General features: G+C 47.8%; 1 protein-coding gene and 1 long non-coding RNA gene across 2 annotated transcripts; both read right to left on the bottom strand.

The window, feature by feature from the left end:
* Window positions 1–38,238: 38,238 nt before the first annotated feature.
* Window positions 38,239–40,091, bottom strand: LOC142915359 (uncharacterized). The gene is made up of 3 exons (XR_012935906.1): window positions 40,039–40,091; window positions 39,682–39,743; window positions 38,239–38,536 (listed from the first exon to the last, which is right to left on the bottom strand). It is a non-coding gene; the product is annotated as an uncharacterized LOC142915359 (long non-coding RNA).
* A 12,354-nt stretch (window positions 40,092–52,445) lies between these two features.
* On the bottom strand, window positions 52,446–63,456 carry LOC142915390 (protein Wnt-5b-like). Its single transcript, XM_076061220.1, has 7 exons — window positions 63,275–63,456; window positions 62,194–62,302; window positions 60,501–60,739; window positions 59,405–59,736; window positions 58,313–58,429; window positions 56,739–57,048; window positions 52,446–53,078 (listed from the first exon to the last, which is right to left on the bottom strand). Exons 2-7 carry the CDS (start codon window positions 62,277–62,279, stop codon window positions 52,984–52,986), a joined length of 1,179 nt encoding a protein of 392 aa, XP_075917335.1. The 5' UTR covers window positions 62,280–62,302; window positions 63,275–63,456; the 3' UTR covers window positions 52,446–52,983.
* Window positions 63,457–72,089: the final 8,633 nt, after the last annotated feature.

The raw sequence follows: 72,089 nt of genomic DNA, 5'->3' as shown, positions 1-72,089 counted from the left end.
AAATGTATGCTCGTTTAGTTAACATTCTATGATAGTATCGTTATATTTTTTATCCTATAACAGCAGTGCATACTGGCTGTGGTGGTACCTGCTATGATTACAGCAGTACATACTGACTAGTGTTACCTGCTATGATTACAGCAGGTATACTGACTAGTGGTACCTGCTATAATTACATCAGTGCATACTGTGGTGGTACCTGCTTTCACTACAGCAGTGCATACTGACCGTGGTGGTACCTGCTAAGGTTACAGCAGTGCATACTGCTTATATGCTTTATCACGTGTCGTGAATGTGATAGTTTCATCCCAGAAATGGTGTCCTTGACCGGCCCAGAGCAGACATTTCACTTTGCCTTAGAACCAGAGGTGGCACAGCATTAGCAATTCCAAGTTCTTTATGTGACCAATAGCAACGAATTACGTGGCAAGCATTTGAAATGAGTGGGTTATGACGTACTGTACTTCACTCTTATCGACCATTTACATAAGTCTGTTACTGGCGTTGTGCTGCCTTGGCTGGTACCAACTTCTTCTTTGACCACATGGACCACACGGATGAACGGTCTACGCGAGTCGAGCGACCGATGGAGAAGACCTATGGGGGCACGCGGCGGGAGACTCTCAGGCGAAATTGTGGAAGTCGCGTGACAGAGGCCACGCGTGGAGGATAGACGCATGCTGGCGAGACGTCGTCTTCAGTTTAAGTTTCACGTTTTAGGTGTAGAGCCCTGTGAGCCGTGCGGCCCTTGACTCGGGTGCAACCGCAACAAACAAAAAACGTGAACATATTCATGTTGTGGGTCACTGTTGACGATATGGGTCCCTACTGACGAGGTGAGTGTCCATATTCATGTTGTGGGTCACTGTTGACGATGTGGGTCCCGATTGACGATATGGGTCCGGATTAAAGAGGTGAGCGTCTCTTTTGATGTGGGTCTCTATTGACGAGGCGAGCATCCCTGTTGACGATGTTGGTCCCTGATGACGATGTGGGTCCGTGTTAACGATGTTAGTATTGAATTGGTCCTCGTCTAATAGCATATATGTTCTACCATATGTAAACCCATACGACAATAAATGTTACAATACATAGCATGTATAAGAATTCAAATTCATGTCAACCACCACTCACCCTCCCCTCGACTCACTCCCACGATCAGCCCTCCACTAGGGTACCCCCCCCCCGTGCACACCGGTGGCAGAGGGCCTTGTTGGACCCAAAACACCTCTCCTTCTTTCCACAGAGCTACAAGACAATCAGAGTCTAGTCGTCCTACACATCGTCAGCAAGACGGATGAGGTGAGCTACGTCTGGCTGTGTGTGGCGCCGAGCGTGAAGATTTTCTTCTCTTCTGCAGCGTGCGTCCACGTCAAGTTTCACCATCAAGCGCGCCCAGACTCCTCCACGGCTCCGCTGCCTCTCCTGCCCTCGTCCTCCTGCTTCCGCTCCGTCCGATCGCCCCCCTCTCCTCCCGCCCCTTGCTGTCTCTCTTCACACGCGCACTCCGACCTCCCTCGCCTTCCACGTCAGGAGGTACGCCCGAGATCATTCGTCCTGCCCGCACCAGCGGCTCACGCATCGTCTGACCGCGTCTCCGTTCATGCAGGTAAGGGCACCATCACGGCATAGCGGTTAGCGGCGCTGCGCTATTCTCGCTCACGGCAAATACCAGCGACAATTAGGGGCCGTCCGTGAATGACGTCACGCACCTAGAGGGGGGGGGGGTGGGCGGGGTCAGACGTTTGTGACGATGTGTGACGAGGGGGGGGGTTTGAGAAATGTGACGTCACACCAAATTGCGCAACTTTAAATAAATATAGACACGTTCTACTTAATTAGACTTTGTAATAAATGTTTTCTACCTACATCAGAGTGCAGCGCCACATTAACAACGCACTCCAATGACAACAATAGTTTAAAGCGATTTGAAGCATGTTTTATCTTTTTTTTGGGTGGAGGGGGCGGAGGGGGGCAGAGCTTTGTGACGTCATATTTGAGGGGGAGGGGTCTGACTTTGTGACGTCGTGTGACGATGGGGGCGGGGGGGGTCAAAAATCCTCTAAAATCACGTGACGTCATTTAAGGTCGGCCCCTGACCTGAAGCAGTCCTGAGCGTCACTTAGGTGGACTCAGCCATAATTAAGGAGGTGGTGAGGTGGGTGGGGGTGCTAACATCAGAATTGGAGAGACGAGCGGCCAGCCGTGGTTCTGTCCACACCAGCCCCTGGTGATGTTCCATCGCGACCCTCACCGTTGCTCGCTAACAGCGCACGCCCAGTGGGAGTCGATGAGTCCGTGGGTTTCTGTGCGAGTCCGTGGGTTCACGTGTGGGTCTGTGGATGCGTCAGTCTACATTGGGGAGCCTTTGTCTTTGCATTTTGGGGACTAGTGCAGCACTAGTGTGTAGTAGTGTATAGTGTAGTGTATAGTAGTGTATAGTGTAGTGTATAGTAGTGTATGGTGTAGTGTATAGTGTAGTGTATAGTGTAGTGTATAGTAGTGTATAGTGTAGTGGATAGTGTAGTGTATAGTAGTGTAGTGTATAGTAGTGTAGTGTATAGTAGTGTATAGTGTAGTGTATAGTAGTGTATGGTGTAGTGTATAGTAGTGTAGTGTATAGTGTAGTGTATAGTGTAGTGTATAGTAGTGTGTAGTGTATAGTAGTGCATATTGTAGTGTATATTGTAGTGTATAAGTGTATAGTGTAGTGTATAATAGTGTATTGTATAGTAGTGTAGTGTATAATAGTGTATAGAGTAGTGTATAAGTGTATAGTGTAGTGTATAATAGTGTGTATTGTAGTGTATAGTGTAGTGTATATTGTAGTGTATAAGTGTAGTGTATAATAGTGTATTGTATAGTAGTGTAGTGTATAGTAGTGTATAGTGTAGTGTATAAGTGTATAGTGTAGTGTATAATAGTGTATTGTATAGTAGTATATAGTGTAGTGTATAATGTAGTGTATAATAGTGTTTAGTATAGTGTAGTGTATAGTAGTGTAGTGTATAGTGTAGTGTATAGTTTAGTATACTAGTTATCACGTGACTAGTGTAGCTAGCCAGGTGGTGACCACACTCGTGCGTGCATATCCACTCGTCCGTGTATGCAAGTAAGCGCTCGTGTGTGTATGTGCACCCGCGTATTTGTTCGTGTCTGTATGTACGCACACTGTTGCACATGGTTCGCTCGTGTGGGTGTGTAGTGGAACGCACTGCTCGTGAAAACGTTGCCTCGTTACGCGGTAAATGATGCGGCACGACAGGAGGGCACTGCAGGGATGAGGCTCTCCGCTCTTGGTGCTGTGAATTAAAACAGCGCCAGGGTGGAGAGTCCCGTCCCTACAGCTCGTAGCTGTGACGGAGCGAGAGTGATCAGCGGACAGCCACCATGGTTGCCAGGTAAGGGGAGACTTTACCTGGAACTCGACCTCCACACGTGTTCCCCGTGAACATTGTCGCAATAAACGTACGATCAGTAATCTTTAAAATATCAGACCTTTGTTGTTCCGCAAGAATATTAACGCTCAAACTCGTATCGAACTCTTCATGAATTCACTTGGTCAAACAGTTCAGGTACTCGGCAAAGCATTTCACCAACCGGTATGCAACAGTTAAACAATCTACTCCAAATCAACACTGAAATGTCAAATCATCATCCACCATTGACTTCCACATTGATGGAAGCCATTTGCCATGACGTCCAAGCCATTAAACACCGGAACAACGAACGTGCCATTCAAGTACATCTTGAAACCCATTATCTGAAGTAGTTTGTATTAAACAATAACTAAATAATAGAAACACGTTTACAATATTGAGCGAAGTTATAGTCACGGACTTTTTCCAACTTTAGCTCAACAGGACCACAAAAGCTCAGATATGTGGTGCATAATCAATGAATCAATCTGATTAAAATCATGAACTGGCTAAACACTTTTAGATTTCAACATCACCTTAAAAAATAACATTTTAAATATAAGCGCACAACTTTATCTATCTGTGATGAGCGCTGCACTTTCCATTGTTTTCATGCAAGGGGCGCTGTAAACCTACGCACCCCTGCATGGACGACGGAGGCGCAGGGAAAGACGTTCGATTACGTTGGAATCGATCTGTAGACGGCAGTCTTCTCGCACGGCCAGCTCCGTGTCGCCTTATCTCGATCCCGCAATCCCAAACAGGTGAAAGTCCGCATCGAACCGAACCCCCGGCAAGGCCATCTACTTAACGTTGAGAGAAAATTCACTCGAAATGTCCTTTTTAATGTAGCCTTCCAGATGTAAATTGATACAAGCTTTTAATGAAGAAGTAAAATAATCTAATTCAAAACACAACACAATTCAAAGATGCTTCATTTTAAAACTTCAAAACGGAGCATGAGGTACTTGCGTGAATGCGTCCTTCGTGTGCAAATGTTGTGACTTTCCTGGCCTGAAGGCCGTCAATGTGTTGGACCATTAAATGGTGCACAGCGTCTCAACAACAGCAGTGGGGTTTGCTTCAACCGATAGGTACGAACATCCAGACGTGAATCAGCAAGGAGCATTTCTAGTCCCAGTTAGACAAAATCTACGTCAACACGTAAGACAAAACTACAATTCGTGTTGTAGAGAATGTACCTCCTCCTATACGTGTAACTTTTAAATGGTATGGCTTGTAACTGATGAATGATCCGAGCGTGCTCCCTATTTCAAAGACAATGAGTTGCTCCAGAGGCAGACGCTTCGTGAAACACAAAAATACCCTTTGACCTGTATCACAAGAACAACGTGTCTCACCCGAGTGATCTGTACAGGTTACTTCCAAACACACACACACACTTTGTCCTAACATCACTTATTCAATGTTTGACCCTCAGACAAAATGTTACATGCACGCGCACAATCAGACACGGTATTCATTCTAAATAATTGACGGGCATATAAACAAAATTGAATTACTGCAGCGAAATTGACTGCATCACGTTACATCGTATTAACAAGAAGCTATTTTACAAATACGCACCGTCTGCTTAACAGTGTATGTACAACGTACTATTGTTGCGTCATTCAAAACGAGTAGGCCGTTGCATGCTGGCGTCTGGGTCAAAATGTAGCAAATTCTAAACATTACGCTACAAATAATAGATCACGGCGTTTCGATGGCAACACAAGCAATCGTCATCAGGTAGGACAAGCACAGCAGCAATAAGAGGAAACTGCTGGAGTAGGCGCCTACTACTTCAGCAGTTTCTCTTGCTGTGGTTGTCCCACCTGATGACGATTGCTTGTGCTGTGATCTAAACGCCGTGATCTGTTATGTTTCTACCCACGTGGTGACTTTACCGAAATAACTCAAGAGTGTGGATTCCTGCAGTCACGAAAGCTTCGAATCAAGATTGCCTACAAACTACACAACTGAGATGACGCATCAATCATCGCCCCCTACTGACAGGCTCTTGTCCACATGCAGGCTGGTGCAGGGCCACCACCTTGTGCCACACAGGGGCAGCTGCTACTTGGGGATGCTCTTCGAGTGTTTCAGACGAGGTACGACACGAAACTTCGAGTTGCTGAGGCGGTTAAGCAAGCACCGTGTAAAAGCAATTATTATAACATAGTGAATGCTTGGGAGCTTATTGTCTCTCGCTCCTGGTTAGAGATCTACCCAACCCACAGGTCCACAAAGACTGGCCGCCCTTACTCTGCAGGTTGAACCTAGGAGCTGAGTGTTCAACTTCACGTTCTTGTCATTAAAGGCCGGTGACAAAGGTGCATCTAGTGTAGCGACATCGTCTCAAGCTTACACATCTAACGGGTCTCCACTTGACTTTGTATTGTCAAGGAGGAAGTCCACCCACACCTCTACTTCCACAAACTGCTGGGAGTTGCCTCGCTCTGCCTCACAGTAAGAATTCTCCTCCTGCTTCATGTTGCCTCCATCGATGTGAAGGTCGGATTTTGAAGTTGAATCTTCATCTTCACATTTTACCTTCACTTCTTCGCTCATCACTTCTTCCCTCTTCACCATCACCTCTTCACGTTTCACCTCGATACCTTTAAGTGTCAAAGCTGGGATTTTCCTCCGGTTCTTGTTTCATGAGGGATAGGCTGATTGCGGCACTTTGACTTTCACAAGCTGATTTCAGACGCCACTCCTTGTGAATCTTCTGATGCTTTTGTGTTCTCTGGTGCACTTGAAGATTTGATGAATGTGTAAACGCCTTCCTGCAGAGTGCACCTGAAGAGTTTCTCTCTCGTGTGTGTTCTCTGGTGTACTTTAAGATGTGGTGACTGTGAAAATGCCTTCCCGCACAGAGTGCACTTGAAGGGTTTCTCTCCTGTGTGTGTTCTCTGGTGTTTTTGAAGAACAGATGACTGTGAAAATGCCTTTCCACACACACTGCACTTAAAGGGTTTCTCTCCCGTGTGTGCTCTCTGGTGTCTTTGACGATTTGATGAATCTGCAAACGCCATCCCGCACAGAGTGCACCTGAAGGGTTTCTCTCCTGTGTGTGTTCTCTGGTGTAATTTAAGATGTGATGACTGTGCAAACGCCATCCCGCACAGAGTGCACCTGAAGGGTTTCTCTCCTGTGTGTGTTCTATGGTGTTTTTTAAAAACAGATGACAGTGAAAATGCCTTCCCACACACACTGCACTTGAAGGGTTTCTCTCCTGTGTGTGTTTTCTGGTGGGTCTGAACAACTGATGAATGTGCAAACGCCTTCCCGCACAAGGTGCACCTGAAGGGTTTCACTCCCGTGTGTGTTCTCTGGTGGGTCTGAAGAACTGATGAATGTGCAAACGCCTTCCCACACACAGTGCACTTGAAGGGTTTCTCTCCAGTGTGTGTTCTCTGGTGTACTTGAAGATGTGGGGACTGTGCAAACGCCATCCCGCACAGATTGCACTTGAAGGGTTTCTCTCCCGTGTGTGTTCTCTGGTGTCTTTTAAGAGCAGATGACCGTGAAAATGCCTTCCCACACACACTACACTTGAAGGGTTTCTCTCCCGTGTGTGTTCTCTGGTGTCTTTGAAGATTAGATAAATCTGGAAATGCCTTCCCACACACACTGCACTTGAAGGGTTTCTCTCCCGTGTGTGTTCTCTGGTGTTTTTTAAGAGCAGATGACTGTGAAAATGCCTTCCCACACACACTGCACTTGAAGGGTTTCTCTCCTGTGTGTGTTCTCTGGTGGGTCTCAAGAACTGATGGCCATGCAAATGCCTTGTCACACACAGTGCACTTGAAGGGTTTCTCTCCTGTGCGAGTTCTCTGGTGCTGTGTCAAATTTCCAGTCCGATCCGTGCTGTATGCACGCTGGTCGCAATGTTGACTTGTCGTACCGAGCTGCGCTGACTGCCTTTGCTCCATCAGACCAGCGTCAGCTGCAGACAGAAAATAAGAATATCCACACCATCTTCACGTCAATATCGAGGCACAGAGGAATGCATATATAGTCACATGTGACTTCGACGTCTATACTTATTCATGTATTCATGATGCAGTGAAAAAGTTTCCCAAATTCCTCACACGGGCTGTTATGGCACACAATGAGAGGGCAAATATCATTAATATGCCTGGAAGTCCTCGTCTCTTCAAAATGAATGTTAACTCAAAACTCCGAGTACACAATTTCGGCAAAGGGTGTTGAAAACAATACTATTTGTGTTTTGCAGAAATGCATGAATTAATGTTCAATCGCAACTTAGAGGTGTGAATCCAGGCTCAGATGTCCTTAAATGCTGGGATGAACAGATCCGACTTCAGCTGAATGTGTGTGCTGTGTTCACCTCCTGTTTCGATTCTTACAAAGAGTTCCAGAGGAAAACAAAAATAAACTATTGTTTTGATATAACTTCCGTGTTCAACAGAGTTAATAGATCTTCTTTGGTTCTTTCGGTAAAGTCACGTAGAATGAGAATAAAATAATAAAATAAAACAAAATTCTCACGACGTTTCGGCCACAACACAAGTGGCCTTCTTCAGGTGAAAGGAACAAACCTGTCAGGACGACAGAGCTACAATGAACGCTGCTAAGATTCGCAGCGTCTTTTAAGCTGGTTGAGAGAAGTGAGGCACCTTGACAAAGGGGTTTACATAACAGGATAATTTAGCATAGACTTTACTGCAAACACAAACTTGACACTGTCACACACTGGCATGGGTCAAGAGGCGGTGGCATGTCCAGAACCATGCCTGGCCACCTTCATCTGCTTGGCATGAATGCTTCCTCACTCCAAGTAATTGAGGATCAACGAACATAGCCGAGGCTAACTGGAGTTTGCGTATCTCTCTCCGTGGTGAGATGTTAACTACCTCACCTGGTACACAGGAAGTCGTGGGTTCGATCCCGACCCTGACGCCTGCTGTATATTTGGAGTTTGCGCGTCTCTCCGCTGAGTGTCTTTGACCGATAGACATTGACACACGTATTCTTGTTTCTTTCGGTAAAGTTACGTAGATAAAAAATAACAATAACTGATACTACAATTACATTAAATAAAGACCACTTGTGTTGCAATCAAAACGTGTTTTTTTTGCTTTATTTACTATTTTTTATTTTTATTATGTTATTTAAATTTCTATCTACGTGACTTTACCGAAAGAACCAAGAATATTAATTCCTGCAGTCACCAAAGTTTTAAGTCAAAACATTCACACACGTTGACAAAGCCTCACCTTGTGTTGTTGTGGGCAGGTCGCTTCTGATAACAAGAGCGGTATAGCAGCTCAAGCGGGATTGGCCTGCTGAAAAAAATAAAAACTGCGTGAATATTTACAATAAAACAAAGTTACAAAGTGGCGAGCCGGGTGAAGACAAATTAAACTTAAGCGAGATAATTAAAGTAAACGCAATCAGGCGAGGGCAGGAGGCAAGGCCCCGCGTGGCAAGGCCCCGCGTTGTAAAGTTCCAACCTGGACATCGATTCCCATGCTCGCTGCTACTCAACTGACATCCCTACGAGAGAGAGCGAGGCTCTACCTTGGTAAACAACAACAACCACCACAACCACCACCACAACAACCACAATCGCAATGAGAATTTCTCACCTCGGATTTCAGTGCAGGAAGCGATAGCTTCCTGTTACCCCGTGACGTCACGCAGCAGCAGGTGACATGACGTCACTTTCCGGGAAACGAGACACGCTCCTCCCACAATGAGCTGCTCCGTAGATAAATAAATTAGAGAATTATTATATTATGTTAATGTCACATAGCCCATAGCTCTATTAATTTGGTATAGCCCTGTGAGCCATTCGGCTCTTGAATCGGGTGCAACCGCAACAAACAAAAAACATGAACAAGAAAACATCTTAAAGTGATCATGTGACTGTCCAAACAGAAAATCCAGGAGAAAAAAACATCAAAATATTCCTGAGATAGCACCGTACACCAACGCTGTGTGCAAAAATCCCAGTGGGATGCAAGTCAAACAACAACAACCACAAGAAAACTAAGATTAAGGCCATCAGTCTAACTCCGTACTACAATAAACAAAAACATGGCCATCTTCATTAGCAGCGGCATTGACATTGCCACCATCAGTTGTTGCGGTGTCATCAGCGGCATTGACATCATCCGATATATCGTAGGTGCTGAACTCGTCGCAATAAACTCGCGACGGCTTTAACGGATACATAATGTTAATGAGCCGCCAGTCACTGGGCGTAGCTTTGCCCAAATAAGGATTGGCACTGGAACGATATCGGCAGTGACCCCAGCGGAGGTGACGTCACGCTCAAGAACGCGGTGGAATACCGTGGTGACATGACGTCACTAGCGAGGTACACCTCCCCCTGGCGTTTCACGCCGATGAAGTAAGGCTGAGTGGTGACGTCACAGAGCGGGATTGGAGTTTAAGTTGATTTAGATTCATTTTACATTGCTCCCTCCCTTGGGTGCGTGGGCTCAGCTACAACAACAACGTGGACATTATTGTGTATACACTGTGTGTGTACACTGTGTGTGTGTACACTGTGTGTGTACACTGTGTGTGTGTACACTGTGTATGTGTTTGTATACACTGTGTGTGTGTACACTGTGTGTGTGTACACTGTGTGTGTGTACACACTGTGTCTGTGTACACTGTGTGTGTGTACACTGTGTGTGCACTCTGTGTGTGTGTACTGTGTTTGTACACTGTGTCTGTGTGTACACTGTGTGTGTACTCTGTGTGTATACACTGTGTGTGTGTACACTGTGTGTGTGTACTCTGTGTGTGTACACTGTGTGTATACACTGTGTGTGTGTACAATGTGTGTGTGTACACTGTGTGTGTGTACACCGTGTGTGTGTACACTGTGTGTGTGTGTACACTGTGTGTGTGTACACTGTGTGTGTGTACTCTGTGTGTGTACACTGTGTGTGTGTACACCGTGTGTGTGTACACTGTGTGTGTGTACTCTGTGTGTGTGTACACTGTGTGTGTGTGTACACTGTGTGTACTCTGTGTGTGTACACTGTGTGTGTGTGTACACCGTGTGTGTGTACACTGTGTGTGTGTACTCTGTGTGTGTACACCGTGTGTGTGTACACCGTGTGTGTGTACACTGTGTGTATACACTGTGTGTGTACACTCTGTGTGTGTGTACACTGTGTGTACACAATGTGTGTACACTGTGTCTGTGTACACTGTGTGTGTACACTGTGTGTACTGTGTGTGTAAGGTGTTTGTACACTGTGTATACAGTGTGTGTGTACAGTGTGTACACTGTGTGTGTACAGTGTGTGTGTACACTGTGTGTACGTATATACACTATGTATGTACATACACACTGTGTGTACACTGTGTGTGTACAATGTGTGTGTGTACACTGTGTGTGTGTACACTGTGTGTGTACACTGTGTGTGTGTAGTGGGGGGCACAGGTGGTGCATTGGCCAGTCTTCTCAGTCAGTCGACCCATGGCATCTTTTCATCAATTTATTTTCAATTTATTATTTTTATTTATTATTAAAATGTTAATTTATTATTTTTATAATTTATTTTTCTATCTACGTGACTTTACCAAAAGAACCAGGAATATGGTAGCGCTTTCTCTATTTATTGCCGAGGTTCAAGATTCAAATCCGATAGGCATATCTGGCTACCCCAGTAACATTCACAACAACATGCGCAGTCTGCTTAACAGCGGATGTCAAACAAACCACTGTGTCACTCACAACGCACATTGCATGTTGGTATCACGGTCAAAATTGTGGCAATTCCAGACTCTATCCAGAAACTCCACAGGGAGATGACGCGTCAATGATCGCCCCCTACCGACAGACTCATGTCCACGTGCAGGCCGGTGCAGGGCCACCTTGTGCCACACAGGGGCAGCTGCCACGAGGGGGCGCCCTTCGATTGTTTGAGATAAGGTTCGATACGAAACACCGAGTTGCTGAGGCAATTAGGCAAGCGACTTATGAGTGCAAATATGTTGTTTATAACGTAGTGAATGCTTGGGAGCTTAATTGTCTCTCGCTCCTGCTCACAGATTTACCCAGCCCACAGCTCCACAGATACCAGACGCTCCTCCTGGGCAGGTTCGGTTATGTACTGTGCGAAATAAGTTCCAGATACACACACAGAGACTCACACAGATACACACACAGATACACACACAGAGACTCACACAGAGACCCATCGATTATCACGGTTGGCAACATACGGTGCGAAATAAATTACAGATAAACACTCCTTTGAGCAAGTTTAAGTCACGGGGCGTGCAAGTTGACCGGGCGCGTGTTGCTACTGACAGTCGTTGAATACGGTTGGATAGACGCTGATAGACACACACACAGACAAGACAGGCGGACAGACACAGACAAGAGGAACACAGAGACGACAGAGAGACACAGGCAAAGAGAAACACAGAGGCAAACATATGACACAGACGGACAGAGACAGAGAGATGTTGAATCGAACACACTGAACTCGCTCCATTGAAAGAGATTCCTCGATCTTCGCAATGCCCGGAAGTCGTTCTTATTTTTATTGATTTAATTGCGTGTGGTGTGTACGTGCAAGCAATGTGGGATATCGATGTACACAGATATGAACAAGATTAGCAGACAAGACGTATTTAATTTAATCGGTCTCTCCACGAAACAAAGGAATGTTGAACACGAAATATAAATCCCACGGCCTTCGTGCAAGTCCATAATTACTGCAGCATTGCTTCAGTGCAAGCCAACTGTGGACCGGTTTTGGTGGACACTGTGTGTGTACAGTGTGTGTGTACACTGTGTGTGTGTACACTGTGTGTGCAAGCCAACTGTGGACCGGTTTAGGTGGACAATGTCTCAACAGCAGTGGGGCTTGCTTCAAGCCATGGTTGTGAACATCCAGACGTTAATCAGCAAGGAGCACTTCTAGTCCGAGCTCGACAAAATCTACGTCAACACGTAAGACAAAATTATAATTCGTGTTGTAGAGAATGTATCTCCTCTACGTGTAACTTTAAGGTGGTATGCCTTGTAACTGATGAATTATCCGAGTGTGCTTCCTATGTCAAAGACAATGAGTTGCTCCAGATGCTTCCTGAAACACAAAAATAGCCTTTGACCTGTATCACAAGAACAACGGGTCTCACCTGAGTTATCTATACAGGTTACTTCCAAACACACACACACTTTGTCCTAACATCACTTATTCAATGCTTGACCCTTATAAAAAATAAAGTGATGCATGTACACACAAAATCAGACAAGTGTTCATTCTAAATTATTGACAGGAATTTTAACAAAATTTAATTACTGCAGTGAAATATACTGCATCAGATAACATCTGATTAAGAAACTATTTTTAAAAAAATATGCAGCGTCTGCTTAACAGTGGATGTAAAACATACTATTGTAGTGTCATTCAAAATGAGCAGGCCATTGCATGCTGACGAATTCTAAACATTAGCAACAAATTACAAAACTGAGATGAAACATCAATCATCGCCCCCTACTGACAGCCTCTTGTTCACATACTCTTTGGTTCTTTCAGTAAAGTCACGTAGGTAGAAAAAATAATAATAGATCACGACGTTTCGATCGTAACACAAGCGGTCATCCTCAGGCGGAAAAAAATAATAAATGCAGGCCGGTGCAGGGCCACTACCCTGTGCCACACAGTATCAGCTGCTACTTGGGGATGCTCTTCGAGTGTTTCAGACGAGATCCGAAACTCCGAGTTGCCGAGGCGATTAAGCAAGCACCGAATGAATGCAATTATTATAACATAGTGAATGCTTTGGGGGCTTCTTGGCTCTCGCTCCTGGTCAGAGATCTCCCCAACCCACGGGCCCACAAAGACTAGCCGCTCGCTCTTACTCTGTAGGTTGAACCTAGGAATTGAGTGTTCAACTTCACATTCTTTTCATTAAAGGCCTGTGACAAAGGTGCATCTATTGTAGCGACCGTCTCAAGCTTACACATCTACCGGGTCTCCATTTGACTTTGTATTGTCTAGGAGCAAGTCCACCCACACCTCCACTTCCATGAATTGCTGGGAGTTGCCTCGCTCTGCCTCAGTCAGAATTCACCTCTGGCTTCACGTTGCCTCCATCAATGTGAAGGTCCGATTTTGGAGTTGAATCATCTTCACATTTCACCATCACCTCTTCCCTCTTCACCATCACCTCTTCATATTTCACCTTGAGACCTTTAAAAGTGTCCAAGCTGGGATTTTCTTCCGGTTCGTGTTTCATGAGGGATGGGCTTATTGTGGCACTTTGACTTTCACAAGCTGATTTCAGACTCCACTCCTTGCAGATCTTCTGATGCTTCTGTGTTCTCTGGTGTACTTGAAGATTTTATGAATGTGCAAACACCTTCTTGCAGAGTGCACCTGAAGGGTTTCTCTCCTGTGTGTGTCCGATCCCGGGATCCCCTACCAGGTGAAAGTCCGCATCGAACCGAACCCCCGGCAAGGCCATCGTCTACTTAACGATGACAGAAAATTCACACGAAATGTCCTTTTCAACGAAGTCTTCCAGATGTAAAATTAACTTTTAATGAAGAAATAAAATAATCTAAATCAAAACACAACACAATTAAAAGATGTTTCATTTTAAAACTTCAGAACTTGCGTGAATGCGTCCTTCGTGTGCAAATGTTGTGACTTTCCTGGCCTGAAGGCCGTCAATGTGTTGGACCATTAAATGGTGCACAGCGTCCCAACAACAGCAGTGGGGTTTGCTTCAACCGATAGGTATGAACATCCAGACGTGAATCAGCAAAGGGCATTTCTAGTCCCAGTTAGACAAAATTTACATCAACACATAAGACAAAACTACAATTCTTGTTGTAGAGAATGCATCTCCGCTACGTGTAAATTGTAAGTGGTATGCCTTGTAACTGATGAATGATCCGAGCGTGCTCCCTATTTCAAAGACGATGAGTTGCTCCAGAGGCCGACGCTTCGTGAAACACAAAACACCCTTTGACCTGTATCACAAGAACAACGGGTCTCACCCGAGTGATCTGTACAGGTTACTTCCAAACACACACACACACACTTTGTCCTAACATCACTTAATCTATATTTGAACACTTAATCAATGTTTGACACTCATAGAAAAAAATGTTACATGTACACGCACAATCAGACAAGTATTCATTCTTAATTATTGACAGGCATATTAACAAAATTGAATTACTGCAGTGAAATATCCTGCATCAGGTTCCATCGTATTCACAAGAAGCTATTTTTAAAAATACGCACCGTCTGCTTAACAGTGTATGTACATATTCGTGGTTCTTTCGGTAAAGTCACGTAGAAGGGAAACAATAAAATAATAAAAAATATAAAACAATAAAATTCTCACTGCAGTCGAAACGTCGTAAGAATTCTATTGTTTTATATTTTTATTATTTTATTGTTTCCCTTCTACGTGACTTTGCCAAAACAACCAAGAATATGAATCCCTGCAGTCACGAAAGCTTTAAATCAAAAGTGTATGTACACCGTACTATTGTTGCGTCATTCAAAACGAGTAGGCCGTTGCATGCTGGCGTCTGGGTCAAAATGTATCAAATTCTAAACATTACGCTACAAATAATAGATGAGGGCACTTCGATGGCAACACAAGCAATCGTCATCAGGTGGGACAAGCACAGCAGCAATAAGAACAAACTGCTGGAGTAGGCGCCTACTACTTCAGCAGTTTCTCTTGCTGTGGTTGTCCCACCTGATCACGATTGCTTGTGTTGTGATCTAAACGCCATGATCTGTTATGTTTCTACCCACGTGGTGACTTTACAGAAAGAACTCAAGAGTGTGGATTCCTGCAGTCACGAAAGCTTCGAATCAAGATTGCCTACAAACTACACAACTGAGATTACGCATCAATCATCGCCCCCTACTGACAGGCTCTTGTCCACATGCAGGCTGGTGCAGGGCCACCACCTTGTGCCACACAAGGGCAGCTGCTACTTGGGGATGCTCTTCGAGTGTTTCAGACGAGGTACGACACAAAACTCCGAGTTGCTGAGGCGGTGAAGCAAGCACCGTGTAAATGCAAATATTATAACATAGTGAATGCTTGGGAGCTTATTGTCTCTCGCTCCTGGTTAAAGATCTACCCAACCCACGGGCCCACAAAGACTGGCCGCCCTTACTCTGCAGGTTGAACTAGGAACTGAGTGTTCAACTTCACGTTCTTGTCATTAAAGGCCTGTGACAAAGGTGCATCTATTGGAGCGACATCATCTCAAGCTTACACATCTACCGGGTCTCCACTTGACTTTGTATTGTCTAGGAGGAAGTCCACCCACACCTCCACTTCCACAAACTGCTGGGAGTTTCCTCGCTCTGCCTCACAGTCAGAATTCTCCTGCTTCACGATGTGAAGGTCCCATTTTGGAGTTGAATCTTCATCTTCATATTTTACCTTCACTTCTTCGCTCTTCACCATCACTTCACCACATTTCACCTTTACTTCTTCGCTCTTCACCATCATTTCTTCCCTCTTCACCTTCACTTCTTCATATTTCACCTCGATACCTTTAAAAGTGTCCAAGCTGGGATTTTCTTCCGGTTCGTGTTTCATGAGGGATGGGCTCATTGCGGCACTTTGACTTTCACAAGCTGATTTCAGACTCCACTCCTTGTGGATCTTCTGATGCTTCTGTGTTCTCTGGTGTACTTGAAGATTTGATGAATGTGCAAATGCCTTCCCGCACACACTGCACTTGAAGGGTTTCTCTCCCGTGTGTACTCTGGTGTGTTTTAAGAGCAGATGACTGTGAAAATGCCTTCCCACACACACTGCACTTGAAGGGTTTCTCTCCCGTGTGTGTTTTCTGGTGTGTTTTAAGAGCAGATGACTGTGAAAATGCCTTCACACACACACTGCACTTGAAGGGTTTCTCTCCCGTGTGTGTTCTCTGGTGTGTTTTAAGAGCAAATGAATCTGAAAATGCCTTCCCACATACACTGCACCTGAAGGGTTTCTCTCCCGTGTGTGTTCTCTGGTGTTTGTTAAGAGCAGATGAATCAGAAAATGTCTTCCCACACACACTGCACAAGAAGGATTTCTCTCCCGTGTGTGTTCTCTGGTGTGTTTTAAGAGCAGATGACCGTGAAAATGCCTTCCCACACACACTGCACTTGAAGGGTTTCTCTCCCGTGTGTGTTCTCTGGTGTGTTTTAAGAGTAGATAAATCTGAAAATTTCTTCCCACACACAGTGCACTTGAAGGGTTTCTCTCCTGTGTGTGTTCTCTGGTGTGCTTTAAGAGCAGATGACCATGAAAATGCCGTCCCACACACACTGCACTTGAAGGGTTTCTCTCCCGTGTGTGTTCTCTGGTGTTTTTTAATATTAGATGAATCTGGAAATGCCTTCCCACACACACTGCACATGAAGGGTTTCTCTCCCGTGTGTGTTCTCTGGTGTGTGTTAAGAGCAAATGAATCTGAAAATGTCTTCACACACATACTGCACTTGAAGGGTTTCTCTCCCGTGTGTGTTCTCTGGTGTTTTTTAAGAGTCGATGAATCTGAAAATGCCTTGTCACACACAGTGCACTTGAAGGGTTTCTCTCCTGTGTGAGTTCTCTGGTGCCGTGTCAAATTTCCAGTCTGATCCGTGCTGTATGCACGCTGGTCGCATTGTTGACTTGTCATACCGAGCTGCGCTGAGTGCATTTGCTCCATCAGACCAATTCTGCGGAGGAAGCGTCAGAGGAAGCGTCAGCTGCAGACAGAAAAAAAATATCCACACCATCTACACGTCAGTATCGAGGCACAGAGGAATGCATATATAGTCACATGTGACTTACACGTCTATACTTATTCATATATTCAGGATGTAAAAACGTTTCCCAAATTCATCACAGGGCTGTTATGGCACACAATGCGAGGGCAAATGGTTATAAACATGCCTGGAAGTCCTCGTATCTTCAAAATGAATGTTAACCCAAAACTCCGAGCACACAATTTCAGCTGTCTGGCTACAAAAGGAATATTTATGAGAGCTAAATTCAGCTGACATAGCAGACGGTGTTGAAAACAATACTATTTTTGTAATGCAGAAATTCATAAATTAACGTTCAATCGCAACTTAGAGGTGTGAATCCAGGCTCAGATGTCCTTAAATGCTGGGATGAACTATTCCGACTGCAGCTGCATGTGTGTGCTGTGTTAACTTCCTGTTTCCATTCTTACAAAGAGTTCCAGAGGAAAACAAAAGTAAACTATTGTTATGATATAACCTCCGTGTTCAACAGAGTTAATAGACGTTACTGCAAACACAAACTGTACACTGTCACTGGGTAAACAGGCGGTGGCGTGTCTAGAATCACGCCTGGCCACCTTTATCTGCTTGGCATGAATGCTTCCTCACTCCAAGTAATTAATTGAGGATCAACGAACATATCCGAGGCTAACTGGAGTTTGCGTGTCTCTCTCCGTGGTGAGATGTTAACTACCTCACCTGGTATACAGGAAGTCGTGGGTTCGATCCCGACCCTGACGCCTGCTGTATATTTGGAGTTTGCGCGTCAATCCGTTTAGCGTCTTTGACCGATAGACATTGACACACGTATTCTTGTTTCTTTCGGTAAAGTTACGTAGACAGAAAATAACAATAACAGATAATACAATTACATTAAATAAAGACTACTTCTTCTTTGGTTCTTTCGGTAAAGTCACGTAGAATGAGAATAAAATAATAAATTGATAAAATAAAATAACACAATAATATTCTCACGACGTTTCGGCCACAACACAAGCGGCCTTCATTGTTGTGGCCGAAACGTCGTGAGAATATTATTGTGTTATTTTATTTCATCAATTTATTATTTTATTCTCATTCTACGTGACTTTACCGAAAGAACCAAAGAAGATGAATCCTTGCAGTCACGAAAGCTTTAAATCGAAAATTAAAGACTACTTGTGTTGCGATCAAAACGACGTGAGTTGTTTTGCTTTTTTCATTGAGACCTCCTTTGCCAGAAACAAGATATAGGAATAGGTTTTACCCTTTTAACTGGCACAAAAACTGACACCTTTATTCATGGCATCATGTTTGCAATAACCACAACACAAGCAGTCAAAATGCAAACAAAAAAGACAACTCTGATAATAATATGCACTGTCCTTGAATTTGATTGGTCCACACCCGAAACAGCTTTTCTTAGAGCCTAGTCTCCATTGGTGTTGGACCAGAAGACGCCAAAAGGCGTACAACTCAAAAACAGCGCACTATCAGAGTATTGAGGGCTCGGGGTGAGCATTAACATTATGAGACCTCCTTTGCCAGAAACAAGATATAGGAATAGGTTTTACCCTTTTAACTGGCACAAAAACTGACACCTTTATTCAAGGCATCATGTTTGCAATAACCACAACACAAGCAGTCAAAATGCAAACAAAAAAGACAACTCTGATAATAATATGCACTGTCCTTGAATTTGATTGTCCTGAATCTTTGTGCCAGTTAAAAGGGTAAAACCAATTCCTATATCTTGTTTCTGGCAAAGGAGGTCTCATAATGTTAATGCTCACCCCGAGCCCTCAATACTCTGATTGTGCGCTGTTTTTGAGTTGTACGCCTTTTGGCGTCTTCTGGTCCAACATCAATGGAGACTAGGCTCTAAGAAAAGCTGTCTCGGGTGTGGACCAATCAAATTCAAGGACAGTGCATATTATTATCAGAGTTGTCTTTTTTGTTTGCATTTTGACTGCTTGTGTTGTGGTTATTGCAAACATGCCTTGAATAAAGGTGTCAGTTTTTGTGCCAGTTAAAAGGGTAAAACCTATTCCTATTGTTTTATTTACAATTATTTGTTAATTTTCATTGTTATTTTCATTTAACTTTCTATCTGCGTGACTTTACCGAAAGAACCAAGAATATTAATTCCTGCAGTCACCAAAGTTTTAAGTCAAAACATTCACACACGTTGACAAAGCCTCACCTTGTGTTGTTGTGGGCAGGTCGCTTCTGATAACAAGAGCGGTATAGCAGCTCAAGCGGGCTTGGCCTGGTAACAAAAAAATAAAAACTGCGTGAATATTTACAATAAAACAAAGTTACAAAGTGGCGAGCCGGGTGAAGACAAATTAAACTTAAGCGAGATAATTAAAGTGAACGCAATCAGGCGAGGGCAGGAGGCAAGGCCCCGCGTGGCTAGGCCCCGCGTTGTAAAGTTCCAACCTGGACATCGATTCCCATGCTCGCTGCTACTCAACTGACATCCCCACGAGAGAGAGAGGCTCTACCTTGGTAAACAACAACAGCAACCACCACAACCACCACCACGACCACCACCACAACGATGAGAATTTCTCACCTCGGATTTCAGTGCAAGCGCACACACGGCAGCTTCCTGTTGCCTCGCGACAGCAGGAAGTAGTATGACGTCACTTCCCTCCCACGAACGGCTCTCTAACTGAATAAATTATGTTAATGAGACCGGGCCAAACTGCGAGGGATGGGAGCGTGAGCGCCGAGCCCGTCGCAATAAACTCGCGACGGCTTTAACGGACACATTATGTTAATGAGCCACTAGTCACTGGGCGTAGCTTTGCCCAAATAAGAATTGCCACTGGAACGATATAGGCAGTGACCCAAACGGAGGTGACGTCATGCTCAAGAGCGCGGTGGACGGAGGAGGGATGAATACCGTGGTGACATGACGTCACTAGCCAGGTACACCTCCCCCTGGCGTTTCACGCTGATGAAGTAATGCAGAGTGGTGACGTTACAGAGTTGGAGTTTAAGTTGATTTAGATTCATTTTCCATTGCTCCCTCCCTTGGGTGTGTAGTGAGTTCGAAATAGGTGCACACACGACTCCTTGGGAGGCAACGCTGATTTATTAGAACGGTAAGTAATATAACACTGCACATAAGGTGGTGACCACCAACCTACTCTAGCTAACACATACTTCTCAAATACTCTAGCGTGACCCAGCGAGGTGGGCTACTGCCAGGTCCGCTGACTGGAGGCTTGACTCTTCTTGGCGTCTTCACGATGCATCTTCGTTCTTGATACGGGCAGCCTCGAACCTCGTGAGGAGGCTGCTTATATGGGCCTCGGTGTGCCCGGGCCCCACCCCGGCCACGCCTCCCTTCGAGAACCCTCTCGAAGCCCCCCTGCTGTCCACGTGCCCTCCGAGGTGCCCCCTAGGCCCCCAGTCACGTGTCCAGCCGGGGTCACATAGAGTGCCACGGCCTCACACCACCCTCGTGGCCTCCCGGAGCCCAGAACCGGCCCTGACGTCATTCCCGCCTCCAGCCGGGATGACGTCATGCGTGTGTGTAGACCCGCGTGGTCATGACGCTCCACCGCATAGTGACGTCACGCTTGTGCGTGTGTACACAGTAGTGATTCTACAATCACTACATCACCCTCCCCCATGTAAAAAAAAAACAGCCGTCTCGGCTGTGACAATACAGGAAAAAAACCAGTGTGCCTCCAACAACAACGTCAACAAACAACCGGCGACCGACAATAATCACCCCGAGAAACATACGTACACACACCGAGAGGGGAAGGGAAGAATGTATGGAATGAGGGGAACCAACAACAACATGTACACCAAAAGAACTGGTCAACCCACTTATCCCTTAGCACAGCCCATCCGTGTGAATTTGTACGCATGCACCGACATATGAATGTGTCTGCTTTACAACGGTGTAGGCAATCAACAAGGTGTGAGAGTCATGGACAGCGGCCAGTCTTCAAACGAATTCGCGTGGCCGAGCCTCCAGGGGAGGCGAGCACGCTCTCCCTGGAGGTCCTGGGGGAACTTGAAAAAGGCCCAAAAAGGGCACGGCCCCTCCCCAGGAGTTGGGCAACAGGATGAGCAGGAGTGACGTACGGGCGCTCCACTCCTCCCTTCAAGTCCACATCCGGTCAGCACAACCGGCGACTCCAAGGGCGGCAGGTGCAGGAATCCTGTGACAAGGAGAAACCACCTCCTGAGGCACAGCACCACAAGCCCACGCCTCAGCTCATCGGACACGATTGCCACCCGGCCCAGGGAAGTGGAGATGATCGTATTCCGCCCGGCGGAAGAAATAAAAACAAAAATACATAGATTCCGACGCGTTGTATGCACAACCAACACCGGTAAATCAAACCAAAACCACACAACCACCCCATAGATGGCAGGGTCTCACACCGCCCTGTTACCGTTCCACCACACAGGTGGCAATAGGGCGAAGACCGAAAGTCTAACACCCACCTACAAACACCACTTAACATTCCGGACGTCTCCCTACGTCCCAGGTCAAGAAGTCGCACTTCAGGGTCGACCCATGTACTGGCTCAAGGAAGTCACTCTTCCAAGGTCGAGCCAGTATGCTGCAACCAAAGGTACAACCGTTGGATGTTGTACAACATCCCGGGTCAAGGAAGTCATGCTTCCAGGTTGACCCATGTACTGGGCAAAGAAGTCGCACTTCAGCGTTGCCTCAGTATCTACATTTTTTGTAAAAAAAAATGTTAAATCGACGTGACAAAAAAATGCCTGCTCTTGCCCAGAAATGGTTCACACAAATACCCATGCACGTACAAAATGGCGGCCGCATGCACGAGCCGCATCCCCTGCGGTTTCCCGCGCTCACACAAAATGGCAGCCCCACGCGCGTTTTCCGCGCTCGCACAACTCAGAAGCCCTCCCTTGAAGGCCAACCCAGACATCTCATGCCACTCGGTAGCACCCCCCGCCTTTCCGACGCGCACGTGTCGGCCGTATCGGGGGAATTATAACCCAGTCTCTCTCCAAGACTCGCATCGCAGCATGTAGCTGTTCCGACCGAGCTGAGAAGCCAAGAACACCTCTCTCCAGGACTGGCATTGCAGCAATCAGCTGTCCCAACCGGGTTGAGAGGACACACCAACCCCTCTCTCCAAGCCTCGCATTGCAGCATTTAGCTGTACCAACCGAGCTGAGAGAGCAACTCACCACAAGCTCCCTGAGCCTCTGGTTCACTGTCTCAGACGTGCCTCGGAGTGTCTCGATCTCCGGGCCGCCAGGTCAAGCCATCAGCCACAGCATGACGGGACCACACTCTCCGAGCCATGTGAGCGAACTGCCCACTAGGATAGACACGCCACGGAGTGTCTCAATCTCCGGGCTGTCAGGTCAAGCCGTCAGCCACACTATGACGGGACCACACTCGTGTCAACACGCAACAATGACAGGGGCATTCTGGTCAGGATCTTTGGCCCAGATTAGCCACAGCCAGCACACAATCCAAATCACTGGCACCATGTCATCATCACAATTTAACGATCCGTACCAAGGATCACAACAATGTACGTCACAACCCGTATCAGTGCAGAGAGAGAGTCTATGCAGTACATACAGTCCACACATCGCGATCTCGAGAAAAATCCCATACAAACACTTCCTTAACAAATGTGGCACAAGCTATATATTAACAATCACGAACAAAGCTCCATACAAAGCATACATTGTTAACACTCACAAGCAAAGTTTCGCACAGTCACACATTGACAACATTCACGAGCGAAGCTCCATACTGTATATCCAAAAACAATCGCGACTCCGCAACGGCAATCAAACAAAGTGTCAACAAATCATTAACCCGGCAATTCACTGGACCTTAACGGAGCCCGAGACCCCCCACATAGCCGAATTAATAATGAACTGGCTCCTTAAGATAACAATCCCGACGCAGTACTTAACACTGTTACAAAGCAGACACATGCACGGGCGCCGCATCAATCTGCCACGCACCCAACCCAACTAACACGCTTCGCAACCCAGCGAGTAAAAAAAACACCTAATCGCAACCCGGTGCACGCAAGATGGGTGAAGTGTGTTTTTAGGGCCGGGTGCATTGTGTCACGACTCGCCTGAGAGGCTGTGAGGAACGGAGGCTGCACTGTGGAACTTGAAGACTCTTGGATGGTGAGCACAGGATGCCACCAAGACGGCCCAAGATCTCCCTCCACAGGCGTTGAGAATGGCGGGAGCGGCGTTTTGGCGGGAACCGCGTCCCGACCGCCCGCCAAGATGGCGGCCGCGCGTGCACCATGCGCGCGCGAATTTCCCGCCCAGGCACCCGCAGCAGCGGCGGCGGCGGCGTCCTCTCTCCTCCAGCTCCGTCACTCTCTCTCCTCTCTCTCGATGGCGGCGAAGCAGCGACGTGACGTGCGTGCTGCTGCCCCGCCTGCAGCGCCATCTCCCTCCTTCACCGAGGCTGCAGAACCCCGGGGCTGCCCCGAAGATGATCGTCTCGCCTCCTCGTCGTGTGAAAGCGAGCAGGTAAGTTGTAGTAATCGTGCACATATTATACTGACTAGGATAACACCTAACGTTATTTATTTTTCCGCAACTTCTGACACCAAATGTAGTGAGTTCGAATTAGGTGCACACACGACTCCTTTGGGAGGCAACGCTGATTTATTAGAACGGTAAGTAATATAACACTGCACATAAGATGGTGACCACCGACCTACTCTAGCTAACAGATACTTCTCAAATACTCTAGCGTGACCCAGCCAGGTGGCTACTGCCAGGTCCGCTGACTGGAGGCTTGACTCTTCTTGGCGTCTTCACGATGCATCTTCGTTCTTGATACGGGCAGCCTCGAACCTCGTGAGGAGGCTGCTTATATGGGCCTCGCCGTGCCCGGGCCCCACCCCGGCCACGCCTCCCTTCGAGAACCCTCTCGAAGCCCCCCTGCTGTCCACGTGCCCTCCGAGGTGCCCCCTAGGCCCCCAGCCCCCACTGGGGTCCAGTCACGTGTCCAGCCGGGGTCACAGAGAGTGCCACGGCCTCACACCACCCTCGTGGCCTCCCGGAGCCCAGAACCGGCCCTGACGTCATTCCCGCCTCCAGCCGGGATGACGTCATGCGTGTGTGTAGACCCGCGTGGTCATGACGCTCCCCCGCATAGTGACGTCACGCTTGTGCGTGTGTACACAGTAGTGATTCTACAATCACTACATATACAACAGTTCCAACCTGGACATCGATTCCCATGCTCGCTGCTACTCAACTGACATCCCTACGAGAGAGAGAGGCTCTACCTTGGTAAACAACAACAACCACCACTACCACCAGCATGAGAATTTCTCACCTCGGATTTCAGTGCAAGCGCGGATCGGCAGCCTCCTGTTACTCGCGACGTCACGCGAAAGCAGGTTGGGGGAGTGTGAATACCTTGGTGACATGACGTCACTAGCGAGGTACACCTCCCGCTGGCACTTCATGCCGATGAGGTCATGCTGAGTGGTGACGTCACAGAGCGGGGATGGAATTTAAGTTGATTTAGCTTCATTTTTCATTGCCCCCTCCCTTGGGTGCGTGAACTCAGCAACAACGTGGACATTATTGTCCACGTACGTACACACACTGTGTGTGTAGTGGGGGGCAAAGGCGGTGCATTGGCCAGTCATCTGAGTCAGTCGACCCATGGCATCTTATCATCAACTTATTTATTTAAATTTATTTTTATTTGTATAAATTTTTTTATTTTTAAAATCTTTTATTTTGTTTTCTATCTACGTGACTTTACCGAAAGAACCAGGAATATGGTAGCGTCTTCTCTATTTGTTGCAGAGGTTCAAAGTTCAAATCCGACAGGCACACCTGGCTACCCCAGTAACATTCACCACAATATGCGCTGTTCTGCTTCACGGCGGATGTCAAACAGAGTATTGTGTCATTCACAACGCACAGGTCATTGCATGTTGGTGTCACGGTCAAAATTGTGGTTAATTCCAGACATTATCCGGAAACTCCACAATGTAGATGACGCGTCAATGATCGCCCTCTACCGACAGACTCATGCCACGTGCAGGCTGGTGGAGGGCCACCTTGTACCACACAGGGGCAGCTGCCACTAGGGGGCGGCCTTCGATTGTTTGAGATGAGGTTCGATACGAAACACCGAGTTCAGTGGTTCTTAACCTTGTTGGAGGTACCGAACCCCACCAGTTTCATATGCGCATTCACCGAACCCCTCTTTAGTGAAAAATAAAATGTGATTTTTTTCAAATTCAAGACATAGATATGTTTTTTACTGGTACACAAAATGAGCCGTGCATGAACATTACCTTGTTCAAAGAATAAAACCAACACAATGCATAAACTCACAACAAATTACAATCCTGGAAATCTATGTGACTTCTGCTGTTGCCTTTGAGAGATCAGTTCAGATATGCGTGGCTTCACCTTGGCAAGTGCCACTCTCATGTCATTTTCACAGCAAAGTCTGTTCCTTTTCTTCGTTTTTATGTCCAGCATCCTCGAAAAGGATTGCTCACAAAGATATGTTGTAACAAATGGTATAAAAAAAATCCAGGGCTTTCTTAGCAATAACTGGATACTTGTTCATTTGTCGACACCAAAACGTTGAGAGCGTTGTTGTTCTGAAGAGTTGCTGTTGAACCTGGCTCTGCTGAATTTCAATGATTTCGTCGAGGAATTCATCATTGACATCTGCTGTTTCAACAGCAAACGTGAACGGCTGTCTCACCCATGCTGGATATGACTCTCTTGTAGGGAAATATCCGTCGAGAGACTTTGCAAGCTCATCTAAGTGCGTGGCAATTGTTTGCTTCAGTTCCGTGGATACAGAAATATCTCCGATTCCAGACACATCTTCGATCTTACTTGCACAGTCGTCCAGAAGCGGGAAGTTTGCGAAGTTATTGTTCTCTGTTCGTCGTTTCCATAACGGTAGCTTTTTTTGAAAAGCCTTCAGGTGTTCTTCCGCTTCCATGATATTGACTCCACCACCCTGCATCTGCTGATTGAGATGATTGAGAGCTGCGAATATATCAGCCATGTACGCTAAAATGAGAATGAACTCAGGATTTTTGAAGCAATCTGCATGGCAGTGTTGGTGCTCTTGCAAAAACAGGGCTAATTCCACACGCATGGCAAAAACACGATTCAGCACCTGTCCCCGGGATAACCACCGAATATTAGAATGGAGCAGAAATACCTCAAATTCAGAGCCCATTTCTTTACACAGCTCACTGAAGATGCGGTGCCTCAGAGCACTTTTTCGCACATAGTTCACACATTCCACCACAGTTTTTAATACTTCTGTCATTTTTGGAGGTAAGGTTTTTGTTGCCAACGCATGCCTGTGCAGAATACAATGCGTCACAATGATGTGTGGTGCATCGGCCTTTACTAGCGCACCAAAACCAGACTTTCTTCCCAGCATGACTGGAGCTCCGTCCGTACAAACTGCAGAAACCATATCCCATGAAAGATTGTTGTCTCTGAAGAAGTCATCCACAAGCTTCTTCACATCGGCTGCCTTCGTTGTTGTAAGAGGCTTACAAAATAAAAACTCTTCTTTTATCATGTCGTCTTTCACATAGCGTACAAAAACAGCAAGCTGGCTTAGATCAGAAACGTCTGTGGTTTCGTCGAGTTGAAGGCTGAATTTTGCCGGGCTTGAAATCAGATCCGCGACTACTTGAGCCAAGATGTCTTTACTCATGTCTTCTATTCTGTCACTGACGGTGTCATTTGAAAGGGGAATTTGGGATAATTTACCTTCGGCCGCTGTTCCGAGTATAAGATTCGCCATCTTTAATGCAGCTGGTTTCACAAGTGTTTCACCAATGGTGTGTGGCTTGCCCTGCTTTGCGATCAGGTAAGCAACTTCGTACGATGCTGTCAGGATCGGTTTGTTAACAGGTACAAATCCAAGAGCAGGCAGAGTGGCCCTTTCATCGAATCTGGCTCTCTTCACCCTGAATTCAGCAAGTGTTGTGTTCTTGTATTCCCCGTCTCCATGCAGCTTCAAGAAGTGTTCCTTTAGTTTTGCCGGTGCAAGACTAGAGTTGCTCAACTTGGCGTTGCAAATCATGCAGATAGGACGCTCACTCCCATCACGTTCCGTGATACATGAGAATCCATGTTGTACATATTCGTCCGACCACTTTCCTCTTTTGCCCGACATAGTTAGTATGGACAAAATATTAAAGAAATCACACGACGTACGACAACAACAGTCACACGTTGACTACTGAGTACGCACTAAATTCCCCGCAGCGCTGATTGGCCAAGCAGTGTAGCATGATCATCTGCAGCCAGTGATGGCCAAGCGGGCCGTGTGTGTCATCACAAATTTACACAATAATTCAAGTGTGTCCGGACCTCCGTGGCGGGGGCTCTGCCGAACCCCTGAGATCGACTCACCGAACCCCTGGAGTTCGATCGAACCCAGGTTAAGAACCACTGACCGAGTTGCTGAGGCAATTAGGCAAGCGACTTTTGAGTGCAAATATGTTGTTTATAACGTAGTGAATGCTTGAGAGCTTAATTGTCTCTTGCTCCTGCTCACAGATTTACCCAGCCCACAGATCTTACATATGAAAAGCTAACGGTCAGTGAGGTCAGCAGCACTGTAGGTTCTGGTGTCAAGCACATGGGCCCGCATTCGCTGGTCCACTGCTATATAGTCCAGCGGATGTTCTTGCTTGGACCCGGCGTGAATCCATGATGTTGTCTGGATGCACAGATGCCAGAACAGCGTGTTGGCAATGACAAGCCCACAGGCTGCACAGAAGTCTAACAGCCTCCTACCGTTGTTATTGAGTTGATCTGGCCCATGCCTTCCAATCGCTCCAGACCAGGTGCCAGTATCATAACCAACTCGGGCATTGAAGTCACCCAACATGATGACTCTATCCCGAGGGGCCACTTTTAGCTAACACCTGTGACAGGAGGTCATAGAAGGAATCTGAATCCACGGGCTTGCTTGCATCCCTCCACTGATGTTCATCTTTGGTGGGGGCGTAAGCAGCCACCACCACCATTCTCTGCCTCCTGTTGATGGGGAGGCGAGCCCAAAGTAGCCTGGGGCTTACAGCTTCCCACACCTCGCCGCCACCTTCCCACGCCGCCTTCATTCTTTTTATCAGAATAAGAGCCACTCCTTGTTGTTTGGCAGTCTCCTGCCCCGAGTGGAGGACTCTGCACCCCTCATGATGATTGGAGTCAGAGCCGGTCCACTGGATCTCCTGAATGCCACAGAGATCCAGGCGGTACCGGTCCAGCTCTGTACAGAGTAGCAGCCTCTCCTCCACGTGGCCACTCTCAGTGGTTTTTTGCCATTTCTAGAGGAACCCCAAGGGTAAGGATTCAGGCATTGCTCCTCGCAATGTTATCGTCTGGCATCACAACCACCAACAACACACCTGTATTTGAATTGCAAGTAACTTTAATGAACACAACGCAACCCAAACAACTGTTCGTTTGAAAAACATATCCTAAAGAATCGTCACTGGGTGTTGGCTGTGAGCGGGAATCAAACTCGGGTCGTCATGTTTGTAGAGCAGCGCACTAACCGCTAGACTACACACACACACGGTACACACACACGGTACACACACACGGTACACACACACACAATACACACACATGCACAGTACACACACACAGTACACACGCACGCACAGTACACACACACAGTACACACACACGCACAGTACACACACACACGCACGGTACACACACACGCACACGGTACACACACACGCACAGTACACACGCGCAGTACACACACACGCACAGTACACACACACGGTACACACACACACGACACACGCACAATACACACACACGAACAGTACACACTAGAAACGTCATTGTCTGTCTGTCTCTGTGGACGCAACTTGCGAGGAATTGTACTCAAACACTGTGGGGTTTACGTTTCAAATAAAGTGCCCAGATACCACGCGATAAGCCCCGTGGTGAGACAGTGCTATTCCTATTTCCAATCCGTCAACATGAAAGTAGTTAAATTAACAATTTATTACTAATCTGCATATACATCAAAGGCAAAGTTGTGAATGTGTGTGTCTGTTTAAAATGTTTAGCGTACTTCCCGACACGCACCAAGCTTGAAATTTGCCATGTGGGTAATTTCCAGACTGTACACCATGCAAACATTATAAAAATAGACTTTTGTATATTTTTTTGGGGGGCCACGCAATAATGGATAAGCATGAAAACTCCACGATACATAGGACTTACTTTGATTAGAATCTTGGAATTGATTGTGTACATGTTGAAATTGGTAAATGAGCATTTTGAGCACACTACTGTTTTAATAAATGTTCATGATTCTGAGAATATAAGTGTAATTCTGAGCATCATAATGACCATATTGGAATTGTCATGAATGGGGGTTCAATTATTTTTTATAATAGGAATGCGGTTTTGAGCATGACTATTGATATTTCGGACTCATTTATGACAATAGATTGATGATTAAATTGCGATTTTGTTTTGCTCATCAATCAGGATACTGTTAATGATGCGCATGCCCATAAATTGTTGAAATTACTAGAAATGCAAGTTGTGTATACTCTCCAACCCCATTCCTCTACCTACCCATTCCCTTGACGGGCTCCGTGCCCACTTAAACCCATGACGGTGACGATTCCACCTCTCGCTGTAACAATCAAAGCACCTCCAACTTCTGAATGCAAAGGTGCTGGTTGGTGCAACGCCAAAACACATCGTCAACGCCGCTCCCAAGCCCGCCCTACGTTAGTTAAAGCGTTATGATCAACAAAATAAAAAGTTCCACAGAGGAAACTAAAATGACATTACGCAGCAATCCCCAAAGTCGCACGCGGTAGGCTACACGACTCGGAGCACAGCGTCAGACTTCAAGACTTGCATCGCCATCATCATCATCATTCTTCCTCTCCACAAGTCATCGCACGTCATTATTCAACAAGCTGCACACACGTGCAAGTAACCTCTCGACCCGCCACCTGCACAGTTAACGCGATCAGACCCGGGGGTCAAATAAAAATTGTGTCGTCTTTGGTGACGTATTGCAATCGGTGTCATTTTAATGATGTACGTACAGCAACTGCTGTACGTACATCGAATTATATCATTGACAACGGGGTCCGCTTTTGCGATATCTGCGTGCGGTCTTTTAATTATATAGATACGTAGTCAGTTAATTAGTATGGGGTTCCTCTATAAGGAATTGTAATTGTAAAATGTATTACTTAATAATACGCTTCCAGGCCGCACTTAGCTTGTAGCAGTCAAAGCAGTTAAAATGACTGTACATATGTAGGTATGAAATAAAATAGATTTAAATAAAATAAATTTTATTTATTAAAACATTTCATTTAACGTAGGTATAAAATAAATTTAAATAAAATTAATTTAATTCACTAAAAAATGAAATTTAACGTAGGTATAACATAAATTTAAATAAATGTAATTTATTAAAAATTTAAATTAACGTAGGTATAAAATAAAATAAATGTAATTTGAATAAATGTAATTCATTAACAATTAAATTAAACGTAGGTATAAAATAAATTTAAATAAATTTAAATTATTAAAAAATTCAATTTCATTTAACGTATGTATAAAATAATTTTTTTATTACAAATTTAAATTAAAGTTAACGTAAGTAAAAAATAAAATTAATTAAAATTATAAAAAAATAATCATGTATAAAAAATTACGTATGTATAAAATAAATTTTTAATTAATTAACATTTTAAATTAAATTTAACGTAGGCATAAAATCAATTTTAATTAAATTAATAATACAAACTTTCGCGTAGGTATAAAATAAAATGTAATTAAATTAAATAATACATTGTTTTTATTTTCTACCTCCGTGACTTTACCGAAAGACGCAAAGAGTGTGGACCCACGTGACATCAAAGCTGTCCTAGTCTAGGCAAGGCCTCAGGGTGTACCGGGCCTTTCACAACAGCAGCAGCAGCAACAACGGTTCTCTTGAGAAAATACTTAAAAAAATAAAGTCAACGTAGCTTACCTTGACACTCGCGAACTTTAATGATTAAAATAATTAAAACAAAACTAAACACTCGCACGCACATGGGCGCGCGGCGTTCAGCGTGTAGGGCATTAAAAATGGTAGCGTCCTCCCGCGATCTGATTGGTCGCCGCGTGCCAAAGTGGGGAGGGGGGGAGGGCCAGCAATCCGATTGGTCGAGAGGCAAACCTGGGCGCGTCTCCGGCGATGGTGCGCAGCGATTGGTCAACGGTTGTCCTATGCTAATTTTGGTATGCTAATTAATTTTAATCTGTATGCTAATGCGGTATATTTATCCATACTCATTAAGTTTAATGTTTATCCTAAATTAGTTAATAATGTATGCTCGTTTAGTTAACATTCTATGATAGTATCGTTATATTTTTTATGCTATAACAGCAGTGCATACTGGCTGTGGTGGTACCTATAATTACAGTAGTGCATACTGACTGTGTTGGTACCTGATATGATTACAGCAGTGCATACTGTGGTGGTACCTGCTTTCACTACAGCAGTGCATACTGACTGTGGTGGGTACCTGCTAAGGTTACAGCATTGCATACTGCTTATATGCTTCATCACGTGTCGTGAATGTGATAGTTTCATCCCAGAAATGGTGTTCTTGACCGGCCCAGAGCAGACATTTCACTTTGCCTTAGAACCTGAGGTTGGGATAGCATTAGCAATTCCAAGTTCTTTATGTGACCAATAGCAACGAATAATGTGGCAAGCATTTGAAATGAGTGGGTTAAGACTGACTGTACTTCACTCTTATCGACCATTAACATGAGTCTGTGTGACTGGTGTTGTGCTGCCTCGGCTGGTACCAACTTCTTCTTTGACCACGTGGACCACGCGGATGAATGGTCTACGCGAGTCGAGCGACCGATGGAGAAGACCTATGGGGGCACGCGGCGGGAGACTCTCAGGTGAAATCGTGGAAGTCGCATGACAGAAGCCACGAGTGGAGGATAGATGCATGCTGACGGGACGTCGTCTTCAGTTTAATTTAAGTTTCACGTGTCAGGTGTAGAGCCCTGTGAGCCGTGAGGCCCTTGACTCGGGTGCAACCGCAACAAAACAAAAACGTGAACATATTCATGTTGTGGGTCACTGTTGACGATGTGGGTCCCTACTGACGAGGTGAGTGTTCATATTCATGTTGTGGGTCACTGTTGACGTGGATCCCTACTGACGAGGTGAGTGTCCATATTCATGTTGTGGGTCGCTGTTGACAATGTGGGTCCCTAGTGACGTGGTGAGTGTCCATATTCATGTTGTGGGTCACTGTTGACGATGTGGGTCCCTAGTGGCGTGGTGAGTGTCCATATTCATGTTGTGGGTCCCTACTGACGAGGTGAGTGTCCATATTCATGTTGTGGGTCCTGATTGAAGATATGGGTCCGGATTAAAGAGGTGAGCGTCCCTTTTGATGTGGGTCTCTATTGACGAGGCGAGCATCCCTGTTGATGATGTGGGTCCCTGATTACGATTTGGGTCCGTGTTAACGATGTAAGCACTGAATTGGTCCTCGTCTAATAGCCTATATGTTCTACCATATGTAAACCCATACGACAATAAATGTTACAATACATAGCATGTATAAGAATTCATATTCATGTCAACCACCACTCACCCTCCCCTCGACTCACTCCCACGCTCAGCCCTCCACTAGGGTACCCCCCCCCCGCCCACACCGGTGGCAGAGGGCCTTGTTGGACCCAAGACACCTCTCCTTCTTTCCACAGAGCTACAAGACAATCAGAGTCTAGTCGTCCTACACATCGTCAGCAAGACGGATGAGGTGAGCTACGTGTGGCTGTGTGTGGCGCCGAGCGTGAAGATTTTCTTCACTTCTGCGGCGTGCATCCACGTCAACTTTCACCATCAAGCGCGCCCAGACTCCTCCACGGCTCCGCTGTCTCTCCTGCCCTCGTCCTCCTGCTTCCGCTCCGTCCGATCGCCCCCCTCTCCTCCCGCCCCTTGCCGTCTCTCTTCACTCGCGCACTCCGACCTCCCTCGCCTTCCACGTCAGGAGGTACGCCCGAGATACTCGTCCTGCCCGCACCAGCGGCTCACGCATCGTCTGACCGCGTCTCCGTTCATGCAGGTAAGGGCACCATCACGGCGTAGCGGTTAGCGGCGCTGCGCCATTCTCGCTCACGGCCAATACCAGCGACAATTAGGGGCCGTCCGTGAATGACGTCACGCACCTAGGGGGGGGGGGGGGGCGGGGTCAGACGTTTGTGACGATGTGTGACAAGGGGGGGGGGTTGAGAAAAGTGACGTCACATCAAATTGCGCAACTTTAAATAAATATAAACACGTTCAACTTAATTAGACTTTGTAATAAATGTTTTCTACCTACATCAGTATGCAGCGCCACATTAACTACGCACTACAGTGACAACAATAGTTTAAAGCGGTTTGAAGCATGTTTTATATTTTTTTGGGGGGGGGGGGCAGAGCTTTGTGACGTCATAATTGAGGGGGGAGGGGTCTGACTTTGTGACGTCGTGTGATGATGGGGGCGGGGTCAAAAATCCTCTAAAATCGCGTGACGTCATTTAAGGTCGGCCCCTTACCTGAAGCAGTCCTGAGCGTCACTTAGGTGGACTCAGCCATAATTAAGGAGGTGGTGAGGTGGGTGGGGGTGCTAACATCAGAATTGGAGAGACGAGCGGCCAGACGTGGTTCTGTCCACGCCAGCCCCTGGTGTTGTTCCATCACGACCCTCACCGTTGCTCGCTAACAGCGCACGCCCAGTGGGAGTCGATGAGTCCGTGGGTTTCTGTGTGAGTCCGTGGGTCCACGTGTGGGTCTGTGGATGCGTCAGTCTACATTGGGGAGCCTTTGTCTTTGCAGTTTGGGGACTAGTGCAGCACTAGTGTGTAGTAGTGTATAGTGTAGTGTATAGTAGTTTAGTGTATAGTGTAGTATATAGTGTAGTGTATAGTAGTGTATAGTAGTATAGTGTATAGTAGTGTATAGTGTAGTGTAGTGTATAGTAGTGTATAGTAGTGTAGTGTATAGTGTAGTGTATATTGTAGTGTAGTGTATAGTGTGTAGTGTATAGTGTAGTGTATAGTATAGTGTAGTGTATAATAGTGTATTGTATAGTAGTGTATAGTGTAGTGTATAGTAGTGTATAGTGTAGTGTATAGTAGTGTATAAGTGTATAGTGTAGTGTGTAGTACTGTAGTGTATAGTGTAGTGTATAATAGTGTTTATTGTAGTTTATAGTGTAGTGTATAATAGTGTTTAGTGTAGTGTATAAAAGTGTTTAGTGTAGTGTATAGCGTAGTGTATAGTGGTGTAGTGTATAGTGTAGTGTATAGTGTAGTGTATATAAGTGTAGTGTATAATAGTGTTTATTGTAGTGTATAGTGTAGTGTATAGTTTAGCATACTAGTTATTACGTGACTAGTGTAGCTAGCCAGGTGGTGACCACACCCGTGCGTGCATGTCCACTCGTCCATGTCTGCAAGTAAGCGCTCGTGTGTGCATGTGCACCCGCGTGTTTGTTCGTGTCTGTATGTACGCACAGTTACACATGGTTCGCTCGTGTGGGTGTGTAGTGGAACGCACTGCTCATGAAAAAGTTGCCTCGTTACGCGATAAATGATGCGGCACAACAGGAGGGAACTGCAGGGATGAGGCTCTCCGCTCTTGGTTCTATGAATTAAAACAGTGCCAGAGTGGAGAATCCTGTCCCTACAGCTCGTAGATGTGACGGAGCGAGAGTGATCAGCGGACAGCCACCATGGTTGCCAGGTAAGGGGAGACCTCACCTGGAACTCTCCTGCACACGTGTTCCCCGTAAACATTGTCGCAATAAACGTACGATCAGGAATCTTTAAAATATCAGACCTTTGTTGTTCCGCAAGAATATTAACGCTCAAACTCGTATCGAACTCTTCATGAATTCACTTGGTCAAACAGTTCAGGTACTCGGCAAAGCACTTCACCAACCGGTATGCAACAGTTAAACAATCTACTCCAAATCAACACCGAAATGTCAAATTATCATCCACCATTGACTTCCACATCGATGGAAGCCATTTGCCATGACGTCCAAGCCATTAAACACCGGAACAACGAACGTGCCATTCAAGTACATCTTGAAACCCATTATCTGAAGTACTTTGTATTAAACAATAACTAAATAATAGAAACACATTTACAATATTTAGCGAAGTTATAGTCACGGACTTTTTCCAACTTTAGCTCAACAGGACCACAAAAGCTCAGATATTGGTTCATAATAAATTAATCAATCTGATTGAAATCATCAACTGGCTAAACACTTTTCGATTTCAACATCACCTTATAAAAGAATAACATTTTAAATATAAGCGCACAACTTTATCTATCTGTGATGAGCGCTGCACTTTCCGTTGTTTTCATGCAGGGGGCGCTGCAAACCTACGCACCCCCTGCATGGACGACGGAGGCGCAGGGACAGACGTTCGATTACGTTGGAATCGATCTGCAGACGCCGGTCTTCTCGCACGGCCAGCAGCTCGATGTCGCCTTATCTCGATCCCGCAATCCCAAACAGGTGAAAGTCCGCATCGAACCGAACCCCCGGCAAGGCCATCGTCTAACTTAACGACGAGAGAAAATTAACGCGAAATATCGTTTTCAATGAATAAGCTTTTAATGAAGAAATACAATTATACAATTCAAGACATAATACAATTAAAAGCTGTTTCATTTTCAAACTTCAAGACGGAGCATCGGGAGCTTGCGTGGAGGCATCGTTCTTGTGCAATTTTTTTCGTGACTTTCCTGGCCCAAGGCCGCAAATGGTTGAGAGGGGCGCCGCAGGCTTGCTTCAACCCTTGGTCGTGAACATCCAGACGTGAATCAGCAAGGAGCATTTCACGTCCTAGTTCGACAAAATCTACGTCAACACGTAAGACAAAACTACAATTCGTATTGTAGAGAATGAACCTCCTCTACGTGTAACTTTTAAGCAGTATGCCTTGTAACTGATTAATGATCCGAGCGTGCTCCCTATTTCAAAGACAATGAGTTGCTGCAGAGGCCGACGCTTCGTGAAACACAAAAGTACCCTTTGACCTGTATCACAAGAACAACGTGTCTCACCTGAGTTCTCTGTACAGGTTACTTCCAAACACACACACTTTGTCCTAACATTACTTAATCAATCTAGATTTGAACACTTAATCAATGTTTGACCCTCATAGACAAAATGTTACATGTACACGCACAATCAGACAAGTATTCATTCTTAATTATTGACAGGCATATTAACAAAATTGAATTACTGCAGTGAAATATCCTGCATCAGGTTACATCGTATTAACAAGAAGCTATTTTAAAAATACGCACAATCTGCTTAACAGTGGATGTAAAACATACTATTGTGCCATTCAAAACGAATAGGCCATTACATGCTGGCGAATTCTAAACATTAGCGACAAATTACAAAACTGAGATGAAACATCAATCATCGCCCCCTACTGACAGCTTCTTGTTCACATACTCTTTGGTTCTTTCAGTAAAGCCACGTAGGTAGAACAAATAATAATAGATCACGACGTTTCGATCGTAACACAAGCGGTCGTCCTCAGGCGGAAAAAATAATAAATGCTGGCCGGTGCAGGGCCACCACCCTGTGCCACACAGGGGCAGCTGCTACTTGGGGATGCTCTTCGAGTGCTTCAGACGAAATACAAAACTCCGAGTTGCCGAGGCGATTACGCAAGCACCGTGTAAATGCAATTATTATAACATAGTGAATGCTTGGGGGCTTCTTGGCTCTCACTCCTGGTCAGAGATCTCCCCAATCCACGGGTCCAAAAAGACTGGCCGCTCGCTCTTACTCTGCAGGTTGAACCTAGGAATTGAGTGTTCAACTTCACATTCTTGTCATTAAAGGCCTGTGACAAAGGTGCATCTATTGTGGCGACATCGTCTCTGGCTTACACATCTACCGGGTCTCCACTTGACGTTGTATTGTCTAGGAGTAACTCCACCTCCACTTCCACAAACTGCCGGGAGTTGCCTCGCTCTGCCTCACAGTCAGAATTCACCCCCTGCTTGACGTTGCCTCCATCAATGTGAAGGTCCGATTTTGGAGTTGAATCTTCATCTCCACATTTCACCTTCACTTCTTCGCTATTCACCATCACTTCTTCCCTCTTCACCATCACTTCTTCCCTCTTGACCATCACCTCTTCATATTTCACCTTGATACCTTGAAAAGTGTCCAAGCTGGGATTTTCTTCCGGTTCTTGTTTCATGAGGGATGGGCTTATTGTGGCACTTTGACTTTCACAAGCTGATTTCAGACTCCACTCCTTGCAGATCTTCTGATGCTTCCATGTACTCTGGTGTACTTGAAGATTTTATGAATGTGTAAACGCCTTCCTGCAGAGTGAACCTGAAGGGTTTCTCTCCCGTGTGTGTTCTCTGGTGTGTTACAAGAGGAGATGAATGTGCAAACGCCTTCCAACACACACTGCACCTGAAAAGTTTCTCTCCCGTGTGTTCTCTGGTGCACTTTAAGATGTGGTGACTGTGTAAACGCCTTCCCGCACAGAGTGCACTTGAAGGGTTTCTCTCCCGTGTGTGTTCTCTCGTGTACTTGAAGATTTGATGAATGTGCAAACATCATCCCGCACAAAATGCACCTGAAGGGTTTCTCTCCTGTGTGTATTCTCCGGTGTTTTTTAAGAACAGATGACAGTGAAAATGCCTTCCCACACACAGTGCACTTGAATGGTTTCTCTCCTGTGTGTGTTCTCTGGTGTTTTTTAAGAACAGTTGACTGTGAAAATGCCTTCCCACACACAGTGCACTTGAAGGGTTTCTCTCCCGTGTGTGTACTCTGGTGTCTTTGCAGACTTGATGAATGTGCAAACACCTTCCCGCACATCGTGCACCTGAAGGGTTTCACTCCCGTGTGTGTTCTCTGGTGTCTTTGCAGATTTGATGAATGTGCAAATGCCTTCCCACACACAGTGCACCTGAAGGGTTTCACTCCCGTGTGTGTTCTCTGGTGTTCTTTAAGATGTGGGGACTGTGCAAACGCCATCCCACACACACTGCACTTGAAGGGTTTCTCTCCTGTGTGTGTTCTCTGGTGTTTTTTAACAACAGATGACCGTGAAAATGCCTTCCCACACACACTGCACTTGAAGGGTTTCTCTCCCGTGTGTGTTCTCTGGTGCTGTGTCAAATTTCCAGTCCGATCCGTGCTGTATGCACGCTGGTCGCATTGTTGACTTGTCATACCGAGCTGCGCTGAGTGCATTTGCTCCATCAGACCAATTCTGCGGAGGAAGCGTCAGAGGAAGCGTCAGCTGCAGACAGAAAAAAATATCCACACCATCTACACGACAGTATCGAGGCACAGAGGAATGCATATATAGTCACATGTGACTTACACGTCTATACTTATTCATATATTCATGATGTAGTAAAAACGTTTCCCAAATTCATCACAGGTCTATGATGGCACACAATGAGAGGGCAAATGGTTATAAATATGCCTGGAAGCCCTCGTATCTTCAAAATGAATGTTCACCCATACCTCTAAGCACACAATTTCGGCAGTCTGGCTACAAAAGGAATATATATGAGAGCTAAATTCAGCTGACATAGCAAAGGGTGTTGAAAACAATACTATTTGTGTTAGGCAGAAATGCATAAATCAACGTTCAATCGCAACTTAGAGGTGTGAATCCAGGCTCAGATGTCCTTGAATGCTGGGATGAACAGTTCCGACTTCAGCTGAATGTGTGTGCTGTGTTAACTTCCTGTTTCCATTTATATGAAGAGTTCCAGAGGAAAACAAAAGTAAACTATTGTTACGCTATAACCTCCGTGTTCAACAGAGTTAATAGACGTTACTGCAAACACAAACTGTACACTGTCACTGGGTAAACAGGCGATGGCGTGTCTAGAATCACGCCTGGCCACCTTCATCTGCTTGGCATGAATGCTTCCTCACTCCACCAAGTAATTAATTGAGGATCAACGAACATATCCGAGGCTAACTGGAGTTTGCGTGTCTCTCTCCGTGGTGAGATGTTAACTACCTCACCTGGTATACAGGAAGTCGTGGGTTCGATCCCGACCCTGACACCTGCTGTATATTTGGAGTTTGCGCGTCACTCCGTTTAGCATCTTTGACCGATAGACATTGACACACATATTCTTGTTGATTTCGATAAAGTTACGTAGATAGAAAATAACAATAACAGATAATACAATTACATTAAATAAAGACTACTTGTCTTGCGATCAAAACGTGAGTTTTTTTGCTTTATTTACAATATTTTTTTATTTATTTTCATTATGTTATTTTTATTTTATTTTCTATCTACGTGACTTTACCGAAAGAACCAAGAATATTAATTCCTGCAGTCACCAAAGTTTTAAGTCAAAACATTCACACACGTTGACAAAGCCTCACCTTGTGTTGTTGTGGGCAGGTCGCTTCTGATAACAACAGCGGTATAGCAGCTCAGGCTTGGCCTGGTGAAAAAAATAAAAACTGCGTGAATATTTACAATAAAACAAAGTTACAAAGTAGCGAGACGGGTGAAGACAAATTAAACTTAAGCGAGATAATTAAAGTGAATGCAATCAGGCGAGGGCAGGAGGCAAGGCCCCGCGTGGCAGGGCCCCGTGTTGTAAAGTTCCAACCTGGACATCGATTCCCATGCTCGCTGCTACTCAACTGACATCCCTACGAGAGAGAGAGGCTCTACCTTGGTAAACAACAACAACCACCACCACCACAACAACCAACACGATGATAATTTCTCACCTCGGATTTCAGTGCAAGAGCAAAGCGATGGCTTCCTGTTACCTCGTGACGTCACGCGGCAGTTGCATGTGACATGACGTCACGTCCGGGGTACAAGACACACCCCTCCCACGAGCGGCTCCGTAACTGAATAAAATTATGTTAATGAGCCCGGGCCATATGTCGAGGGATGGGGGCGTGGTTGCTGAACCCGTCCCAATCAACTCGCGACGGCTTTCACGAACTCATTATGTTAATGACCCGCCAGTCACTGGGCGTAGCTTTGCTCAAATAAGGATTGTACCGGAACAGATATCGGCAGTGACCAAGAAGAGGTGACGTCACGCTCAAGGGCGCGGTGGACGGGGGTGGGGTGAATACCTTGGTGACATGACGTCACTAGCGAGGCACACCTCCCCCTGGCGTTTCACAGCGATGAGGTCATACTGAGTGGTGACGTCTCAGAGCGGGAATGGAGTTTAAGTTGATTTAGATTCATTTTCCATTGCTCCATCTCTTAAACAGAGACCCCTTGCGTGCGTGAGCTCAGCAACTACAACGTGGACATTACTGTGTGTACACACTGTTTCTGTGTGTACACAGTGTGTGTACACTATGTGTATACACTGTGTATACACTGTGTGTGTGCACACTCTGTGTATATACTGTGTGTGTACACTGTGTGTGTGTACACTGTGTGTATACACTGTGTGTGTACACTGTGTGTGTGTACACTGTGTGTATACACTGTGTGTGTACACTGTGTGTGTGTACACACTGTGTGTGTGCCTGAGTCTCTGTGTGTGTGCCTGTGTGTGACACCTGATAATGATTGCTTGTGTTGCAGTCGAAACGTCGTGAGAATTTAATCGTTTTATAGTTTTGTTATTTTATTGTTTCCCTTCTACGTGACTTTACCGAAAGAACAAGAATAAATATCAGCTCAATGTTTTCAAGTAAATACATTTTGGGTAGTGAATAAATTATAGTCTAAAGAAGCTACACATGACGAATTGTAGGCAATTATAGTCATAATCAAAGACATGTTTAAACAATCACGTGGTCCCTGTAGTCGCCGTTAGAGACACAAAATCTGCATAAAAACAGTTCATCAACATATATGAATACGTTGATTCGAATAAGCAGAGTTAATTTCCTATTTATGGCATGCCGGCTATGTGTCAGTTTTCGATATCAACATCACCTTATAAAAGAATAACATTTAAAATAAAAGCACACAACTTTATCCGTGATGAACGCTGCACTTTGTCGTTTTCATGCAGTGGGCGCTGTAAACCTACACGCGCCCCCTGCATGCGAACGACGGACGCGCAGGGACAGACGCTCGATTACATTGGAATCGATCTGCAGACGGCCAGCAGCTCCCTGTCGCCTCATCTCGATCCCTCGATCCCCTACCAGGTGAAAGTCCGCATCGAACCGAACCCCCGGCAAGGCCATCGTCTACTTAACGACGAGAGAAAATTCACACGAAATGTCCTTCTCAACGAAGCCTTCCGGATGTAAATTGATACAAGCTTTTAATGAAGAAATAACAATCATCTAATTCAAAACACAACACAATTCAAAGATGTTTCATTTTAAAACTTCAAAACGGAGCACGGGGCGCTGGCGTGAATGCGTCCTTCGTGTGCCGTAAATGTTGTGACTTTCCTGGCCGAAGGCCCTAAAATGCTTGGACCCTCATTGGTGCACAGCGTCTCAACAACAGAAGTGGGGCTTGCTTCAACCAATAGATACGAACATCCAGACGCGAATCAGCAAGGTGCATTTCTAGTCCCAGTTAGACAAAATCTACGTCAACACGTAACACAAAACTATAATTCGTGTTGTAGAGAATGTACCTCCTCCTATACGTGTAACTTTTAAGTGGTATGCCTTGTAACTGATGAATGATCCGAGGGTGCTCCCTATTTCAAAGACGATGAGTTGCTCCAGACGCTTCGTGAAACACAAAAGTACCCTTTGACCTGTATCACATGGAACGTGTCTCACCCGAGATATCTATACAGGTTACTTCCAAACACACACACACACACTTTGTCCTAACATCACTTAATCAATCTCGATTTGAACACTTAATCAATGTTTGACCCTCATAGACAAAATGTTACATGTACACGCACAATCAGACAAGTATTTATTCTTAATTATTGACAGGCATATTAACAAAATTGATTTACTGCAGTGAAATATCCTGCATCAGGTTACATCGTATTAACAAGAAGCTATTTTAAAAATACGCATGGTCTGCTTAAAAGTGGATGTAAAAAATACTATTGTGTCATTCAAAACTTGTAGGCCATTGCATGCTGGCGAATTCTAAACATTAGCGACAAATTACAAAACTGAGATGAAACATCAATCATCGCCCCCTACTGACAGCCTCTTGTTCACATACTCTTTGGTTCTTTTAGTAAAGTCACGTAGGTAGACAAAATAATAATAGATCACGACGTTTCGATCGTAACACAAGCGGTCGTCGTCAGGCGGAAAAAATAATAAATGCAGGCCGGTGCAGGGCCACCACCCTGTGCCACACAGGGACCGCTGCTACTTGGGGATGCTCTTCGAGTGTTTCAGACGAGATACGAAACTCCGAGTTGCTGAGGCGATTAAGTGAGCACCGTGTAAAAGCAATTATTGTAACATAGTGAATGCTTGGGGGCTTCTTGGCTCTCGCTCCTGGTCAGAGATCTCCCCAATCCACAGGTCCACAAAGACTGGCCGCTCGCTCTTACTCTGCAGGTTGAACCTAGGAGCTGAGTGTTCAACTTCACATTCTTGTCATTAAAGGCCTGTGACAAAGGTGCATCTATTGTAGCGACATCGTCTCTGGCTTACACATCTACCGGGTCTCCACTTGACTTTGTATTGTCTAGGAGCACGTCCACCCACACCTCCACTTCCACAAACTGCTGGGAGTTGCCTCACTCTGATTCACAGTCAGAATTCTCCTCCTGCTTTACGATGTGAAGGTCCCATTTTGGAGTTGAATCGTCATCTTCACATTTTACCTTCACTTCTTCGCTCATCACTTCTTCATATTTCACCTTCACCTCTTCATATTTCACCTTTATACCTTTAAAAGTGTCCAAGCTGGGATTTTCGTCCGGTTCTTGTTTCATGATGGGCTCATTGCGGCACTTTGACTTTCACAAGCTGATTTCAGACGCCGACTCCGCTCCTTGTGATGCTTTTGTGTTCTCTGGTGTCTTCGAAGATTTGATGAATCTGCAAACGGCTTCCTGCACAGAGCACACTTGAAGGGTTTCTCTCCTGTGTGTGTTCTCTGGTGTTTTACAAGATCAGATGACTGTGCAAATGCCTTCACGCACACACTGCACTTGAAAGGTTTCTCTCCCGTGTGTGTTCTCTGGTGTTTTTTAAGAGCAAATGACTGTGAAAATGTCTTCCGACACACACTGCACCTGAAGGGTTTCTCTCCTGTGTGTGTTCTCTGGTGTCTTTTAAGAGTAGATGAATCTGAAAATGTCTTCCCACACACACTGCACTTGAAGGGTTTCTCTCCTGTGTGTGTTCTCTGGTGTGTTTTAAGAGCGGATGACCATGAAAATGTCTTCCCACACACACTGCACCTGAAGGGTTTCTCTCCCGTGTGTGTTCTCTGGTGTGTTCTAAGAGTAGATGAATCTGAAAATGTCTTCCCACACACACTGCACCTGAAGGGTTTCTCTCCGGTGTGTGTTCTCTGGTGTGTTTTAAGAGCAAATGAACCTGAAAATTTCTTCCCACACACAGTGCACTTGAAGGGTTTCTCTCCCGTGTGTGTTCTCTGGTGTGTTCTAAGAGTAGATGAATCTGAAAATGTCTTCCCACACACACTGCACCTGAAGGGTTTCTCTCCCGTGTGTGTTCTCTGGTGTGTTTTAAGAGCAAATGAACCTGAAAATTTCTTCCCACACACAGTGCACTTGAAGGGTTTCTCTCCCGTGTGTGTTCTCTGGTGTGTTTTAAGAGTAGATGAATCTGAAAATGTCTTCCCACACACACTGCACTTGAAGGGTTTCTCTCCTGTGTGACTTCTCTGGTGCTGTGTCAAATTTCCAGTCCGATCCGTGCTGTATGCACGCTGGTCACATTGTTGACTTGTCGTACCGAGATGCTGTGCTGAGGGCCTTTGCTCCATCAGACCAGCGTCAGCTGCACACAGAAAATAAGAATATCCACACCATCTACACGTCAGTATCGAGCCATGGAGGAATGAATATATACAGTCACATGTGACTTACACGTCTATATTCATTCATGTATTCATCACTAGCTGTACTACCCGGCTTCGCCCGGGACTTGGATCTACCACGTCCGGCCGCCTATATCTCCCCAGTGGCGATGTTCACACCACAACAGTTACTCGTTTGAGGCTGAGTCGACCTAGGGGAGGCCCAGAAGCGGTTCAAATAATCATCACCGGTGGTGGCCGTGAGCGGGAATCGAACTCGGGTCACCGGGTTCGTTGCGCAGCGTAGCGCTAACCGCTACACTACAATGCGTTACGCTTACACACACACACACACAGACACACACAGACACACACACAGACACAACAACAACAACCGCCATTCGCCACTAAGTGGCGGTGACGTCACCACGACGCTTGTGCCAGGCTATGTGCACCCTGAGGCCACGTGAAGTGTCGAACGCCCGCTGGCAGGAGGTCACGGGGCAGACCCAGGTGCCACGGGTCGACTGACTGAGATGACTGGCTGATGCACCACCTGTGCCCCCGACTGTGCCAACCTGCTGTGCTTTAGCCACCCGGCGCTCCGCTCGCTGTTGTGAGTGTCGCTCCTCCGCCCTCCGTTGTGGTTGGAGGGCGACTGCCTCCAACTGCCCAGTAGCATCCTTCACGAGCCTCCTCCACAGAGGCCGATCTTGACACCGCTGGTACCAGTCATCGGCAAGTCCACTCAGCTCCACGTCCTCCTGTACCACATCACTCCATCTCTTCTCTAGCCCGTGCCGCGCCCGCTTAGCCCCCTCAATCCGGCCAAACAAAAGCTGTTTCGGCATGCGGTGGCTGGGCATGCGGGCTACATGACCCAGCCATCGCAGCCTTGCCTGCCGGAGGAGCTCACCGATGGGACCCTGCCCAGATCTTTCAAGGATTTGTGAGCTCCTCACACAATCCAGTCTGGTTAAACCCAGGATGGATCGTAGGCAGGCCAGCCTAAATGTTTCTAACCGGCGAAGATGTTCCATTAGGGGGGTCCACGTTTCGCAAGCGTAGAGAAGGGAGGGAATGACCGTGGCCGAGAAGACCTGAAGCTTAGTGCGGAGCGACAGACCAGGTAGCTTCCACACAGCGTTACGCAACCGATGAAAAGATATTGCCGCTCGACTGATTCGGAGTGAGACCTCTGCTGTTAAACTGGAGCCAGTCATAAGCACACTGCCCAGGTATGGGAAACTCTCCACTCTCTCCACAACTGCCCCATCACCGATTCGGAGTTGTGGGGGTGGAGTGTCCGATGGTACAAAATACCCAGGCAGGTGCTTAGTTTTGGTGGGGCTGATGGTAAGGCCCCACCTCTTAGTGGCACGCTCCAGTCTCAGCAGCAGCGTCTCCAACTCCTCCTCTGACTGAGCAGCTATTACCAAGTCATCAGCATACATAACGTGGTTGAGCAATAGGGAGCCATCCCTTGACCGCACCCGGGCATCGATTAGCCTCCCATTATATCTGTACCATATGGAGATTCCCCCGGTACAGCTATTGAAGGCTTCACGAACTACGTGGTCAAAATAGATGTTAAATAATGTGGGAGCCAGAGGACATCCCTGTCGCACCCCAAGGTGTACAGGGAATGGCTCTGACTCCCGGCCACGTAGTTTTACCCGGGCCCGCTCACCATCATGAAGGTCCTTAATGATCGTGAGCAGAGGGTCAGGTACTCCAAAAGCACGAAGAACGACCCAGAGCCCAGGCCTACTGATGGTATCATAGGCCTTGACCAGGTCAATAAAGCAGAGATGTAGGTCTTGTTGGAATTCCCTACACCTCTGCTGTAGCAGACGGACAGAAAATATGGCATCTGTGCAGGACCGCCCTTTCCTGAAACCGCATTGGGGCTCCGCAAGCCTCTCCTCAGCGTGCCTGGCAAGGCGATGCTGAATAATCCTTGCCAGGACCTTTCCCGGCACACTGAGGAGTGAGATGCCCCTGTAGTTGTTACAGTCTGTGCGGTCCCCCTTCTTAAAAAGGGGGACCACCAGGGCATCCTTCCAATCCTGCGGAACCCATCCAGTGGTCCAGACTGTTGTTATGATGTCATATAGGGCAGTCTGTGCACAAACGCCACCCTCCCTCAGCATTTCGCTTGGGAGATCATCTCTGCCCGCTGCCTTTCCTGGTCTCAGACTCCGGATCGCCTTCAATACTTCCTCAGCAGATGGCGCCTCAGCCAGCCACTCACAGGGGGTGACTTCATCCAATATTTGAGGCACCGCAGCCTCAGCAGGGTCATCCTCACTTTGTGCCACGATGTTTTCCTGGCTGAGGGATTTTCCCTCCCCCAGGACCTCACAGAAATGCTCAGCAAATCTGCGAACCTGTTCCTGGGGGTCGGAAATTGGATCACCGTTTTTTCCCCTAATGATGGTAATAGGTGTGGCGCTGCAGGTTACTTTTTTGATGGAGTTAAATAGAGATTTGTGATCACGGGCCACTGAGGCAGACTCCATCTCCTCAGCAACCCGCGACCACCACCCATCCTTGCAGCGCCTCACGGCTCTCCGAACCTCCGAGCGAAGGCTGCGGTAAGCCTCCTCATTCTCTGACGTGGGATTCTGTAGCCGATGACAGTGGGCCTGTCGCTTTTTCTCAACCATCGTGAACAACTCCTCTGTCATCCAGGGTGTCTGGGGAGGTCTGGACCGCGTACCCAAAGCAGCCATTGCAGCTGCATGAGTCACAGTCCTAAACCTCGCCCATTTACCCTCGACATCAGGAGGAGTCGGGGACGATGCCAATCCCAGCCGCAAGCGATGATGAAATTCTCGCTTGCAACTTTCATCAGATAACTGAGACCAGGCCACTTTAGGTTGGAATGGGGTCCTGGGTGTACACCCACCACCGGAGTGGAAGAATGGCAGGCGCATCTTACAGATGACTAGTCGATGGTCAGAGGGCAGATCAGCTCCACGGTAGGTCCTGGTGTCAAGGACATGGGCTCGCATTCGCTGGTCCGTCACTATGTAGTCCAGCAGATGTTCTTGCTTGGACCCGGCATGCATCCATGATGTTGTGTGGATGCGCCGATGCCGGAACAGCGTGTTGGTAATTACAAGCCCATGGGCTGCACAAAAATCTAGCAGCCTCCTACCGTTGTTATTGAGCTGATCTGGCCCATGCCCTCCAATCACTCCAGACCAGGTGCCAGTATCATGACCAACTCGGGCATTGAAGTCACCCAACATGACTCTATCCCGAGGGGCCACTTTAGCCAGCACCTGTGACAGGAGGTCATAGAAGGCATCTGACTCATCGGCTTTGCCTGCATCCCTCCACGGATGTTCATCTTCGGTGGGGGCATAAGTAACCACGACCACCATTCCTCGCCTCCGGTTGATGGGAAGGCGAGCCCAAAGTAGCCTGGGGCTTACAGCTTCCCACACCTCACCGCCACGCTTCCACGCCCCCTTCATTCTTTTGTTCAAAAGAAGACCCACACCCTGTTGTTTGGCAGTCTGCTGCCCCGAGTAGAGGACTGTCCACCCCTCATGGTGGCAGGAGCCAGAGCCGGTCCACCGGACCTCCTGAATGCCGCATAGATCCAGGCGGTACCGGTCCAGCTCCCGACAGAGGAGTGGCAGCCTCTCCTCTGCAGTGAGCGTTCGAACATTCCACGTGGCCAACCGTAGTGGCTTTTCGTTGTTTCTGGAGTAGCCCCGAGGGTAGTTATTCAATCTCCTGGCTCCGCCAATTGGGGTTTGGCCAGGAGACGTCATAGACGCCTGGCCCCCCGGGGCCTCCGGCACAAGCTTAGTTGTTACATATTTCAGTTTAATTCGTAGTTTCGTGGTAATTAATTGAAGGTGGAGGGGTTACCAGCCCCTCGCACCCGTCCAGAGCCCCCGTTTAGCCCCTGTGGTGGACGCATATGCCATGAGGGGAGGAGCCAATCAAAATTGGATCTCCCCCCACAGCGCTGTCCACGACAGAGTTGCCCGTCCGGCACCGCGAGGAGGTAGGGGGTTGTTTTGCCGGACACACAGACACACACACACAGACACACACACAGACACACACACACACACAGATACACACACACAGACACACATACACACACGCAAACACACAGACAACGCTAACCGCTACACTACAATGCGTAACTCTTCCACATGCGAGGGTCACGTGACAGATTTGACGTCACAGCTCACTTGCCGTCCAAAAAATCTATACATTATTGAGCTCCCTTCCCCCCATGAAAACACAAAAGTGTATTTGTATAATGTTTGCACGGTGTACAGTCTGGAAAGTACCCACATGTCAAATTTCCAGTTTGTTGCATGTCGGGAAGTACGCTAAACATTTTGAACAGACAACACACACAATCACAACTTTGCCTTTTATATATATTTGGAGATGCAGTGAAAAACTTTCCCAAAATTCATCACGCGGTTTCAGTTTTTTGATTTTCAGTTTGATTTATTTTGGTTATAGTCCCGTGAGCCATTCGGCTCTTGAATCGGGTGCAACCACAACAAGCAACAAAACAAAAACACGACCAAGAAAATCATCTTACAGTGACTATGTGTGACTGTGCAAACAGCACTGTCATGGCACGCAATGAGAGGGCAAATGTCATAAATATTCCTGTAAGCCCTCGCATCTTCAACATTAATGTTGCCATAGAAACGTTGTGGGGTTTTTTGCTTCATTTAAAAAAATTAGTATCTGTTATTTTCATTTTATTTTCTATCTACGTGACTTTACCGAAAGAACCAAGAATATTAATTCCTGCAGTCACCAAAGTTTTAAGTCAAAACATTCACACACGTTGACAAAGCCTCACCTTGTGTTGTTGTGGGCAGGTCGCTTCTGATAACAAGAGCGGTATAGCAGCTCAAGCGGGCTTGGCCTGCTAACAAAAGAAAATAAAAACTGCGTGAATATTTACAATAAAACAAAGTTACAAAGTGGCGAGCCGGGTGAAGACAAATTAAACTTAAGCGAGATAAAGTGAATGCAATCAGGCGAGGGCAGGAGGCAAGGCCCCGCGTGGCTAGGCCCCGCGTTGTAAAGTTCCAACCTGGACATCGATTCCCATGCTCGCTGCTACTCAACTGACATCCCTGAGAGAGAGAGGCTCTACCTTGGTAAACAACAACAACCACCACCACAACAACCACCACAACGACCACCACTACCACCATGAGAATTTCTCACCTCGGATTTCAGTGCAAGCGTGGATCGGCAGCCTCCTGTTACCTCGCGACGTCACGCGGGTAAGCAGGTAACGTGACGTCACTTCCGGGGCAAGAGACACGCCCCTCCCATAATGAGCGGCTCTGTAACGAGTGTGAATACCTTGGTGACATGACATCACTAGCGAGGTACACCTCCCGCTGGCACTTCATGCCGATGAGGTCATGCTGAGTGGTGACGGCACAGAACGGGGATGGATTTTAAGTTGATTTAGATTCATTTTCCATTGCCCCCTCCCTTGGGTGCGTGAACTCAGCAACAACAACGTGAACATTATTGTGTGTACAGTGTGTGTGTACACCGCCTTTGCTCCCCACACACAGTGTGTATGTACACACTGTGTGTGTACGTACACACTGTGTGTGTGTGTACACTGTGTGTACACGTACACACTGTGTGTGCGTGTAGTGGGGAGCAAAGGCGGTGTATTGGCCAGTCATCTCAGTCAGTCGACCCATGGCATCTTCTCATCAATTTATTTTTTAAAATGTATTTTTATTTGTTATTTGCATTACATTTTTTATTTTTTTAATATTTTATTTTGTTTATGTTTTTGTTTTCTATCTACGTGACTTTACCGAAAGAACCAGGAATATGGTAGCGCATTCTCTATTTGTTGCAGAGGTTCAAAGTTCAAATCCGACAGGCACACCTGGCTACCCCAGTAACATTCACCACAATATGCGCTGTTCTGCTTCACGGCGGATGTCAAACAGAGTATTGTGTCACTCACAACGCACAGGTCATTGCATGTTGGTGTCACGGTCAAAATTGTGGTTAATTCCAAAACATTCGGAAACTCTACAACGGAAATGACGCGTCAATGATCGCCCCCTACAGACAGAATTATGCCACGTGCAGGCTGGTGGAGGGCCACCTTGTGCTACACAGGGGCAGCTGCCACTTAGGGGCACCCTTCGATTGTTTGAAATTCAATACGAAACACCGAGTTGCTGAGGCAATTAGGCAAGCGACTTATGAGTGCAAATGTTGTTTATAACGTAGTGAATGCTTGGGAGCTTAATTGTACCTCGCTCCTCCTCACAGATTTACCCAGCCCACAGATCTTACATATGAAAAGCTAATGGTCAGTGAGGTCAGCAGCACTGTAGGTTCTGGTGTCAAGGACATGGGCCTGCATTAGCTGGTCCACTGCTATATAGTCCAGCGGATGTTCTTGCTTGGACCCGGCGTGAATCCACGATGTTGTCTGGATGCACAGATGCCAGAACAGCCTGTTGGAAATGAGAAGCCCAAAGGCTGCACAGAAGTCTAACAGCCTCCTACCATTGTTATTGAGTTGATCTGGCCCATGCCTTCCAATAGCTCCAGACCAGGTGCCAGCATCATCACCAACTCGGGCATTGAAGTCACCCAACAGGATGACTCTATCAGGAGGGGCCACTTTTAGCTAACACCTGTGACAGGAGGTCATAGAAGGAATCTGAATCCACGGGCTTGCATGCATCCCTCCACTGATGTTCATCTTCGGTGGGGGCGTAAGCAACCACCACCACCATTCTCTGCCTCCTGTTGATGGGGAGGCGAGCCCAAAGTAGCCTGGGGCTTACAGCTTCCCACACCTCGCCGCCACCTTCCCACGCCGCCTTCATTCTTTTTTTCAGAATAAGAGCCACTCCTTGTTGTTTGGCATTCTCCTGCCCTGAGTGGAGGACTCTGCACCCCTCATGATGATTGGAGTCAGAGCCAGTCCACTGGATCTCCCGAATGCCACAGAGATCCAGGCGGTACCGGTCCAGCTCTGTACAGAGTAGCAGCCTCTCCTCCACGTGGCCACTCTCAGTGGCTTTTTGCCATTTCTAGAGGAACCCCAAGGGTAAGGATTCAGGCATTGCTCATTCTGTGTAACTTCCTGGATAATTAAATTATCATCATTTACACTCCGCACCCAGTTGTTATTTTTGCTGTCATCTGATGTACCGATTTGGGGAGGCATCACGCGCGTGCAGGGGCAGAGCCACAGGGGGGGGGGGGCTGGGGGGGGGCTTAGCCCCCCCTGAAATTTTGGGAAAGTCGGTAATCGGGATAACCCGATATCTGGCTGCTGCAAAATGCTGCAGGCTGCCACCTTGTGCTGCCATCTTGTGCTGCCCTGCAGGCTGCCACCTAGTGCTGCCCTGCAGGCTACCACCTCGTGCTGCCCTGCAGGCTGCCACCTTGTGCTGCCACCCTGTGTGCTGCCCTGCAGGCTGCTTGAGCGGCAGCCTTTCGAACTTATCGGCCACGTCAGCGGCTCCGACCTAATAATAAACTCCGCGTTCAAATCCAATAAAATGTGTTTCATACATTTGTGGCGCCCATTGGAAAACATAAACTGGATATCGCAGAATGTTGAAGTCAGCAACCCCCCAAAGTCAAAATCATGGCTCCGCCCCTGCGCGTGTGGACAGATGGAGGGGAAACTCGTGAATGTTGCGCGATTCTAGTTTATCGATAATGAAACTGTTCCAGTGGGATAAGGCGTTGCTGGAGAGCGTTACGGTATCCATCATGACGCCCACTCTCCCCCCCCCCCCCCCTTGGTTATCATTTGCAATCAATGCAGAACTAGTGCACCACTATACGCCATCATGAACACTACAGCCGACTTAATCGAGATCCAAAACGCACAGAAATTACAGTGATACTCTGATTTAACGTCGCTTCGCAAATTACGTGGTCACTTTATTAACCTCGCCACCCGATTTGCGTCGCCTCAACCCCCACACTCACGTCGCTGACAGCATCACCGTTCGTCCTCTCTCGTTATCCATCGCCTCTCAGCCCCTTCGCCTCCACCACCACCACCTACTACCACCATCACCACTTACTACTACCACCACTACCACCACCACCTACTACTACCACTACCACCACCACCATCACACTATCAATCGCTTCGGTATAACGCCGTTTCGATACTCAGGAACGCATCCCCGACGTCCACACACACAGATAGACACACAGAAAATTACTTTTATAGGCAAGGTTGTCTACAAGTGTAGCGTGAAGTGTATACAGTGCAACGCGGCTCAGTGAAGGGTATGACGGATGCTGCAGGGGCGGCTCCCTAAACAACTTTGTAGGGGTCACCGAACCGCACTGTGAACCCTCAGTGTGCCGAGTGAATGTTTCTAACATTTGGCAAAACGCGGCGTTAACAAGAACGGAGTTAAAAGGAACAACAAGGCCACTTAGTCACTAACCGCATTCAAGTGGTGACGGTCAAAAACAACGGTGCTTCTGCATTGTGGAAATTCACCATGTGCGGATGTTGACAAGTGTATAGTAGGGTAGTGAAGTGTAGCGTATCAACGTGTAGCGTTTGTAGTAGTGTAATGTATAGTGTGACGCGGCTCGTAGCGATGGGCATGCTGGATGCCGTGGTGCCCCAAACAAACTTCGTGGGGGTCACCAAACACCCGCAGGACCTGGGGCTGAAACCAGATGGAGTCCGATTTCAGCCGAGGCCACCCCTAGGCTGCGGCTTGAGGCTACTTGCACAAGAATTGATCGGTCCATGGGCACAGCTCGCAATCGACGTTCCAGTGGAGTTGTTCCTTGCATCCGCATTGCTTCTCCACCGTGACTGGGGGGGGGGGGGGGGAACAGCACGGGGCGAGAGTGCGAAACGAACGCGAGAAGCGTCGTCGTTTTGACCGCGAGATATTTTTTTTTGACCGCGAGATTTTTTTCATCGCAATCTTGCGATCGCCGTTGACGCCGCCGTCTCCGTGCCGGCGTTGCTTGGGTGGCTGTCCTAGCCCAAGTTTTTGTTTCTATCCTAGCCCAAGTATTTGTTTCTATCCTAGCCCAAGCGCTGTATATGCTGGTCATAGCGAAGTACCGTAGGATATGAAAGTATGTTATCTGCACGATGCGCCCTAATAAAAAAAAGAACAAAGGCAAGTTTTCCGAGGGACATTACAGTAGTGTAGAATAGTGTAGATTGGTGTATAGTTGTATAGTGTAGCTTGCAGCGTAGTGTATAGTGCAGTGGTTCTTAACCTGGGTTCGATCGAACCCCAGGGGTTCGGTGAGTCGATCTCAGGGGTTCGGCAGAGCCCCCGCCACGGAGGTCCGGACACACTTGAATTATTGTGTAAATTTGTGATGACACACACGGCCCGCTTGGCCATCACTGGCTGCAGATGATCATGCAACACTGCTTGGCCAATCAGCGCTGCGGGGAATTTAGTGCGTACTCAGTAGTCAACATGTGACTGTTGTTGTCGTACATCGTGTGATTTCTTTAATATTTTATCCATACTAACTATGTCGGGCAAAAGAAGAAAGTGGTCGGACGAATATGTACAACATGGATTCTCATGTATCACGGAACGTGATGGGAGTGAGCGTCCTATCTGCATGATTTGCAACGCCAAGTTGAGCAACTCTAGTCTTGCACCGGCAAAACTAAAGGAACACTTCTTGAAGCTGCATGGAGACGGGGAATACAAGAACACAACACTTGCTGAATTCAGGGTGAAGAGAGCCAGATTCGATGAAAGGGCCTCTCTGCCTGCTCTTGGATTTGTACCTGTTAACAAACCGATCCTGACAGCATCGTACGAAGTTGCTTACCTGATCGCAAAGCAGGGCAAGCCACACACCATTGGTGAAACACTTGTGAAACCAGCTGCATTAAAGATGGCGAATCTGATACTCGGAACAGCGGCCGAAGGTAAATTATCCCAAATTCCCCTTTCAAATGACACCATCAGTGACAGAATAGAAGACATGAGTAAAGACATCTTGGCTCAAGTAGTCGCGGATCTGATTTCAAGCCCGGCAAAATTCAGCCTTCAACTCGACGAAACCACAGACGTTTCTGATCTAAGCCAGCTTGCTGTTTTTGTACGCTATGTGAAAGACGACATGATTAAAGAAGAGTTTTTATTTTGTAAGCCTCTTACAACAACAACGAAGGCAGCCGATGTGAAGAAGCTTGTGGATGACTTCTTCAGAGACAACAATCTTTCATGGGATATGGTTTCTGCAGTTTGTACGGACGGAGCTCCAGTCATGCTGGGAAGAAAGTCTGGTTTTGGTGCGCTAGTAAAGGCCGATGCACCACACATCATTGTGACGCATTGTATTCTGCACAGGCATGCGTTGGCAACAAAAAACTTACCTCCAAAAATGGCAGAAGTATTAAAAACTGTGGTGGAATGTGTGAACTATGTGCGAAAAAGTGCTCTGAGGCACCGCATCTTCAGTGAGCTGTGTAAAGAAATGGGCTCTGAATTTGAGGTACTTCTGCTCCATTCTAATATTCGGTGGTTATCCCGGGGACAGGTGCTGAATCGTGTTTTTGCCATGCGTGTGGAATTAGCCCTGTTTTTGCAAGAGCACCAACACTGCCATGCAGATTGCTTCAAAAATCCTGAGTTCATTCTCATTTTAGCGTACATGGCTGATATATTCGCAGCTCTCAATCATCTCAATCAGCAGATGCAGGGTGGTGGAGTCAATATCATGGAAGCGGAAGAACACCTGAAGGCTTTTCAAAAAAAGCTACCGTTATGGAAACGACGAACATAGAACAATAACTTCGCAAACTTCCCGCTTCTGGACGACTGTGCAAGTAAGATCGAAGATGTGTCTGGAATCGGAGATATTTCTGTATCCACGGAACTGAAGCAAACAATTGCCACGCACTTAGATGAGCTTGCAAAGTCTCTCGACGGATATTTCCCTACAAGAGAGTCATATCCAGCATGGGTGAGACAGCCGTTCACGTTTGCTGTTGAAACAGCAGATGTCAATGATGAATTCCTCGACGAAATCATTGAAATTCAGCAGAGCCAGGTTCAACAGCAACTCTTCAGAACAACAACGCTCTCAACGTTTTGGTGTCGACAAATGAACAAGTATCCAGTTATTGCTAAGAAAGCCCTGGATTTTTTATACCATTTGTTACAACATATCTTTGTGAGCAATCCTTTTCGAGGATGCTGGACATAAAAACGAAGAAAAGGAACAGACTTTGCTGTGAAAATGACATGAGAGTGGCACTTGCCAAGGTGAAGCCACGCATATCTGAACTGATCTCTCAAAGGCAACAGCAGAAGTCACATTGATTTCCAGGTATGTAATTTGTTGTGAGTTTATGCATTGTGTTGGTTTTATTCTTTGAACAAGGTAATGTTCATGCACGGCTCATTTTGTGTACCAGTAAAAAATATATCTATGTCTTGAATTTGAAAAAAATCACATTTTATTTTTCACTAAAGAGGGGTTCGGTGAATGCGCATATGAAACTGGTGGGGTTTGGTACCTCCAACAAGGTTAAGAACCACTGGTATAGTGTGTGATGTGTAGTCGTGCATTGCAGTGTATAGTGTGCGTGCTGAACTTCTTCACACCGTACGTAGCTAACCATGCTCAGGAGGTGCGGGGGAAGGGCAAACACTAAAAGTGCTTCTAAAGAAGAGCTTTAAATCTAAGCGCCTTCTAATATCGGAAGAGCATTCCAGACGGCCACAGAAGCACATCCGAGAGCGCTGCGCAATGATGCAGTGACCACCGCCTTTGTTCGATGGCCGAGCCAAAAAGCCGTTGCTACCAAGATGACCGGAGTTTGTTCCAACGGTTCACGCTCCTGGACGAGATCATTTTTTTTACCGTGGTTTATTTGTGGAAAGCCGAGTGGCTGAGCGGAATCAAAATGGCTGACTCCGTTTCAGATCGCGGGCTCCCAATTCCGTGTTTCGGCCGTCCGTAATTTCAACAATAAATGCTGCTACGTTTGAGTTGTACATTTTTGCTCGATACCAGATTAGAAAAATTCCGAAAATGTCCTTTCACTGAAATGTGACACACATGTAGAGAGAGACATCAGAGGTTGTGGGTTCGATGCCTGCCCCTGCTGCTGCATATTTGGAGTCTGCGTCTCATCATCATCACGGTGGCTAGTAGATGTTAACTATCTCGCCTGATATGCAGGGGTCGTGGGTTCAATCCCAACTCTGACAATGACCGCTGTTGTATGTTTGGAGCGTTTCAGATCTGCCTTGTGCTCGCGGATCTGGTCAGAGACGTGATGTTTCGTTTACCCAACGTAACAATCACCACATGTGCAACTTCGTTTGTAGACTCCAGGGCATTGCAGGTCAGGAATGACATCCTTCACAGATGGGATTAGATCACGGATTTTATGTAATATGAAATAGTTGCCGCTTTTTAATGAATAGTTTTAGTTTATTTTCGGGGAGGGGAGGGGGGGTGGGTGGGGTGAGGTGTGCACCTTGAGAGGTGTCGTATCCTCTGTCACAGCACGTGACGGAGCGTCCCTCGGTGGCCCCCTCCGAGGTGATGCTGTACTGCGGCCCCACCGTGCCGGGGACGCCATGAGTCTCGTCGCGCTCGCAATACTCCGGGCTGGCGTTCACGTGAACCAGGTCGCTCGCCGTGGGCGCCGTCAACCGCTCGTTCACCGCCTCCAGACGCCGGCGGGGCCAGCGGGCGGCGCCGCCCCTGCCGCCGTTGGCGCCTCCGGCACTGCCCCCACCGTTGTGGCTTACCAGCTGCACGGCGGAACTTCTGTCGTACTTTTCCTGCGGCAACCATAATCGTCGTCATCAGGGGATGTGGTGGTTGTTGAGTGAATGCGGGGAGCTCCCTTAGCTGTGAGGGACCCCCCCCCTCCCCCACCCCCCACCCCCGTCTGTAACCCTCCTATGGATTCATCCTCACTCTTGGTTCTTTCGGTAAAGTCACGTAGGTAAAGAAAATAAAAGATAAAAAAATGTAATCACGACGTTTCGATTGCAACACAAGCAATCATCATCAGGTGTGACAACCACAGCAAGAACATTTTACTGAAGTGGGAGAGAAACCGGAGTCAAGGGGTTTATACTGGCCATGGTAGGGGGGGGGGGGAGTGGGCGGGGCTGTAGGTGCAGGAAGAGGGGCCAGTGGGGAGAGAGCCACGCATCTACAACGATTGCCGCCAACACGGATGGTGGCACTCGCAACAAAATAGCCGCACTGCCAAGCGCTGACGATGTAATTAACTCTGTAAAATAGACTAGTATCCGGTAAATAAGAGGGAACAACTATGAACTGTTCAATTTTACTTGGTTAATAACACATTTTAATGATTGCTCAGTTTGTATCTGTCCTCTGGGTTGAAGTTATGTCTGTGTTTGTATATCTGGATGGCTTCATGAACAAATCTTTGATGGTAGCCAGACGGCTTGCAGAGCACTTTGGTCTCGGAGAAAACAATATCATGGGAGCCCACGGCGTTGTAGCAGTGATCAGCCACGGCGGAAAATTTAGTCCTGCCGTATTTCAAATCTCGCGGATACGGTCTGAGACATGACATTTCATTTCCCCAATGTAACAATCGAAACAAATGCAACTCAGTTTGTAAACTCCAGGGTATTGCATGTCAGGAATGACATCCTTCACAGATGGGATTAGATCAGGGGTTGTGTACTGTACTGAATCGGACCTGGATCTTGTGCTTGTTTTTAAGATTTTGGAAATCTTTTTGGTAACGCCTGCTATGTATGGTGACGTGATGGTTCCCCCACCCCCACCATGCCCAGTATAAACCCCTTGACTCCGGCTTCTTTCCCACTTCAGCAAAATTTCTTGCTGTGGTTGTCACACCTGATGACGATTGCTTGTGTTGCAATCGAAACGTCGTGATTTTTTAAATATTTTTATTTTTTATTTTCTTTACCTCCGTGACTTTACCGAAATATCCTTGCGGTCATGAAACTTCAAATCTAGAAGGCTTCATCCTCGTCACTCCCACCCCACACTCACCTCCTCTGGGTGCAGTCTCATCACCTGCAGCCGTGAGCTCACCTTCAGAAAGTTCCCAACGCTGCGAAAGTCGGCGAGCTGCTGCCAGCAGATTTTCAGCATGCAGGTGCCAAATAACACGTGGCACTTGCAGCCCATGTACGCCAGATTGTACACCGCCTGCAGCACCACCACCACCACCGTCATCATCGTCACCACCACCACCACCACACTCACCGCCACCATCATAATCGCCACTACCAACCGCCGTTCGCTAACAAGTGGCGGTGACGTCACGACGGCACCTGTGCCTGCGTCCGGGGATGGAATTCCTTTCCAGCTCAGACCCAGCGTGCCCTTCGCCACAAACATCACCTCTTGCTGTGTGTAACGGCTCTCTCGCTGCTCCAGCAGTTCAACTGCTGGGGTATGCTTTTTCGCCCTAAAGACGACCGCTTTGTGGTGTTGCGATCAAAGCAGCGTGGACGTTTTATTTTTTCTACCTCCGTGATGACTTTACCGAAATAACCCAAAGGGGTGTGGATTCCTGCAGTCGCGAAAGCTTCAAATCAAGATTCATGCATAACAATAATCTTAAATGTAAGAACTGTATCCTGCGACCAGACGTTATTGTACTTGAAACATAAACCGGTAAAATTTTGATTTAAAGCTTTCGTGATTGCAGGGATTCATATTCTTGGTTTTTTCGGTAAAGTCACGTAGAAGGGAAAAATGAAATAATAAATAAATATATAAGCCAATTCAATTCTCACGATGTTTCGACTGCAACACAAGCAATCATCAGGTGTGAAAACCACAGCAAGAAAATTTGAAAAAAGTTGTGTTTTTTTCTTCAAATTTTGATGATGATTGTTTGTGTTGCAGTCGAAACGTCGTGAGAATTTTAATGTTCATATTTTTATTTTTTTATTATTTTATTGTTTCCCTTCTACATGACTTCACCGAAAGAACCAAGAATATAACCGGTGAAAGTTAAAGCGAGAATCATTGCATCAATCACGATTGGTAATACAACCCGAGCCGACAAAGCCGAACCTAATTTGCATTGATCGCATAAAATAACTTTTTTCCATTACATTTGTTTTTTTAATGACAATACACACACATGCACAACCCACCCGTTCACCCACTCACCAGCCGGCCGGCCTCATTGTTGTGCAAATTCATCGCCAAAGACTCCCCTCCTTGCCCGCTGCCACGATTGTGATCGCCCGCATCCACGAACCACTTGGCGAATTGGTATCCGTATTCGACGTCGTCTCCGGAGCCGCCCCGCCGAGCATCCGGCGGTAGCTTCATGGCGTGGGGAACGACCCAGGAGCAAGCACCCTGCAGGGCCCCCTGGCGGCAGGCGCGCGCCACCACGTGGGCCACTCCGGCAGCGGTGACGGCGGAGACGAACGCGGCCTCGCGCGAGCCTGGGGAGACTCCCAGGGGGGCGTCGTGCGTGAAGCCCGCCCCGTCAGCTGGAGACGGTGCGGCCAGACCGGTGTGGGAAGGGGTTTTGGGGGAGAACACGCCAAGCAGGTGGTAGGGAAAACGTCGCCTATTTAGAGACAGACCCCTCTCACGGGATTTGCCCGGGGACCGAACAATGGGCTCCGCGGCCCTGCGAAAGGAGAGCCCCCGAATCGGCGGCGTGGGGGCGCGCAGCTCAGAAGCGGCAGCAGCACGAGCGGCTGGGGAGAGCTCCCACCCTCAAGGACCGACACGAGTGGGGACCAGGGGGATCGTCGCCGCGGGTAGGAGCCGAGCGCCGTCTCCAACTCCGCGGAATAGATCTCGGGACAGGGAAACGATCAGGTGACGGGTATTACGATCGCTGCTTTTACAGCGGCCGACCTGGGGAGCGAACTAGGGCCGGTGGGACGTCCGGGACCCCCAAGAGGCGTGCCAGGAGCGTCAGGAGCAGTGAAGCGAGCGAGCCGCAGCCTGGCACTGGCCCAGAGCGAAGGCGGTTGCCATCGGGATAACGGGGCGGCCGCTTGGGCCGCCCGCGGACATCTCCTGCTGCCCGAGGACGGGAACTCTGCGAAGCAGAGTCGCGTAGGGGAGGGGGAAACCCCTGGAGGAGGAACGCGGGAACTCCGAAGCAGAGTCGCGTAGGGGTGGGAGGTGGGCGACCCCACCCCCTTTCCCCCCCAAAAAAAGCTTCTGTGTGCGTGTCTCGGGGAAGCGGTCGGGCACCTTAGGTGCGAGTGGATGTGGCGGGCTCGCTCTGACCCCTTACCCGACTCGGCCACGAGGTCCAGTGCGTCCTCCGCGCTAGGCACGGTGCAGTTCCACCGTTTGCCCTGGAACTGGTGCCGGCACTCGGACAGCGCCAGGTGGACGCCCTCGGCCACGTGCGCCACGTGGTCCCGGTGCCGCAGGCATATTCTGCGCTGTGCGGGAGACAGCCCCGGCACCCAAATGCACAGCGGCCGATACTCGGAGGGGTCAAAGTTGGGGGCCCACAGTGCGAGCGACCTGCAGAGGGATGGGGGCGGAAGTCACGGTGGCCGGGGGATGTTGACTACCTCGCCTGGTACGCAGGCAGTTGTGGGTTCGATCCCAACCCCTTAAAAAATGCCTGCTGCTGCATGTACGTTTTGAGTTTGCATGTCTCTCCCCGTGGTTGCGTGGATTCATCTCCAGGTCCCTCTGGTTTAGAATCAACGTCTCTACGCGTTTGGAGTGATTTGGCTGCTGCTATAAATCAGCACGTGATGATGATATCGGCCACTTTCTTGAGCTATAAAGTGCGATAGCCAGGCCTCTCCTGAAAAAGTGCTACATGATAAAAAGTTAAATAGAGCAAATATCTGTGGAATTTCTACAGGTTTGTAAATTTGAATATTACACGATGTACACACACACACACGAGTTATTCTTCTCTGAAGTTGTGTAGTGACACAGCGCCGACCGCTGTCCAGCGGCGGCAACTGCTGTGGACAGCAAGTGCACTCACGCCGTCGAGAGTCTACACACGGCCGCTGCGTGCCGGCAGGGCGGAGGAACCGGGGCAAGGGTCACGGAAGACCTCACAGGGAGGGAGGCCCCTGGAACCCTCTGGTTGGTTTGAGAAGGGAGGTGGGGCCAGGGGCGGGGCCAGGGCAGGGCCAGGGGCGGGGCCAGGCCAGGCCAGGGGCCAGGGGCAATATAAAAGCAGCGGTGAGAGCGCTCCGGGCTGCCGGTACTGGGAATGGACTCTTCTTCTCATTGTCGCCTTCACCGGTAATTGTGCGGCCGGACAGCGGTTGGTCGTCTCGGTCGACGCAACGCGGTTCAGGGTCGTGTCTGGGCCGCGGCTGTACGGCAGCGTGGTCGAGAGAGAGAGGCCGGAGTTGGTGTAACGGAAATAAGAGACGGTGCCTCCTGCGACTGCATCGTCTCCGACTGTGCGTGTGCGTGCCGCACGCCGGAGGAGGACGCTACATGGGCGCAGGATGGGAAACAAGCGATTGTCTTTTAGCGCGCAAGACCCCGGCCGAGCCAAGTGACTCTTTCCTCAGCGGCGACCTGGCGATCATCACGCTGACACTTACAGCAGTAGGCAAACACTCTCAACGCGTGCTTCTAAATGTGGAGGGAATAATCGGAGGACCCCGGAATAAAAATTCTTAAGACGACCACGGGGAAAAATATAGCAACTCCAAATATACGGCATGTGTCAAGGTCGCGATTGAACCCACGACCTCCTGCATAACAGCCGAGGTCGTCAACATCTCCTAGCCACCATGGTGCCCCAATATACCGCGCTAGATACTGTATATGTGATGTATATACACGCACACGATAAAAAAAATCCCGTACAACAACCGTATTGAGTGTGCAAAATAGAGGCAAGGTAAGAAGGGTGCTCAAATCGACGTCGAAACTTGTGAGCTCTCATCGCAGCAGTGAGGACGAAGACAGCGGCAGTGGCGGCGGCTTGCGGTCACCACAAGGAGGCGCTGGCGACTGCCCACAGCTGTGCCAAGGCGCAGAGCCCCAGCGGGAACCAGTCCACACGTCGCAGGGGATCCATCGAAATCCTCGTGGTCAGCGGCGCTGCGCAGAAGAGAAGCGGCCCGGTGGTGACGATGTTAACTCCCTCGCCTGGTACACAAGAGGTCGTGGGTTCGACCCTGACGATGCCCGCTGCCGTATGTTTTGAGTTTTCACGTCTCGCTCATCATCATCATCATCACCACCATGGTGGCTGGGAGATGTTCATTACCTCGCGTGGTACGCGGGATCGAACCCACGACCGCTTGCGTACCAGGCGAGGGAGTTAACATCTCCTAGCCACAGTGATCGTGACCAACTCGACTGCCGTCACTCTGGTGGGTACGATGGAATTAAGCTGCGGTAACGACGTTAAATCTATGAATGCATGCGGGGTATATGGAGGTGCGGGCTATCTGAATTTCTGCGGGTTACATGCTTGAAACTACGGTAGTCTCAATGGAGCGTGGCTGCTGGTGGAGGGGGGTGAGGGCATGTGAGGATGATGAGTCTCCCCGGTATCGTCTGAAGAGCGCGATGGGCCGGGGAGTTTCATGCTCCCCACCGTGAAACACTTGCACACGCACACACAAAGACAAAGGTCCCCCGTGCAAGCCTTAGACCGTCGAGGCAAGTACCGTTAGCGAGTAGCGGCGCCACGCTCGGCCGCCTTTGTCTCCCCTGTGGCGAGGTCTACCCATCGCACCAGGTGTGCTCATTTGAGGCCGAGTATACCTAGGGGAGGCCCAGGACCGGTTCAGATAATCGTCACTGGCGTTGGCCGTGAGCGAGGGAACTGAAATCGGGTCAAGAATTGACTCCACCTACGTTCATCAGATTTATATTTTTAAGGCCGGAAGTTTGACCACTCGCTCGCTCCCTTCGGGGCGAAGCGGCTAAGGAGCGAAATCCTTTCGCGTGAAGACGAAAAAAAACTCGCCCGCAATGTGGCGCCATTCCGATTGCAAACGGTGCGACACTTCGGGACGTGCTCCACGGGCCGTGGACGAGTTTCCCCGTCGTCGGCAGTCTCACCTGGCAGGTGCACAGGCAGGTACACAGCCTGGCAGGCAGGTAGGTAGGCTGGCAGGCAGGAAGGCAGGGCAGGCAGGTGGGGCAGGCAGGCAGGCGGGTAGGCAGGCAGGCAGGCGGGCAGGTAGGCGGGCAGGCAGGCAGTGGAATCCACACCCCCGCAGTGTCAGCGGAGGGCCCTTTTATAGATCTTGTTGTTTGTCAAATTAGTCATCACGGCGTGCTCATCACGAGTCCACGTGCTCCCGAGATGATCTCATCCCACACACACCTGCAGCCACTTTCCACAAAGCCCTGCCCCCCTCCCCACGTGCGTCCCTCGCTCCTCATCAATCAAGAGACACCCTGCCCCCAACGCCATCACTCTGACTGCCACAGTGATAGACTTGGGGGGTGGGTTATGTCCGCAACGTTGTGTCCACGTTCACGCAGATGCGTAAACGTGGTTTTCTCGACATATTATTTATGTTGAGTTTAACACGTAGGCTTTCGCGACCAATATTATTCACAATCAAGGTTTTTGGGTTAGATCGTGTTATTTAATGTGTTTTAACTCTCCACCACCCGACACGGCCAAACAGTAAAAAAAGTGTCACGTTTAAAAAAGACAAATAGTTCACTGCTTTAGCCAATCGGTGTGTTGAAGAGTGAATCAACATCATTTAAATTTTTTGAGTAGTACGACGTTTCGCTGGTAATTACATTCAGTATCAACGGGCGATTTGCCAGAATGGTGAAGCCCTCTCCACTTGCTCCCGGTCTTAAATAGAGCAGCAGCAGGGTGACGTCATCATTTAACCCAGTCTGGTGCGGTGATTTGAGGCGGAGCGGGTATTGTAATTATATAATAGATTGGTAATCATTCAATCGTTATTCATTGGTTTTTTTCCCATGTAAGGAATTGTTTGGATTGCCACGTACGGCGCGAAAGAAGTCCAACGTCTATGTTGAGTGATCGCTGCACTCTCACGGGTCACTACGCTCTACCGTACAACACCGCGCGGTCTGTCAAAGGCCCTCCTCGCTCGTGGGTGAGTTATTCAAGGCAGAGCCATACGGTGAAGAACAGAAGTCAACGGAAGCCCGCGAATGTGTTAACAAATTCATCAATAACGGAGGTTTTTTGGGGTCAGATCGCGTAAATGTGTAAATGTTGTGTTGTTGAACCCGCCGCCACCCGAGACAGCCAACCAGTGAGGGTTGTCACGTAAACAGAACGTGGCCAATTCGTCACTGGTACAGCACGCCGGTTGTGTGTTGGAGAGCTGGCTAGCTGTCACCTGAAGCTCGTTGTGATTAATGGCGAAACGTCATGGTACTCAGTTTGTTAATGTCGTGGCTTGGCTGTCCAACACACAACCGGTGTTCTGTACTAGTATACTACACTATACACTACACTATACACTACACTATACACTACACTACTATACACTAATATACACTACACTATACACTACACTATACACTACACTATACACTAATATACACTACACTATACACTACTATACACTACACTATACACTACTATACACTACTATACACCAATATACACTACACTATACACTACACTATACACTACACTATACACTACACTATGCACTAATATACACTACACTATACACTACACTATACACTACTATACACTACACTATACACTGCACTATACACTGACATACACGACACTATACACTAATATACACTACACAATACACTACACTATACACTACTATACACTACACTATACACTACACTATACACTAATATACACTACACTATACACTAATATACACTACTATACACTACACTATACACTGCACTATTATACACTACACTATACACTACACTATACACTACACTATACACTACACTATACACTACTATACACTACACTATACACTGCGCTATACACTAGTACACACTACACTATACACTACACTATACACTAATATACACTACACTATAAACTAATATACACTACCCTATACACTACACTATACACTAATATACACTACACTATACACTACACTACACACTCGTGCTGTGCTAGTGACGAATCGGCCACGTTCTGTTCATGTGACAACCCTTACTGGTTGGCTGTGTCGGGTGGTGGCGGGTTTTAACGACACAACATTTATATTTGTACGCGATCTGACCCCACAAAAACCTCTCGTGGATGATAATGTTCGTTACAGCCTGCTACGTGTTAAACCGTTCAGAAATGCTTCGTATAATTCACAGCAGCCATTATAAACCATGATGTTGTCTTAAACAGAGACATCCTCCGACGAAAGTAAAATCATTGATCGGCCTACGCTTTAAAAGCGCTGGCATTGCAGCGGCACTGCGGTGTTACCACACAACAAATCTGCACCGCTGATTGTAGAGGCTTGGGGGGATTTGCCAAGGCCACTCCGTCATCAAGAAGGGCCCCTGGTGACTGTCGCGGTCCCCAAGTGACGAGATTCATTCCCCGGGCCGGACGAACGAACGGCCGGGGGCGGCGCAGCACGTGACGCAAGAGTCACGTCGGCTGGGGGTCTCGGTCGGTGATGCCCAGAGGGGCGGCAAGGGAAATCCGGCCAGGCCCCTCTGACGGCCGATAGCCGAGAAGCACCGAACGTTGGTGAAGCTGCTTGTTGTGATTACTGACGAAACGTCGTGTTCACGTTGTTCATGTTTGGGCTTTGCTCTCCAGCGCACCGCTGTTGCCGTGCTAGTGACGAATTGGGCCACGTTCTGTTCACGGGACAAACTAACTGGCTGCGTCGGGTGGTGGCGGGTTTAACGACACATTTATATATTTACGCGATCTAACACAAAAAACACCTCTATCACGGAGGTAATTCATGATTTGCAGCGGAATGTAGTTTGTGTGTTACAAGTCCTGCCACGCGCGACAATGGTCAGACAACATTTGTCTTTATCCTGGGACCTCCTGTTGCCAGCGCCAAAAAGTGATGGTAGGTTTGTCCACCTTTTTGTCTGGCAACGAAACAGCGGCGTCAAGATGTTAAAATGCCAAACTGAAACCTTTTACAAGGAATCACGTTGCTGCATTCACCACAATGCTTGTGGTTAAAATGCAAACAAAAAACGTACTCTGATCATATATGATGATGCATTGTCTTTGAAACTGCTTGGGTCTACACCAGAGACGCATTTTTGGCCTTTTGGCGTCCTCTGGTCTAACACCGTCTGAGACGAGGCTCCTAAGAAAGCTGTCTCTGGTGTGGGCCAATCAGTTTTCAAATACAATGCATCATCAAATATTATCAGAGTGTGTTGTTTTTGTTTGCATTCTGACCACAAGCATTGTGGTTAATGCAGCAACGTGATTCCTTGTTAAAAGGTTTCAGTTTTGGTGTTTTAACATCTTAACGCTGCTGTTTCGTTGCCAGAAGAAAAGGGGAAAACCCCTATGATCATGTATTCGTCTGTTTGGTTTTTATTTTATCCGCAAATTTCAGGACTAACTGAGCAGCACCTCAATTACTGTTTTCAAGCCGATGCGGTTGAGTTTCTAAGAGACTGACGTTGTACAATGGACTGATATCCTTTAGGCTCCTCACTGAAATCTATTTGAAACCCAATTTCATCTCAAAATGCCTTTTTTTGCTGATGGATTTCTGAGCAGCTCCAGTTGTTTATCTTGAGTGTCGTTGGGACGGACGGATGGACGGATCTGCAGCGAGGGCATTGAGCCAGAATCGCCGAGACCCTGGGTTTGAATCCAAGCAACAACCGCCTAATGTTTAAACCGTACCCTTAAATGTGTACATTTGATGTCGGCCAAATCACCAACGACTACGCTAACCATCATGCTAAAAATAGTTCTCACTTAATTTGGGCCAAGTTCCAGCTCTACACAAATAAATATTTTTTTTCTCACCATAATTCGACTCGTCCAATCAACATGCTGTTTGTTCGCCTCGTCGCAGGGCATCGACGTGAAGTGTTGTGCCCCCTCCTCCTGGTGGGTGTGTGTGTCAATCGAAGGTCATTTGAAGGGAATCTCAGAAACGCTTGCGAAATCCGCCTCGCGAGCGGGGGGAGGGGTGGTGGAGGCCGCCGCTCCGCTTCGCGAGAGTTCCAGACGGACACTTCGTCACGTGACGTCATACGGAACGCACGTTTCTGGAATAACGTTTGGGGGGAAAAAAAGATGCCAAAAACACATCTGAGCATGAATTTTGATTTGAAGCTTTCGTGACTGCAGTGATTCATATTCTTGGTTCTTTCGGTAAAGTCACCACGTAGAAGGGAAACAATCAAATAATCAAATATATAAAACAATAAATTCTCACGACGTTTCGACCGCAACACGAGCAGTCATCATCAGGTTTTCACACCTGATGATGATTGCTTGTGTTGCGGTCGAAACGTCGTGAGAATTTTATTGTTTTATATATATTCTATTATTTTATTGTTTCCCTTCAACGTGACTTTACCGAAAGAACCAATAATATATCTGAGCATAGTTAAGAGGCGTGCGTGCAACTGTCCCGATTAAGCAAATGGCGTGGTAAAGTGGGCTTGGCCTGCCTTTGTTTATCATCATGGCTCTGGAAGAAATCCCCAACCCCTCACCCGGGGTCGGTGGGGGGAGAACCCGGCCCCTCAACGTCCCGGCTCCCTGTCTCTCCCCAGCGCCGGGTGGCACCCCCAATTTGACTGTGCCCCCAACCACAGGTAAGTAGACACCGGGCAGCACGTGCTGTGTATGTCCGACGCTACATAGGGTCCTCGCGACGTGGTGATACTACGCCGTATCAACGACAATCGTACGATCCGTGATGATCGTACGATCCATCTGCTAGATACCGTCATATCCCCGTGATTGTTGTAGCTGGTTTAAATTTGTTTTATTTCCTGACCGGGAAAAACTAAAACATCAATAACAAATAGGTTCGTTAACGTCGTTAATAAATGGGCATCGTCCATTACATTAATGCTCTGCAATATTTTTCAAAATAATTGACGCCACGGTGATTGACCTGCATGATTTTCATAATGAAGATAATTACATAATTTGTTTCAGTGGAGCTGACAGCATGTACCGAGTACGTTATAAGTGTGACAGATGGCCTTGATTATAAAATACTAGCTGTACTACCCGGCTTCGCCCAGGACTTGGATCCACAACGCCCGGCCGCCTTTGTCTCCCCAGTGGGGATGTTCACACACCACAGCAGTTACTCGTTTGAGGCTGAGACGACCTAGGGGAGGCCCAGGACCGGTTAAAATAATCGTCACCGGTGGTGGCCGTGAGCGGGAATCGAACTCGGGTCGCCGGGTTCGTAGCGCAGCGTAGCGCTAACCACTACACTACAATGTGTTACGCTTCCACACACACACAGACACACACACAGACACACACACATGGACACACACAGACACACACACGGACACACACACAGACACACAGACACACACACAGACACACACAGACACGCACACATAGACACACACACAGTCACACACAGACACACATACAGACACACACACAGACACACAGACACGCACACACGCATACACACACACAGACACACACGGACACACGGACACACAGACACACACAGAGACACACACACAGACACAGACACACACACAGACACACACACACAGACACACACAGACATACACACACAGACAGTCACACACAGACACACACACAGACACACACACAGTCACACACAGTCACACACACAGACACACACACAGACACACACACACAGACAGTCACACACAGACACACACACAGACACACACACAGACACACACACAAACACACACAGACACACACACAGACACACACACAGACACACACACACGGACACAATGTATAAACCTCCACCCACTCGTGCGAGTGATGAATATAATAGATAAGTGCCAATAATGCATTGTAAACACGCGTCTACGTCACGTGCTCTCGCAATTAACTCATTAACCCGATTGGCAATCATTGACATCCACGCGCGTGGCTTCCCAGCGTCACGTGGCCGTCAAGGCATCGGCCAATCAATTATGCAAATTAGTGTCGCAATCCCACTGATTGATGAATCAAGGCGGGCAGGCTGAAGGAGGAGTGCGCCTAGTGAATAGTGAATTGTTCACTCGGTGCGTGTGTGGAGCGGTGGCTACCGCCGGCGCTGTGGAGGGCTTGTTAATGATCGTTCACTGGACTCGACATTGGTGGTGGTGGTGATGTTGTAAGGAGTTGGGGCACAAAGTGAAGCTTCACCAGGCCAGCAGGACGGTCTGTTGTCTCGCGTTTACGTTTGTTATTCGAGCTACAAATAGCCGAGTGGGGGGTGGGGTGTGGACGCGTGGCAGACCCCCAACTCTGTGCGTTCTCTACCGTAGTCTCCAGATTCATAGACGCACTTTCTGGAGAATGTGACCATTCTTAATTTCAACAACAACAACAAACACCGCGTTAAGCAGTGGTAGTAGTAATAATACTGTAGCTCTTGGGTTACGTTATGCATTTCGTACAATGCCGAGCCGTTTGGATTTTTTGCGATGACCATAATATTAATGACTTAAAGCTTTCGTGACTGCAGGAATCACATTTATGTTTACTGCCTCAGCAGCTCTCCCGCTATATGATATTGTTATTATTTTTATATATATTTTTTATCTACGTGGCTTTACAGAAAGACCCAAAGAATATAACAATCATGTTTGTCAATCATCATCATCAGCTGCGATAGCATTAAGTGGCATCATCAGTTCAATCATCATCAGCAGCAGCATCATCATCGGCCCTCAACAGCAGCAGCAGCATCACCATCACTGCCCTTGTCGCTATCTGACAGCATCATCAGCACTGCCCTTGTCGCTATCTGACAGCATCATCATCGGCAACAGAGGCAGCAGCAGCAGCGTCACGACCGCCATGCAGTGCAGCGCTGCCAGCGAGACTCTTCCCAACTCCAACTCCTTAGCAGGAGGAGGAGGAGGAGAGGCCGCAGCCGCGAGCACCACGTGGCCACTCGCAGGCGCTGCGTCACGTGGTGTCGGCACCGGGCTAGTCTCACTATCGCAGGGTTACCTGCGCGTAGCTCTAGATGTGCCTTGGCCAGGTGTGTCTGTGTATCAGCCAGGTGTGTCTGTGTATCAGCCAGGTGTGTCTGTGTACCAGCCAGGTGTGCCTGTGTACCAGCCAGGTGTGTCTGTGTACCAGCCAGGTGTGCCTGTGTATCGGCCAGGTGTGGGTGAGTGACAGCCAGGTGTCCCTGTGTATCAGCCAGGTGTGTCTGTGTACCAGCCAGGTGTGGGTGAATACCAGCCAGGTGTGCCTGTGTATCAGCCAGGTGTGCCTGTGTATCAGCCAGGTGTGTCTGTGTATCGGCCATGCATGGCTGAGTATCGGCCAGGTGTGTCTGTGTATCAGCCAGGTGTGTCTGTGTATCAGCCAGGTGTGTCTGTGTATCAGCCAGGTGTGTCTGTGTATCAGCCAGGTGTGTCTGTGTATCGGCCAGGTGTAGATAAGTACCAGCCAGGTGTGGCTGTGTATCAGCCAGGTGTGGGTGAATACCAGCCAGGTGTGTCTGTGTATCAGACAGGTGTGTCTGTGTATCAGCCAGGTGTGGGTGAGTACCATCCAGGTGTGGGTGAGTACCAGCCAGGTGTGTCTGTGTACCAGCCAGGTGTGGCTGAGTGCCAGCCAGGCTCTCAGAAGGGCCACGCTCGTTGGAGGTTCACGACGGGCGTGCGGCCGGTGTCGACGCCGGCGTGGGCGGCGGGCGAGCGGCGGGCGCCCCGCCCGAAGCCGGAGTCGCGTTCGCCCGGTTGGCAAGCCGGGCGGGCGGGCGGCGAGCTCGCGGGTCGCGGTGCGGGCGACGGCGAAGACGCCGCCGGGACTCGTGCGGGCGCGAGGAGCGGAGGTGACGCGGAGGCGCGGTCTGGCGCGCCCTGGTTGGACGCCAATCCGCGGGGCGCCTCTCACGCAAGTGTCGGCAGCCCAGGTGCGAGTCGCCGCACGGGTGCGCTGCGGGTAGACCCGAGTCCTCCAGGTGAGACTCGGTCCGGTGAGCCCCACCCAGGAGCTGCGAGTTGTGCAGGTGTGCCGCAGGTAGGGCGGCTTATTCCACGTGCCGGCGGAGGTGATGGCAGTGGTGGTATTGATTACGGTGGCAGTGGTGGTTATGACATTGGTGGTGATGGTAGTAGTGGTATTGATGATGGTGGTGGTGTTGGTAGTGGTGGTTGTAATATTGATGGTGGCAATGGTAGTGGAAGTGACGGTGTTGTTGGTAGTGGTAGTGCTGGTTGTAATATTGATGGTGGCAATGGTGGTGATGGTAGTAGTGGTATTGACGGTCGTGTTGGTAGTGGTAGTGCTGGTTGTAATATTGATGGTGGCAATGGTGGTGATGGTAGTGGTGGTATTGATGGTGGTGTTGGTAGTGGTAGTGCTGGTTGTAATATTGATGGTGGCAATGGTGGTGATGGTAGTAGTGGTATTGACGGTCGTGTTGGTAGTGGTAGTGCTGGTTGTAATATTGATGGTGGCAATGGTGGTGATGGTAGTAGTGGTTATGACGGCGGCGGTGGTGGTAGCAGTGGGGTGTTATTGTGGCACGGTGTGAAAGCCCTTGGCGCTGCTGCTGCCGCTGCCGCTGTGAGCCAGGCAGGCACCAGGCGCGCCTCGCCGGCACCCCCGGCCGGGGTGATCTGCCGCGTGCCGGCGCGTGACGCCTCGCACGGCCGTGCCATCCCACAACGCTCACAGGTAACGGAGCTCCCTCGCCACCCCCCCTCCCTCCCCCCCCCGCGATGTCGTGAACGTCAACACACATTGCACAGTAGGTCC

Source organism: Petromyzon marinus, unplaced genomic scaffold (assembly GCF_048934315.1).
Source record: "Petromyzon marinus isolate PM22_M1 ecotype Great Lakes invasive population unplaced genomic scaffold, UKy_Petmar_22M1.pri1.0 PM_G_Scaffold_30, whole genome shotgun sequence".
In the NCBI taxonomy this organism is placed as follows: domain Eukaryota; kingdom Metazoa; phylum Chordata; class Hyperoartia; order Petromyzontiformes; family Petromyzontidae; genus Petromyzon; species Petromyzon marinus.
Note: the sequence above shows the minus strand (reverse complement) of the source record. Positions and strands in the feature narration are given on the sequence as shown.

Excerpts from the sequence above, each read along its gene's own strand:
- LOC142915390 (XM_076061220.1), bottom strand. The coding sequence starts at position 62,279 with ATGGATCCCCTGCGACGTGTGGACTGGTTCCCGCTGGGGCTCTGCGCC. Across the intron at positions 57,049-58,312 it reads GCGTTGGGAACTTTCTGAAG|GAAAAGTACGACAGAAGTTC; the intron begins GTGAGCTCACGG and ends TGGTTGCCGCAG. Across the intron at positions 53,079-56,738 it reads AGGATACGACACCTCTCAAG|TCACGGTGGAGAAGCAATGC; the intron begins GTGCACACCTCA and ends CCCCCCCCCCAG.